Source organism: Falco rusticolus, chromosome 4 (assembly GCF_015220075.1).
Source record: "Falco rusticolus isolate bFalRus1 chromosome 4, bFalRus1.pri, whole genome shotgun sequence".
In the NCBI taxonomy this organism is placed as follows: domain Eukaryota; kingdom Metazoa; phylum Chordata; class Aves; order Falconiformes; family Falconidae; genus Falco; species Falco rusticolus.
In genome coordinates, this window is record NC_051190.1 from 12,259,972 (window position 1) to 12,332,060 (window position 72,089).

Sequence of the window (72,089 nt, forward strand, 5' to 3'; positions counted from 1 at the left end):
GCCGACGGCAGCGCAGCCAGCAGAGCTGACAGCACACAGGCTGCAGCGAGAGATAAAGCAGCAAGGCCCAAGACAGGGGGAGCATGTGCCTTGAATGCTGAATTTCCCCCACCATGAAGCTGGCGTGCACACAGTCTCCAGACCAACCAGCGTGGGGTAACATATCCTCCGTAACAAGAAAAGGAGGCTTGGAGGGGGGGAGGCGACAGCATTTTTTTTCCCCAGGGACTCTTTTTTTTTTCCCCACGGCCAGCAGCCCAGGGCTGGACAGCTTTTGCTGTTAGGGACCTTCAGCCATGTGTTGGTCCCGCACAGGGGCCTCAGCCTTGCAGCAGCTCTGGGCGATCAGAGCAGCGCTGGAAGCAAAGAAACACCCAAGGCCAGTGGGCACCCAACACAGCTCAAATTTAATTTTTTAAGAGCCAGCAGGTCCTTGAACAAGGCATCTTGTTCCCCCAGCAGGCTGGGGGACTTGACCTCCCCCTTTTCCTCCTCCAACACATAACAAGGCAGATTATTATTTAAGCAGAGGCCTGGTGGCAATTTTCAAAGGTTTGATCCACGTTTTCAACTCCTGACTCTTGGGCATCTTATCTGCAGGACCCTACTGCTTCGATTTTAGTAAGAATTGGCTGCTTCCAGCCCCACAAGCCTCCCAAACATGTTCCTGCTAACACAAGATAGCCATCCTGGAGCAAGGACCTTGCTCATTTGCCAGATCCTCACCCAGCCCAACACGATCCTTATGCACACACATAGATTCTAGACTCATCACAGAGCAATTGTTAAAGAGTGGATGACAGCTGTGGGAGAGAGAATGGACTTTAATTCTAACCTGAAACATGTGGGCTGCAAAATGCTGCTCTTGGTTAGGAAACACTGTTTTTCCTGAAGCTGTCTTAAAATTGTGTTGTCCAACCCTGAATAGATGAAGCTCCACCTGAGCTAGAAGCAGGCAGAGCTGTGGCAAGAAAAAACAACCCCCAAATCCACAGTGTTACCTTTTTTTAACCACTTTATTTGTGTGTGTATTTCTATAAACATTTTATCTACTGGATGTTTCATAAACCTTAAAAACAAACCTTCCTACCCCCAAAATACAATTAACCCAGCCTGTCGGTCAGACAACAGTGATGCTGCCAGGGCAGGTAGGTGGTATCTCCAGACAACCTCCTACTGGGTGCAAGCCAGCGAGAAGCTCACTGTGTCAGATCCTGAGCGTCTGAGTGATGGAGAGGAGACAAGTTTAAAGACGTGGTTGCTGCTTTTCTCCTCCAGGGATGCGACAGGAGAGTAGAGGGAGGCAAATGAAGAGTTTTGTTTGATGGAAAGTCAAGAGTCCGACGAAGGGGTTGCAGCATCCGCTTGCAGGATCAGATGTGGTGACCTCAGCAGGCTTTGGAGTGGCCTTGCAGGCTGTGTCAGTGCTAGGGACTGAAACTGATCAAAACCACTTATTCGTTAGAAATGACCCAAATGCTCCTTTAATGCCTTGTTTGCCAGGTGCAGGTGTGAGCAGCAGGCACTGGCTGTGAGTGGCTGGCTCACTTGTGGGTGCTGATTCCTCGGGGTGGGTGAGCCCAGCTGTAAGGCACGACAGGAAGGACAGATGGGGCATCAGGGGTGGCCCAATCCAGCTGGGTGACCCAGCAGTCATTGCCAAGTACCCTGTTGTCCCAGAGGAAAGCACCGTGTCGCACGAGTGATGTGGGGCAGAGCATAGCCTTTCAGTTCCCCACATTCATGTCTGCACCGTGGACAAGCCAAACCAGGCGGAAACAGACGGCCAGGAATCCAGTGCCCAGGAGATCCCCCAGGGCAGTGAGGTAGGGGATGGAGAAATTATCCGGATCCAGCGCCTTCCTCCACATCAGGCGCACAATTAGGTCAGCCACATAGAGCAGGATTCCCACCTGAGGAGAGGCAAGACAGGCCCTGCTGTGAGGCAGCAAGAAGGTAATAAAGCACAGCCCCCCTCAGCGCACAGCCAGAATGATGTGGCCACGGCCAAGGTACCAGAGCTAACAGGGATCACCAAGAACTAACACTTTCCCCAAAGAAGGGCTGTTTCTGTGTGGAATGGAGCTGCGCTGGGATGGGTGCAGCTGGCGCGTGCCCTTGGGCACGGCACTGCCCATGGCGTGGGGACCACGCTTGAACTGCTCACTAGCACTGCGTGACGAAAAACAGGAGTCTGGTCAGACCAAAAGCATCTCCCAAAGGTACAGTTCCCACTTCCCACGCCATGAATGGCAGTGCTCCTATTCACTCCATCAGAAACAGGGCTGCTGTGAATATGCAGGCAGCCCCAAAGGATAGGTTTTGTAGCCAAATTTTTTCTTTTCATCCTTTTTTTTTCCATTAGAAATTCAGATCATGTCTACTTTGTTTTTCCTAAAAGTCTCAGTGGACAACTGGAGTTTGAGTCAGTTTTTACATCAAAGTCATCCCAAGCAGCACTGACACATTAAAAAAAGGAAATAATTTCTTTTTTTTTAATCTCAACAGTTTTAAAATCTTTGTTGTGATTTCTTTTAATGCCTATTTCATTCCTGATTCTGATAAACAGATGGAGGAAAAAAATACTTCGGTTAAAGATTAAAAGACTTAAAGTTAATTGAATTAAGAGAGAGAGAGTTTGCACCCCGCATCTCTGGTCCCTCCATGGGAGACCGCAGCACAACAGGAACCAAAGCCAGAGGTGGCATTTCTAAAGGTGAAAACTGAAAGCTGGGTGGGGGAGAGGGAGGAGGGGAGATGGGGGAAGCAAATTAAATAACAGAATCAAAGAAAATAAAGATGGATGGAAACTCAAAAGTTTTATATAGACCATTCCTCTGCCTCAATATAGGATCAAATATGCCCACGTCTTTTCTGACAGTCATTTGTTACCTATGCTAAACAACCCTCAAAGATGGAGATGCCACACACTAAGCAACCAGTCTCATGGCTTTTTTTTTTTTTTTTCCTGTTCTTCTTCCTAAGGTCTAACATATTTCTGCCTTTTTCCATCTGAAACCCATGGTTTCATGTTTCATCCCCAGTGACCACAGAGAAAATGTTATTCCGTCCCTCCCTACTGAAACTTGGTAGTTTAAAGGCTGTTAACCAGATTTTTCTCAAGCCTCTCTTCTTCGGACTAGCTAACACCAGTCCATTCAATCATTCCTCTGAGGTCATGTTTTCTAGGCCTCTGATCTTTCTCTTTGGACTTCCTCCAGCTGACCCAAACTTCCTCCCTCTCTTTTTTTCTGTCTTTCTTTTTCAAGTATAATGGAGGGGAAGAAAGAACCAGGCTGAGTGTATTCTCCTCTGCTGGCCTCCATGGGAATCTTTCAGAGTCAGTGGTGTTGCTGGGATTCTGCTCTTAACACTGTCATTTATTCTACGTATTTTCATGTCTGGCTCTGGTTGAGGAGTTACCTCAATGCATAAAGAGAAGAATAAATATTTTCCTTTACAACTACGGCTGTGCTGCCAGACTTAGGGTTGTGCAAAGGTCAAGAAAACCGATTGTTTACACACGCAAGGAATTCACCCACAGACACGAGGCTGCTTGTAAGGCAAAGCGAAAAGTCAGCTACCTCACCCTGCAAATTAATGAATCACTGATTTAAAAGGGCAAGTGAAGTCAGAGCCTCTGTGAGTTCAAGCGACAGCCGCATGCATTTCTGAGTGAGACAACAAAGTTTACAGAGCAGGCAAAATAGCAAAAGGGAACAGGCAAAAGCAAATTGGATGAACTGCCCATTGCCTACCCAGAACTTTTACTTTTGAAGGTGAACTTCACAGGCCTGGGTTTTCTCTTCACTTTCGACCCATATGGCCCTGCCCAGGGGGATCCCTAGATCTCTACCTTAGTTAGGTGAAACTGGTTTCCAAAATGAGTGAGGAAACCTGCTGGCTGGGGTTCATAGCCTCTCACTTGCCCCTTATTGGGATGACCAGTGGCAGTCTAGAAACACTCAGGGCTTAGAGACTCAAGGAGTGAACATGGTAAAACAAGGTATCACCTGCAGCAAGAGGTACCTCCTTGCTAAGTGTGTCTCTGCACACTTACTGCATCTCAGCAGATGATGATAACTTGTTCCTCATCTCCTGCTTGATCCCTCACTTGCCCTTAAGAGCAGCCATGCTCATGTGGGAAACCAGACCCTGGCAATGTCAGTGAAGTATTGCTGGATTCATAGAAGATACATGATGCTCGGTAGGATGCGCAATGGAAATGATTGGAAATATGGGCTGCTGTTGGAAATTTTACCGTAATTCCTGTTAGCCTTGAGACTGCTTTGTTTTCATGGTATCTGAGAGGTTCCTTTTGGATGAGAGTTTGGGGTTTACCTGCAGCAAAGCAGCAGTCAGATAGAACATCACAAAGGTGAAGGACAGAGATGTGTGGCCTCCCTGCAGCAGATGGATGGTGTAGAGGAACACGAGGTGCCCTGGGATAACCAGGAGGAACAGGACTCGGGCTGACTTGGAATTCACCTCTGTAGAGGACAGAGACAGAAACAGTGATGACGGCCGTCCGCAGACAGCGGGGGGAGGACAGGACACAGCTGCACATTTTAATGCACAGACTTGGGGCTGTCCCCTCCCACCAACCACATTGCTAACGCCTTTTCTAGATCATGCAGCAATCTGAAGCATTTGCAGTTATCAGCCCAGCAGCTTTGTCTAGCACTGAAACTATGTGCCAAAGACGTGCTCCATGCTGATCCACTCCACTTCTTCCAAACACTCCTCTCAGCTGCTCTCTGCCTCCCACTGCTTCTGCTTTGCCTTGCTGCAACCCACTTTCCCAGTTTTTAGTTTGTTTTAGCAGTAACTCCCAACCTACCACGGAAAATCAAGAGAAACCTGCAATCAAAAAAAGACAACAGACCAGTTTTGCTGATGCTTAGGTTTCCCCACTGCTGAAGATGGAGGAATTGCTGATTTTCAGCAAGGTTATGCTGTATTCACCCCTCCGTTCACAGCTGATGGCTCTAAGCTGGCAGTGGTTAAAATTACTTTCTATTGGATCAAATCTGAGATTCTTTTTCAATTACTTTTTTTAGTGCTCCCTCAAGGTCAGTTTCTTTGCATGCCAGTGAGCAAGTATACCACAAGCTTTTTTTTTTTTTTCAAGCTGCCCATTGCAAAGATGCTTCCTCTTCTATTTGAGTATCTTCTCTGTAAAGGGGAAAGGGAGTCCTGCCTTTGAAACCCACCTAGTCCTTCGCCAACCAGGCTTGATTAAGGAGCTATCTGTGATGACAGGCCTTGAGACATGGACACCTAGGGTTCAAGGTCTACCTGATGAGAAGAATGTGGTGCATGGGTTGGGCCAATTCTGCCTCATCTTGTATGGCAAAACTCCAGGCATGCTCCAGAAGTGCAGGAATGTGGAAATACGGCTGGCCTGGATGGCAACCAGATTCCCTCCAACACCTATGAGGGCAAAACACAGTAAACCTGTAAACCACCTTCAATGCAACAGGAAACATGAGTCTAAAACCTAGCCCAAGATGAGCCAATCTGCACTCACTTACACTTACTGAGAGCAAAAGTGAGAGAAAGAGAAAACTTGATCCCACGTGTCATGGTGATGCTGCGCTATTCACTTGGCAGAACAGTTCTTAAAAATCAGGAAGGCTCCAGCGATCATGTCCTTCTGACTGCTTTATTGAAAACATTTTCCTTTGCTTCCCGGCACTGGCTGCAAAGGCCACGTGGCCTCTAAGGATGATGTAATCACACGTGGTTTGATGCAGTCTGTGAGCAACACCTGGGGAAAGCAGTGCCGACAATGGCAGATGCTGCTCATGGCCACTTCTTGGATTTACTCACCCAGAGAGCCATTATTGTTTAAGAGACAACAAACATCACCGACAGTGATTATATGTCTGGCTGAAGGCATCTAACACACTTGTTAGATAAGAAGGAATCATATGAGAATGAATCAGAGACAAAATATGTTAGGTAATTAAAAGGAAATCAATTCCTTCCAGACCGATTAATTCTAGGAAACATGAAAAAGCAGCTACGTTTGCCAGCAGAAAATAGAGGGATGATGATGCATGGAGCAAACCTTCACCACCCTGCAAATGCAGGGTAGAAATGCCACAGAACAGATAACGGTGAGCCAGATCCTACAGGCTTCTCATGTCTTCCCTTCCTTGAAGAAAGAAACGCTCCATCATTAAACATAGGATTTGCCAGAGTGGAATCAAAATAAAAATACTAAGACTAGTTCAACATAGCTCAAGAGGGGAGCTTTCTGAATCGTGCACTGCCACACTTTGCAGGACTCCCCTGCACATGCAAAGTGAAGAGCTACCTGTGCAAAAACGCAGAGCACTGTGCAACTCCGCCACTAGCTCTGCCAAGCAGGTCACCCGCCCCCACAGAGCGACGTCTGGGTCAATCATTGTTCAACTCAAATTGCTGTTGACGTACTTTCCTAATCAGACCCTTTGGCTAACCATGCTGGAAAGAGTTTGTCAGCAAGGTGGCTGTCTTTATGCAGATTCAGTAAGGTGCCAGCTGGGTGACACCCTCTGACACTGCAAGAGGACACCATGCTTTAAGGGTGGCATAAGGCCAAGCCTGCCCTAGGAATGTGGGTTTCCCCTGGAACGGGCCTGCCCTGCAAGAACATTACAATAGCAGAAAAAAACCCGGTGGACCCTCAGCGATGCCAGGATCCCCAACAGTTTGTCCTGGCATGTGTGCATATAAAAGTACTGTAAGGCTTTAAACAAATATAAATACACACAGAAAAGACGTTGATATATATTAAAAATCCCTATATATAATCAATATATATAACCTTTTTTTATATATATACACACACACACATCGTCTTAATATATAAATCTTTACCAACAATCTGTATAGGGGATGATTGCACAGCTTAAATTACTGAGTGGAGAGAGACGGGGAAAACTGATTTATTGTGACATCCTTAGTAGGCTTGATGCTATGAAAGTAAAAGTGTCAATGTAGGCCTCAGAGACAACTATCAGATGCCATTAACCTTTCCCACAGCTCTGCCAGGATTTTTCAGCCCTGTCTGCTATTTTGCTCCGGAGATGCTTCCAGATATGAAGTAGGGATGTAATGGGGACCAGTAGCTTCACTTCCACTCATGAAGGGAGCAGGGACTTGAACACAGACCTCTGTGTAGGGGCAACAGTGCGTACCATAACCCTTGGGGAGGAAGGGTAGGTATAAATAAAAGCATGCATATAACCCCCCCAACCTACCATTAATCACAGGTGTGAAAACTGCCATGCCTTCGAAGTTTGGGTCCGTTACAGTTTTGTCCAAGATGAGCCCACCAATGCTGTCAAAAAAGAACAGGCAATGAGGGTGGATCAGTATCTCTTCCCAGGGCAATTCCTACACCGTGAAAACAGCACACTGAGATGAGCTACTGCTTCTTCCTCATTGCCGGGGCTGGACTATACACAATTTAATCCTTTTCTAGCTCAGTTGTCACCAATACATGGCCTTACAGTTTTTGTTAATGGCACTAATAAGACTGGGAAGACCTCCTTGTCCACCCTTGAGCAAAACTGATAGCAGCCAGGGAAGGTTTACCATCCTCCCCAGAAGTTTTGCTACACTTCTGTACTGGTCTTAGTACTTTTTAAAAATTCTTTCCCAGACCTCTGCTGGGCCTGAAAGATGTAGCACAAGGGGAATGGACTACCGGACTCTACATTCACTAGTCTTCTGTCTTTACAGCTGGATAAAAATGAGGCTGAAGTCTATTTGTGATGGTCATCATCTCCCTGTTCAGCTTCCTGGCTCGCACCCACATGGTGCATGGATGTATCAGTGAGACTTAAAACGGTGACTTGCTTTTTCCAGTCATTTGGGGGCTCCTTATCTGCTATCTCACAGCCCACGGGAGGGCCACCAATGGCTGAGAAGCACTGAACAAATACCCTTTTGCCGTCCCTTCCAGTTTCACTTCTGATGACTTTCTAAATGAGCGTGGGGTCTCTCTGCAGCATGCAGACACGAATGGGATTGGATCAGGAGCAGTTCCTCGGTTTACCTGCTGATGCTCATTGCAACAATGACCGGCTGCCATCCAGATTTCAGGACTTCTGCAAGGGAAGGACTTTGCTTGGCGATAGCAACCCAGAGAGGGATCATGACAATGAAGACAGCACAGATGAGAGGAGAAAGGTATTTCATATCTAGCAAGGAAAAGAAATCCTAAATGAAATGCCCATGGCTTCACAGGTTGCTAAAATCATATTGCACGAAGTCTGGAAGAAAGGTAGCAGGGTTCTCACTCAGACTGAGTTATGTCAGCAGAAAAAATCACATGAACCAAGATACTCCCCACGTAACCACCTCACTCCATCACAGAAATCCATAATTAATCCCTGAAACTCACTGCTAGAGGATGTGTTTGAAAATCAGCAGGATTCAAAGTAAGTTATATTTGAAGATGAGCAAGTCTCCAATTCCATCTCCTACCGAGCAAGACAAAAAGTTACAAAATTTCTGGCTTCAGGGTACTAATCAAACAGCAGGGCAAAGGGGAATCTCCTGTGTGCAAGCTGTATCACACAACAGACACCTCACGCCTTCACCTAAAACAAGTAATAGGAACTTCTGGTGGCAAGCTAGCAGAATTGTTGAGCAGCTGGTCTGCTCTATAGGAACAAATGCTCTTGCACATATAAGCCAGCTAAGATCCAGGGTTTCTTTTGTGCTAGCTTACATGTGTTTCCATTAGGTACTTCTTCCATTCAGCAGGGGCATAACCTTGAAGTGACCTTTAGAAGCAAAGGAATTAAAAAATAAGTAGATGTGCAGCACTAAAAGAAAATAAACATGACTCAGAAGCATGAATAACACCTTCAAGCAATGGGGATGATGCCAACCCTTTTGATATAAAAATGCTTCTTCAACAAAGCTCTCCATCTGGTCTCTGTGTTGGGGCCAAAGGCAGTGGGTTGTAATGCAGACTTTGCAGGTAATCTGGGAGACAGAGCAGGCTCAACGTGTGCATTTTTCAAAATGACATTGCCAGGGCCTCGGGCTACCTGGATGAGATAGCACTGATGTGACAGTGTCTTCCATAAATCAAGGGCTCTTACACAAAGAGGTAGACTCTTTACGTGTGGCTTTAGTGGACACAAACGCAACCACTTCTGGGGTCTAAATAGCTGCTGTTTGGTCAGTGCACTGTACCACCTGGAGTCATTTAGGACAGATGGGTTGACAGATTTAGCTGCTGTACTGGATCACCTGCCTCCACTCTTTGCTGTTTTGAACAATTAATTCCCTCTTAAATAATGTAGAGACAGAGCACTGGAGTCTATCAAACCTTATCAAAGCCCACAGAAAGACTCCTGGTAGGATGAATAAGACTTCAGTCTCCACATTCCAGTTCTGCTACATTCTCTCACAGACATCCCATAAGCAAGCTGAAACCCTCTGGCACAGTTTGCATCTCTATTATGCAGGACTGGGAAGGACCAGGGTTGATTTTTAAAAGATTGAAAATCTTCATTGGCAAAAGGGTAAACCGCAGAAGGAGGCAGTGCTGCATCAGATGGCACACAGTACTCCAAACTTTACAGACTCACCAGTATTTTTGAAGAATACATTTTGGTAGGACCCAGAAGTTGTCACAGCATCACCTGTCCCTTACTACACACTGGGGAGGGAAACTGATTTATTCAACCACCATCAACAGTACTTTCCTCCTACCTGCTTTACTTCATGCTCACAATGACTACGTGTCTGTATGCTGAGTATTTTCTGAGTATATCCACCTCAGGAGAATATTTAAACTACTGTGAAAACACCACAAATGCTCTCTGGTCACAACCATAGAGGTTATCATGTTCTGCCATGTGTTCCCTGGGAGATGTTATCAGAGGCACAGCAACTGAAAGACAAACTAGCTTTACAGAAACAGGTGTGATGGCATCATGGAAAAAGCCTGTTAAAAAAAATGCACCTCTGAAGCTCAAGGAGGACTGGACAGAATTGATTTGTGGGCCTTTCCCTGCAACTCCTGCTTTTTCGCTCCCTCATTTGCTGGCATATGGAACAAGTTACGCAAACTGAGAACAGCTGCCTCACTGCTTCTACTCACAGTCTGAAGCAACAGTTTGGGTTTCAAATGGTATTGGGTTTGCTGGATCTTTTTATTTTCCTGTTTCTGTTCTAGCTTAGGTTCATGGTAAATAGCCTAGCACTTAACAAGCAACAGCTAGGCATATATCACCAAGCTGCAACAAGTTTTGAGCTTTTCAACGTCAACAGGTACCCAAGTCTTTGCCAGCCAGTAGCACAGCTAACCCCATAGCCACAACTCCTACTCGCAGTCCTGTGAGCATAAAACAATGCAGCACTGCCTCCTTCCCTCCCATTTGGTAATATCTTGTTCATCCACAACTCTCCACATGAAAACATACAAGCATATTCTACAAATGCCAAAACCCTGAAATCGCTTTGTAAGGAAGAAGCTGCTATTACCCATGCACAGAAAGTAGTTACGCTTGACTAGCAACAGATGCAGGAATGGAGTCAGTGTCACGTGTCAGCCTTCTGTTCCAAAGCTATGAAGTACACATTGGTCACTTCTTTAACAAATCCCAGTTGTGTTTCTCAGGCTCTGCCTTCCCGTTTGCTACTAAAAAGGAACCTGGAAAAAGCCTCTTTGGTCATTTTTCTGCCCCAAGTGGCATGACAGCCTCTATTCTGAAACGCCCCAGAAATGGGTAAGTGCCCTGCAATAGTTCCACGTGATTTCATCCCTCCCTTGCTGAGCTGCAAATCCCTGCTAAACACCATACCTATGTATTTGAAGAGCGTACTGCTGATTCCTGCCAGCAGGGAAAGGGTTATCAAGTCACCAAGGCTTGCTGCTATGGGTGTGGCCACATTGTCTGGATTGATCCCAACTTTCCTTGCTCCGATGATCACACCAATCATCACCAGACCTAGAGAAGACACAGAACTGGCATCAGAGAATGCACCCTGCTGCGTTTCACCTCAGAGCTGCTGTTCTGGTTCCCAGAGGGATGCAGGGTCTGGGAAAAGCGAGAAGTAGATTGCCCATAGCGGTACCACGCAGCTGGGGATTGGACATCCCCAGGAATTTGTCCTCTTGCTTTCACCATCCTGAAGGGCAGGACTCTGCCCTTATGAACTGCACCAATGGCCCAGAGGCACATAAGCAAATTCCAGTGATCAAAGGAGATACCAGCAGGCAGCTCAAATGTAGAAGCTCCCCTCCTGAGCAGCCTAATCTTTGCTGCGTTGAAGCAGGACCAGGCACGAAGCACACTCATAGATAAGCACACAGCAGGCATGCAGCAGCCTCCTGGTGCCATCCCCTGCTCTGAATTCCACAGCACAATGATATTTTCCATATTAGACCAAAATTTCTCTGAGTTTGAGCCACCGAGGAGCAGCAAGCTTCCTTACAGTAGCCTGAATTAGCCTTTCAGCCTGGCCAACAGACAGAGCCCTCATTTCCCAGAGTCTTTGGGGCTGCTTTAATTTGCACTGGGTAGTGCTGATGCTGTGAGCAGCTCCAGAGTCAAGGTGTTATGGAGGTGGCCCACATTACCTCTCTTCCCCTGTCCTCTGAGCTGCACCTGCAAAATTCAACTGCTTTTCAGCATTGTTAGAGAGGAAGTAAGTTTTACTTGCCCAGGTAAGTTAATGAGCACAAACCCCAAACCCTGATGAGCATGTGAGAAACCCTCAGCCATCAGATCTCTCACAGGCCTGTAAAAGAGCCACCCGGAATAAACCCTGCCTGGCCAGCCTACATCGCTATGTGACTAGCGAAGGCAGCCTTGAGACAAGACACATGACATCTCTCCAAAGTCCTTCCATGGCTGACTGGATGCACCAAAGGAAGCCTGAGAAATGGTGGCTCCCTCCAGCTCACAACCTCTCTGTGCCTGTTCACACAGGCTCACCAAAGCTGAGCATGCACAAGAGCATCAGCTCTCCCTTAAGAAATGCCATGTGTGCACCTTCCCTGATACAACATCATCCCTTATACTGAAACACAGCCTCACACAACATGGCATTCTCCACAGAAGCCCTCCCAGACACCCACACTCCCCTCCCCACAGCACAGTTCATGCTGCTTCCCTCCCTGGTCATAAAAATAGCAGCTTCCCATCACACACACCCACACATAGGCCGCCTGTGACCATATCCAGGGAAGAAACTAACGCTAGCTGAAAGCCTGTGATGGTATGGCAACAAAGCCTCTCTGTATTACTCTGAGCAGGGAGATTGCAGGGAAGAGTTTAATGAAAGCTGGGCTGCTGTTTTTCTCTTTTAACAACTGCTTCATCCCATGTTTTTCATCAAAGGCATCTACAATCACCCTCTGACTCCAGCTTCAGGATACGTACTTGCTCTAACTTGTCCCTTCCATTTAGAAAACTTGCTGCATCCAGCTCTGCCAGCTCCCTCTATTCAGGGTATCATGCTGCCCTCGTATGGCAGACCTACAAACCGATCTTCTGCAGGCGACAGAATAGCTCCTACCTGCTCGCCCGCTCACGTTTCCTTGCAAGGGGAATAGCCGGGGGAGAGGAGTGCCTGGCTCAGAGCTCACAGCAGGCGAGGCACAGGGCTGGCCACAACCCTCTGCAGGGTACTGGGTGACCCAAGTCCACCTCGAGCGTGGGCTGGAGTTGCCTGCTAACAGACTCTCAACATCCTGCGTTGTGCACGGCATTAGTTCACTATCCCCTAGCAATGCGCCAGTGTAGATGACTAACATGTCACCCAAGACACATGGAGAAAGTGCGCACGCACGTGTGTACAGCCACGCACAACATGTGGCATTTTTTGTATCAGGCGAAGCGGAACATTTTGATTGCCGCTGTGGATGCCAAGAGCCCAGTGAACAACAGAACCTGGGAGAAGAGAAGCAAAGGCAGGATGCAGAGGGGTTGAAAGCACAGACATAGGACTAATGCTCCCTGCACCCCTCCTCCCTATGCCACACCAAAAAGTTGTTGGCTGGGCCTCCCTGGCAGAAGGGACAGTTTTTTCCGCACCCGAGTGCTGAATGTTTGATCTGAGGAACCACAACAACTCACCAAGAGAAAGTGCAGCTATAAAGGCCGTGGTCACACTGCTTGCACACAGCACGGCAGCCTGGCTCAGCTCCACAGAGCCCTTGGAGATGGCTCCCAGGATCACAGCAGCAACAGCAGCCAGAAGTCCCACCACAGTAGCCTGGACCTGGGGGCCAAAAGACAGCTGGTGAGCCATCACCCACATCTGCTCCCAAGCAGTCCTGGCTCCATGCAACCACAGCATTGCCACACAGCTAGGAGGGCAAAGCCTTGCAGAGATACTGAGCGCTTAAGTATTTAAGCAGCATCCCTGTAAGGCTCCACTAGATAAAAAAATATTCCTGACAGAGTTTGGAGAAAAACTCTGGAGGTCTGCAAAGGGCAGATAACATTTCAGCAAAGGACGCTGAGTCCATCAGCAAAGGAATAGCCCTGGTCAACACAAAAATGGGCTCCCCATCAACACAGCACTCCTAGCAAGCTGAAAGCTGTATAAGGAGATAAGGGAAAGCACACAGACGCTTGCTGCAAGCCCTGTGGCCTTGCCATGTGCAACCTCTAGGCTGGTTGCTGGATTTTAACAAGCAGAAAGAGCTACAAGAGGTACATTTGTCCCATCTCTCCCCTCCTGCCCAAGGCTGATTCCCAAACACCACCAGTAAACGACAGGCTTTATCTAGGGGCTGTTGTGAAACAGGGATTGTGTCGCAGCTCCCCCTGCAAAAGGAGCTTTTTTCATTATTTCCGTTTGTCCAAAAAGGAATGGATGTCTAGATGTGTTTTGCAGCTAAACTACAAGCTCCAGGCCCACACAGAGCTTTATTAGAGGTCAAGTCCTTGGTTTTGCCTGGCTCTATTGAGAATACCTGCCCCAAATCAACAGCTCCGGATCCAGCACTGCTGGGAACAGGTGCTGTTGGGCTGCAGCATAGTAAGAGAAAGGGGGCTTTTTCCTCTCCCAGCTGAAGTGACTCACCTGGATAAGGGCTAAATTGCAGGTGGCCATTTTCCATTGCTTCTGGGCATCATCCATCTGTCCTGTGTTAGCCTAGGAGCCAAGAGAGACAGGCTGAAACCGGTTCCTGTAGCACAGGTGACTGCTGAAGGCAGTTTCCCTGTGGGAAAGGGGCTGCTAAAGCCAGAGGTCAGCATCTCCCAGCTTTTCCTGCACTTCCTTCTGGACACATCTCTATCATGCTCCAGCCCCGTGTCCCAGGGCGATCAGAGGCTCACATGGAGGTGCAGAGTGATTATGGGGTACCCAGCTAAAGGTGGAGCAGGCACATCCACCCCATCCCACACAGACCAAAAGCTGAACAAATTAAACGATTTTTCCTCTTTCATTCCCCCTAGATTTCTCTGTTAAGCTCCAATTTCTCCCGAGAAATACAATACAAACGGCCCAAAGTAAACAAAACTGCTTAGGGAGATAGGCGAGATCAAATCCAGAGTAGCAGAAGCTACTGCAGGTCTCAAGAAGCCTTGGTTTGCTCCCTCCAAGGCAGGGCTTCTGGGAAGCTCTGGGTCTCCCAGTACCCACAGAAAAGCAATCCAGTACTGAATCTGGCAGCTGTGGAGCCCTGGCTTTTTCTCCTTCATGTGTCACAGGGCCCCAGATATCAGCAACTGGCTACCCAGGGATTAATTCACCTTCAAAGTGCAGATGGAAATTCTCAGATCCAGTTATAAAATGAGGGCACACGCATTATTTCACCACTCACACACCACTAGCTTCTATTTAGCAGAAAAGGGCATGTCTCATACACACAGTGTGGTTATATAAATGCAGAATCTCCTGATGTCTCCTGGTAATCCCCATCCCTGATACACACCCCCAGCCCCACCGCCGCTGCCTTGTTAACACTCACAGCAGTAGAGAGCCTGGATGCCAGCGTCATCTCAAGATTACCCTTCAGGCCAACCAAGGCAGGAACCAGGATAAAAACTTCTGTAATTGTCCGAAACACATCCCAGTGCTGGAAGAAAACAAAGGCAATGACCTCAGTTTGTGATGCTGACCAGTCCGATGCTGTTGCTTCGAAGGGGGGTGGGTGCCCACCTCGCCACCTCCTCTAAAGGTGTCTGCTATGCGCATGGGACAGATACTCCCTGGGCTGGTTGCGTTTTGGGAGTGAAGGAAGGAATTTTTAGTTCGCAGTATTATTTCTGATCTCATGCACAGCAAAGCACTATCCTAACAGGGAAGGAACTTTCTTCCTGAAGGCAGCACAAGATTTTGGAAAGCCACAAATCAAAATGTGCCTTTAGCATTAGCCAATAACAATATGAAAAATAATTAGGGTTTGCAAGCCAGATTAAATACAGCATGCTCTTCCATCCTTTGTACTGACACTAGATACAGGAACGCCTATTGCTATCCAGACTTGTAAGAATAAACACTAAGATCTGGAAATGATCTAACAACAAAAAGTTGTGTCTGTCTTTTTTTACCAAACTTCTAACTAAGCATCTAAGACTGTTTGTGGGAGGGAAGGAGATTTTTGTATCTCTTCTCCAGAGGCAGTTCCTAAATCTTCCTGTTACCAAGCATGCTCCCAACACAGCTGGAAAAAGGATTTTGGATTAAGATATCCCATGGGCCCAAACTGCTGCGCCAATATCTTGATTATCATTGCTCCTCTGAAGCTGAACTGTATAAAGTTGTTAAATCAGCTGCAACACTAGAAATTACCTGAAACTTAAGAAACTTTATTAACATGTCTTCTCCAATTTATCTACCATATAGTGCCTTGAAACATAATTCATTCACTTCCTGTGCATTCAAGGATGTTAGCAAAGCCACACTGTAGCCAGAGAGGGTCACATCAGGATAAAATCACAGAACAAGGCAGCTTGCCATGAAGTAAAACCAACTAGCCCAACTTCTACGACCAGAATACAAGAAAAAAAGAGCAGCTGCAACGAGTCAGACCAAAGGTCCATCTAACCTATCTTTATCTCTACCAGCAGTCAAATTCAGGTGTATAAAACAAGAACCTACAAGTATGACAAGTATATGGGATTATTCTCCTGTATATTTTCCAGCCTATGACTATCTGCAACAGGGTACTGAGCTGGTGCTTTTTCTGCACACTTAACAGTGTTCAAAGGATTTCTCTTTCAGGTATTCATCCAGTCCCTGCCCTTCAACCCCTGTGCCCTCCTGTGGTAAAAATTTCTAGTTTAGCCACACGTGTGAAGGATCAATTTGTTCATTAACTCTAACTTGTCACTAGCTATTATCATGTGATGGTCCCAAATTCTGGTCTTGGAGGACAAAATGAACAACAGGTCCCTGCTCTTCTTCTCCACAACCACTGGGATTCTACAAACCCGAAAATCCAGGAGGCTGGACAGACCCGGTAAACGTTGACACGTTCAGCTGTCAGCCTTGTTGGGAAATACAAACAGGGTGTAACGGCTCAGTGTTTTGCACTGGCTGTGCCATGGGAAGCTGTGGGTAGCCGGTGGTGTGGCTGTCTGCTGGGAAGACCTCACAGCTTCCTTCTGAGCCAGGATGAATGAAAGTGGGGCTGCGCCAGACTTGAGCACATTGTGCAAGACACCCCTCAGAGATGCAGATAACAGGCAAAACATTATCATCACTATAAAAAGGCACATTTCCTGGCAGTGGTGACCTAGAAACAGGCACGTTTCAAAATGTTAAAGGTAAGTTACTGTTGAGTAAGTTACAGACAACATGACAACAGTCACCTTATTTGACACACTACAATTTTGTTTGAATCTGTTAACATGGAACTTAAATACCTGAGAAAAGCTAGGGGCGGACATCTCTTTTAAAGATTCAAATCCCCCTCTCTCCTCTCTCTTTAATTAAGAATAAAGATCCAAACACCTCTTTGACACCTTCAAAAGAAAGAGGAGAAAAAACAGACTTCGCAGTCACAATGTACAAAACCCCAATCATTTAAAATACACAGGCATGCGGACATTCATATTTCAGACCTTGCATATTTTGCACGTAAAAAGACTTATAAATAAAAAGCAACAGCAGCACACAACTGTTTGTATTTTTTGTGCATGTCACCTTCAGGAAATATGACTTTGTTGTATCAATGTAAGCTCCAATCCTTGCATTCATGATGAATTCTGCAGGTCTCAAGCCATCATAACAGAAGTTTCAGCATATGAGGTATGATTTTTTGGGACTGTGCCTTACATATAATTACACTGAAAGGCTTTGAACAATTAGTAAAGAATCATACAACTGTACTAATAAAAAAAGCTGACTTAATTGCCTCCATTTGAGTCTCATCAGTGACTCACCAAGAGCCTAAGGACAGATTTGTAATGATTTATACCACAGTAGCCAAGACATTGTGTTGGGAGACTGCAGAAATACAGAATAAAGAGATGATCCCTGTGCCACTGCCTTGCAGGACTGTCAGCTGGAGAAGCAGGTGAATGTGGCAGGTTAGAGCTATGCAGGCATGGAGCTGCCTAAATGAAAACAGCTGGATTAAGTCTAAGAAGCATCCCTGCCCTCTGTGATGAGAAGTGGCCTAGAAGGAACAGAAGCGTTCCCTGCAGCTTTGCAGACCCACACAGGGACACTAAGCCAGAAAGAAACTGTTTCCCACTTCACGTCCCCACAATGGAGTTACAGCCCTAAAGCTCAGCTCTGAAGGAACTTGGTTACCCCAAGATCCACTGCAGCTGGTCCCTGTGCCAGCTGGATCTGCTCACAGCGTCCCATCGAGGAAGAGGGGCTATGATGTACTGAGACAGCCTCGCCAGCTGCAGCCTAGCCCCACTGTCCCTCCTTACACTGTCCTCACAGTCCCAGCCGTGTCCTGGTACCTCTCCAGGGCATCTATCCTCCCATGGCAGCAGCTAAGAAACCTCAGAGGTTTTCCATTGCCCTGAACAAGTCAACAGAAAGATCAAAAGATCCTGCACTATAAAATGCAAGCCAATTCAAAATCTCTTTCAATGCTAATCATCTCATAGGCTTTTATCAACAAAGGACAGGGATATTTTATATCTGTGACTTTTATTTGGACCATGTCCCACTGCAGTGGTGTGGAAGGGGAGCATGAAAGGGAAGCTTTCCTGAATTCTCTGATTTGAAATTTGATCATCCAGCTTCAGCCTGATTCTTCACCTTACTGTAAAAGAGTTGGCCAAACATTGGCAGGGCCCTGCAAGGTCTCCAGCAATGCCAACCACCCCGGAATCCAGATCAACCAGCTGGCCAAGGATCACTGGAGCAGAGGCGGAAATGTCCAGCAAGAAAGGATCTGTGCCATGCTACCAGCCCTGCACAGAGGCTGTATCATCAGCACAGCCAAGAAGAGAAAACGGAGAAAACAGCAAATGGCTATCTGTCTGGACATCCTTTTATTACAGTATGAGAGACCCAGGTTTGAGCCTTGGAATCAGCTGGGCTAAACAAATCACTCTTGTTGATTTTTTTAAATTTTTTTTTGTTGTTAAAGTAACATGAACAGTTCTTGGTTGCATCCCAGGACAGGTCAGAAACTGCTAAAGTCCTGGAAAGCGTGATAGGACACTGACATGCAATTTGCACTTCCTTTTCCTCTTTCCAACAGCAGCCCTGCAAATGAGAAGGCCAGCTGGACCCCCAGCAGAAAACCACATTATTTCAAGATATTTTGTATGTAACAAGGGCAGCACCATTAAACTCGCATGTATGCTCTAGATACTATCCCTGAGCTTGCCCATATATCTCCATGTCAAAGGCAGACAGTTTCCTGAGAATGTTTTGCAGTGACATAGGGCAAAGCATTCCTCAGGCAGACCATCCCCTGAAAAATGGACAAATCACAGACTCCTGGACTAGAAAAACCTGTAGTTTCAGTAGTGTGAACCCTCATGATTACTAATAAGGGTCTTATGGTACCTGGCCTCAAGCAAACAAACTTAGTCTCAGGTCTTAGCTGGACAGGACAGTGAGTTTCTAGCTCTCACACTTGCAAGAAGAAAAGCTGAAAATAAGCAGCTCAAAGACAAAAGGCACAGAAGAATAATTCAAACGTTTAAAGGCTAAGATCTCTGGATTTTCCCAACTACTAGTTTTGGTTTTAAATATGGGGTCGTTGATACCATGGCAGCTTACCTCACTAACAAATTTTCCATGCCAGTTGTGACTCTCGGTGCACTAGCTCCCTCCTCAGGGAGCTGAACCCACTGGCTGATGGCTTCTATTTCAACATGGTTGGTAACACCTTCACCAAAAAAATACACTTCCTATTACTGTACTTCATGCACGACCCCATTTCTAAGAGTCTAGTGAAAAAGTACACAAAGTAGATGGCACTCTGGTATTTAAAGGACACATGCAATGCAGGTATACATGGCTTGCGCTTTCCACCAGTTTGGATGCAGTTACATTTTGGAACAGAGCCCAATTCTTAGCAAGCCCATATGATTTCTTTTAGACAAAGACCTATTCACCTGCCAAGGGTATGGAGTGGGCACGTACTATGTTTTTATCCTTCTCTGAGATAACTGCTAACTATTAACATAACATCTTGGGTAGTTTGCGAACTTCTGTAATGCTGCAAGACAGGTCTGTGCCTAAGCACAGCACAAGGTGGAGACGACAAACACAGCATAACAACAGTGTGCCACTCCAGTTAACCCTTCTTTGATATTCCTTATATTCCCTTTAATTCAATTTCTCTGCCTTCTTTGTTTCTTCCAAGGCAAGAAAAAAGAGCAAGGTACTGTCTTTCCAAACACTTAAGTATCCATATTTAGCTTCTGCTCTGGTACTAATGCCAGAGAATCCAATGTACTCCAGTGAGCTCAGAGTGCAGGATATATCCTTGGGAAACTCTGCCAGCCTTTTGATTTGTAAATCCACTGGCATGAGATGCCCAAACTATATCAAATTTTGCATTTCTATTTGTGCCACTGGTATAAAGTAAAGACAGATGGAACAGATTCTGGTTGTGGGCACAATGGTGTAAATCCAGCAGCACTCCTTGGAAGTCAATGGAAGTTATTCCAAATTTACACCCACCTCAGAATCTGGCCAAGAAGCACTCAGTTCGTAGGCAATGCTAATCTTTTTATGCTGGCATGCCTCTCATCACAGTATCTAAATACCTTCTAGACCAAAGATTACATTAGGTTGTTTGCAAAGAACTGAAAGCACAAAGTTGCCTCTAAGTGCAATAGGTAGTTAGTAACAACCTCGACCTAGATCTCCTTATCAGCAGTTTTGAGAAGGAAATAAATAATATCATGCAATAGGGGAATATGCTGCAGTCTGATCTCAGTTGCTTCATAGCAGTCATCACTGAAGTGTTTAGCTAGATACAGTAAAGAGAGCACCCAGTGTAACGCACCGAAGACAGCATCAGGCAGCCTGTCTGAAAGCCACTATCCCATTTTACAAGGAGCCCATGTACTGATCTAAAGAAGATGGATAGTGTCTCTCTAGCACAGGAAAAGCCGACAGCCATCCTGCTGACTGTCTGCTAGGACCATGCACACAAAACCCAAAAATGCACAAATACTCAAGGTCAGTGAATTAGTCGTCCCCCCCCCCTCACTATAAAGGTGCCTAACCACATGTACCTACTTGAACAACATCCATCAAGAGGCCAGCAGCTACCATGCCCAAGCCAGCCAGAAGGAACGGCACGAAAATCTGGGAGGCAATGGAGAATGAAGTCTCTGGGAGAAATCCACTGGCCGACCTGGTCAACTTGCAGGTGAAACCTCTCAGCTTCTTGCCATGGAAGCACAGTTCCAATTGTAACTGGGTGACCACCATGGTCAAACACCGTTACCCCATGCTCAGCAGGGCAAATGGGGGAGATCAGGACATCACACAGATCCTCCTGGTAGCTCTCTTCAAAGTAGAAAGTATTTTTCCTCAAACTACAGCAATGATGCCAAATTGCTTTAGCTTCTTCTCCTCCTAGGAGCACGTTCCAGAGGGTTGCAGCAAGGCTATCCTCCAAAACTGAATCAGCTGTGGTGAGCCCAGGTGGCAGCAAACTTGACAGACACTATTTCTCCAATTTATATCCAGGGGGGGATTAAAAAAGAGAAATGAAGATTGCAGAGATGTCTGTGGACGAATAGAAATGAGCCCACACCCCATTCAGCTCCCACCACCTCCGTAAAAACCAGTAAGACCTGCTCAGGCTACAGCACTGAAAGAGTGACAGGTCATGCAAGAATCCCTCAGCGTGCTCAAACGCACTAGTGTCCTTTCTCCTCGGGTTACATTTCTTGTCGGAGTGTGGCTCGCCTTTGAAACGATGGTTTAATATGTAAGCCTGCTGTGAACCAGCCCCAGTTCCCTCACTCCTACCACAAGCAATGCTGAACTTTTCTCATTGTCCCAAGTCTGAGGAGGTAGGGAGTTAACCAGGATCCGTTTTGCTCTCTTTCAAGGTGAAGAAAGGTCAAGGAGAACATGAGTCCACATTTCTCACAGCTGATGATATTATGCAGGTCTCATCCCCAGGCAAGTGACACAGCTAAGCCAGCCGGTGAGAGATCTGCCCTTCTAGACCCCAGCCCCTCTTGTCCCCTGGAGGTCTCTGCAGGATGTAACAATCGGTCTGTGCCAGCTACACCTCTGAATGACTGGCTTTCAGGGGGAAAAAAAAATATACCCAGAGAACCAGCCAATAAGCTTCAAAAGCGAACACCCTTATCTGCTGTCATCACTTCAACTTTCTGCTAGTTTGCAAAGGCCGAGATAAGAGTCATAGCCAGAGCTTATTTAAGGTAGCTCTGTAATCTCAGTACACCACAGGCAAGGGAGAGAAAGGGTGAATGTTTCCATGGCATGCTGTGAGCTGGTTTCCCTTCCCATCCTAAAGTGAAACACACTGCTTCTGCATACTCCCAGAAAGATACTGTCTTCAAGAGAGGGGGTCTGGGGTCTCACCCAGAGTCTGCATGGTCACACAGCTAACACAAGGTCGAGAACCAGAGTTGCATCATGGCCATGTACAGCCAAAGAATTTGTATCCTGCTCAGTAAAGACTTCAGCTCAAAGCCATGCATGCGGGGAAGGTTGGGGCTCCTTTCTAATAATTAATTTGGGCAAACTGATTGGATCAGAGGGTCAAAAAGCTTTAAAAGCACAATTTAGGATGGAAGGGTATAGGATTAGTTTAGTACGCTGGTAACTGAGCTTTTCCACTATTCAACCACAGGTTCAATCCAGCCATGCCCCAGTGAAGACAAACGAGTGAAAGCAAGTATTTAGGCAGGCACAAAAGATACAGGTTTCTCAGTCCAGTTCAAATTCAGCATTTAAATTGCATCGCCTTACTTACACTTTTTGTACTAATCAACCCCTTCTCTGACACTCTCTGCAGAGAGACGTAAAGATTAATGGCTTGTGGACTCTGTCCTTGTGACAGGGTCCCCAGCTTGCAGCTAAATGCATTGGCAGGGTGGGACAGAACAAGACCTGCTTTTGCCTTGCAGATAAACAGGGAACTGAGAAGCTCTCAGCTATCTGGACAGTATATTTATTTTGGTGTGAATTCACACAAACCAAAGCACGAAGCCTAATGGGCTGAGATGGCAGAGCAGATCTCGCTGTAAGCATGGCGGCATGGAAAACAAGCCCTAGCTACAGATGGGAGACTCTGTCCTTTGCTGTTTTCTAGGTTAATATTTTGGTACAGCCCCTGAAGCTTTCTCCACTCCTAGCTGGCTTGGTGTGTACATGTGTCTCTTCCACCTAACAATGGTCCGGATAGCTGAAAGCTAACAAGAGAGTACATTTCAGCTAATCTAGCTAGAAAAAAAACCCACAACAGCCAGAAGAGGGAAGATAATAAAAATCCTGTAATAACCACACATGATCCAACTTCTTTATACCACCCAGGAACTAAGAAGTGACAGCACGAAGGCCCAGTTCTGGTTAAACACTCACAGAGGCTTCGACGAAATAAAGGACAATTTCTGGACAACTACTACAGGTTTCCAAAGGTCTGATAATGTGCATACCTAGTCCGATATACCACTGTATCTGCTAACTAGATTGTTGACAGGCAGCAACATTAATGTAAAGGAAATATTAATGAGCCTGAATGACTCAAATGCCATTAAAAAAACACAGCAGCAACACATCCTGTACTAAAGCGTCAGCCTGGCAGGGTTTATGAGTTTATCACGCTCTGGCTCTCCCTGTTTCTAAGCAAGCACCATAAAAAGCCTTCAACCGATGAATCAGTACGCAGAGAAGGTAATTGGTTCAGGTGACCTGCACGTGTACACTGGGTCATTTTATCATGCATTTAAGGAGCCTCTGATAAAGATCCGTACCATATTTGTCAGCAAAGAGATGCATCAGATTTTCCTGGCAAAGAGGTATACCATATTTGTCCACAAAGAGATGCATCAGATTTGAGAAGAGAGCATTGCTGAACAGCAAGAAAAATAATGTAACTAGTTGGGGAAAAAAACCCACCACCTCATGGCTGCAACACCCGTCGTGGCAAAACCTGGGGACGTACACTGCTGCCAATCTCTGCAACAAACAGGCTGTATCCCTATGCTTGCAAACTAGCCAATGGGTGTAGAATTATCCGGGAGGAGCCAAAGCCTCTTTGGTGGGCCCTGACCTTGATCTAGGGCCCCCATCCACTGCCACAATACAAAAAACCTACAGAAAGACAAGTGCCAAAGAGCACAATTTCAGATGTACCTTATCAACCCCACAAAGAAGGGACAGGGATACCACCGAATGCTCTTACAACATGGCAGAGTTAGCAACACGATGCTGTTCCAACACCTTAGACTCATGGGAGGATGATGCTTTTCAGCGACCATACGTCCCCGTTGTTGGGAGTACTATCACTCCTGACTCTGCTAGTTCTCTCTCAGATCAGGCTGTGCATTTTTCTTTCTTACCTTGCTCCTCTCTTCCTCACTTTAGGAGAAAGAGAAGAAAGTGTATGTGGAGAAACTGAGAGTCCCTGGGGCCCAAAGCCTCACAGCATCTCCTGTTGCCCCACAGAAACAGCAGCAGCAGCAGCAGGGGCAGAGGCCAGGACTAGCCTAGAAAGGAAGGGCAGTTCCTAGCAGCAGTAAGTCCATGATGAGACACACTCAAGTAGTCCACCATCATGCATGAAAAGTCGCTGTGCCAAAGGCCTGCTTTTCCTATGACATGTAGCGTGGGTTGATTTCCCAGGCTCTAAACACTAACATGAAAGCTTTGTGAGCTCTTTATTTGCACAAAACAGAAACCAGACTTTTGTGGTTTCAGAGGAGTATGAGGTTTGCTTCACATTCTGCTTATATTAGTAGCCCAGTCCTTTCCAGAAAAAAAACCCCAAACCTCTAAGGGAAGAGTATTGACAGAAAAACGTTCCTTCAACATCATAAACCCATCTGCAGCCTACTTCACACTTTAATGCATAACAATAAGAGATAATATGCATTTAATGTCAGAGATCCATAAGAATGGGCAGATCTGAACGGTCTGAAAAATAAAAATCAAAGTGGATGCTCAAGGCTCAAGATTCTCAGAATGACATCTAAGAAGACAAGAAATAGTTTGCCACTGGGTTCTGGATTTGCCTTGGTGGTTTTGGATCTAACTAGACGTTCTGCTGGCTATTGAGTACACGCTAAGGTCAGTTAAGGATACTATGTCACTCTTAAGCCGTTACAGCTCTTCTACTTAGGATGATCAGCCCAAGGCTAATAGCAAAAGAACACAGCTCCAGATTTGTGAAAGTTGTCAATGCAAGCACGGTAGTTTCAGTGTCACTGTATCAGATAGGTCAGGGCAGCCTGACACAACAGCTAGCTAGTCAAATAATAAGGGTTAATAAAAAGCCACACAGCAGTGAGAGTCACCTAGAGTACAAAGGCATAGCAATTTATAATCCGGAAATTAACTGCAGCTTTAAACTGTCTAAAATTAGGTGCTCACCACTACCTTAAAGCTCTGAATTGCTGTTCTATAGGAGAAAAGGTCTGGTCCTGACTGTCACAGAATCAGAAATTGGACTGGAAGACTGAGTCATCCTGCTACAAGGCCTTAGAAAAGGATGTGGTACACAGGCTGGGCCGGGCTGGTTGGATGAAGCATTGACATGGGCTGGCTGGCTCCTTGCACAATGAAGCGGGGGATGCAGGACTATCCCGGGCTACATCCAGGATACAGCCGTATCTACTGCAGGGAAGTGCTAAGCCACCAGAGCCCTTAAGGCTGCAGCTCAGCCACTCTCTTCCCAGGATCAAGGTGAGACCCTTGCATAGGACTGTACTTTCCTACAAAAATGTCTCAGAACCTTTGTATGCTCTTTAGTACCATATTGTCTTTTATCTCTAGAGGTGAAAAAGGGCCCGAAAAGCACCACACATGGTCTCCTGATATCTGCACAAAAGCATGTAATAGCTGACTTAGAAGGACATGTTGGCACATAAAACTGCTGCAAATTCTTGTTTATTTTGCCATCCCCAGAGCAAATTCCCTGCCTCTGAAGAAAACTCCCCCACTTATCCCACGCTAGGTACACCTCAGATCAGTTTCTTTCCCTTACCTGAACATAATCCAAAACCATGCCTGCCAAGACCATGCCAAGTCCAGCTAGGAGGTATGGCAGGAGCACTTGCAGGCAAATTGAGATTGCTGACTCTTCCCACGACTTTGCCATGGCCGCTTTCTCCTCAGCCAACCGCTTCTGCTGGGCATGCAGAGAGACATCCTCTGTCTCCTGGCTGCCAAGCCGGCTCTCTCTGTGTTTACCCTTACTCTTTGCTTTATGCCTGGATCGCTCTCCATTCCTAGTCCTGCCCTCTCTTCTCCGATGCCGAACTTCCTCACCTTTCATGGTGGCTTTCTTGAATCTTTCAATCTTTCAGAGTCTTTCTGAAAAGAAAAAAAAAAAGCTAGTCAGAAACAATAAGATAACAAAAAGAGGCATCAGATGGGTCAGAGACAGGAAACCCATCAGTATTTTGTCCACTCTGCTAACCTGATGGCAAATGACCACCTGCTCCCAAAACCCTAGATGCTTTGCTGACCCAAATACTAGTACTTAGTTTACCTTCAACTTTGTACAGTGTCAAATCGTTCTCCCTTTCTGCAGTTACACCTCTTCCTAGGCCTGTGTTCACACTTGGGCAGCATCCTGGTTCTCACCCTGAGAAAGCCCGGAAGGATGCAGAAGGTGCTGCAAACAGCCTGAATTCTGGACCTACCAGCTCTCACACTGGGAGTCATGAGAACTGAGGAGCGCAGAAGAATCCAACCCCTTTTGGGATCTGACCCCTAACCACGAAATGGTAGCAGTCCACGTCCTAGTATCCTGCAGTCCAGCAAAGGACCAGCATCCCTAGCGTAGCAGAGGTGTGTAGTATGCATAGTACCTAGCACAGTATGGCTAGCTGTCCACCACTGCTCCGTAACAAGGTAATTATTTGATCTTCTTTCTAATCTGGATATTTTTTCTTCCTTCTGCACCTTAGTTGACATGCATGCACTATGTGACTCATCTATCTACGGAGAAGCTGCCACAACCCCACGGCATCTTATAAGTAAAAATAAACATGCAAAATTGTGACCAGTCACCTTTTCATGCCATCACATCTCATTTCTTGATATAACTCATTCATCCTGCCTGCCCCACTGCTGGCCCAGGCAGTGCCCCGAATCTTTCCTCATCACCTCCTGCCATCACTCAGCCAGGTTAACGGCTGGCCGGTGCTCTCTGATGCTCTCATTTTCAGGATGGGCCCCCAAAGGTCTAAGTCCCTGCACCACCCACCCCAGGTAGGAACAACCCTCTTCTTGGCCAACATCTGGGGAGCAGAGGACACTGCTAGGAGGCCTCAGTCAGGGCTGCGGGGGAGGGAGAAGGGATGGACAACGCAAAGTCCCCCTCCGCGGGAGGAGGAAACCCGGCCCCGTTCCCCCCGCAGCGCTTACCGGCTTCTTGCCCCGCCCGTGGCTCTGCCCTGCGCGGGGCTCTGCCCGCAGGGCCGCGGGCGCAGCCGCGACGATGCGAACGCGGAGGCGCCCGCCACATCTGGGGCGCGGCTCGGAGCCCGCCCTGAGCGGCGGCCGCGGGTTCGAGCCCGGCCCCCGGCCGCGGAGGCGGCGCGGCGCGGTGAGTGGCAGCCGGCGGGCCGGCCCCGGCGCCGGGCGGTACCAGGGCGCACGCCCGGGCCGCTCTCTGCCCCACGGCAGCTGCTGCTGCAAGCCCCGCTACGGTATCGCTGTTATATCCCTCGCTGAACCCCAGCTCGGAGCGGGCCGGGCAGGGCTTGCAGCGGGGGCTGGAGGACTCCCAGCAAGGAGGGAGGGCTCCTGCTCGGGACACAGCCCCCCTGGAAAGAACTCGGGGTACGGGGTGCCAGGGATACCTCCTGCCGCCCCGGAGCCCGGGCGGGTGTTACCGGAATGGGTGACAACTTCCAGCGCGGACAGAGCACGCAGGAGGCTGCAATGAAGAGCTGAGGAAACACATTTCCTCAATGTTTGCTTGGCTTCCCCCCTCCCCGCTCGCTCATATTTTGGCATTTGCAAGAGCTCTCGTTTTGCAAGCTTCCTGTGCAAAAGCCTGCCTCCACCACAATCACAGCAAAACTCCTCTTGATGTGTCTTTTTTCCCCCTCCCATATTGAATCAGCATGTTAGAAATGTGATTACAGCATCCATCACATTTAAGCACATAAATCTCATTAAGCACTTAAGTAAGTGTACTCATGCAAGTCTCCTGAATCATGCTGTTCAAATTTCCAGAACAATTGAGGATATTAAATCATACCTCAGTACCAGAGCAATCTTATATCCTGCTGAAGTCTCTCAGATCTCATGCTACACTAAAGGGCACTTACTGATAAAATGGTGTCTCTGGGCCTGCAAGCTCTGGCTCCAAGCAGGGCACACCAAAGGGAGTTGAAGGTTTTTCTAAGTGACAGTAACGAAACCTTGCAGCTGCTTCATACGGAGGGTGCGCATTAACTGTTGAATGTCACTGCTGTAATGTCGAGGCTTAAATTTCAGCTCACTTGGTGTTATTTTATGTCTTCACTTTGCAACTGATGCTTCCCTGAGTGGTCAGAAGACTGTGTTTTCCTGCGAGAAAAAAGAGGGGAAGGGACGCGGATTAAAAAACCAGCAGCCTTGCCAAGACAATTTTAGACCTGTTGAATGTATTCTGCTATCACTTTACTGCTGAGCTTCGAAGAAAAACACCTACAAAGCAAGCAGAAAGTCTCCTGGGGAACTTGCCTGACAAGGACACTTTGGTAACGGTTACTGTTCTACAAGGGATCTCCTACCTGGGTCTAACCAGCAGCTACAAGAGCTCCCAGCTTTCTGCCAGACTTCATTCTGTGTGCAAAGACAACATAACTGTTTGCCTTATGTACCATGACCTCATGTACCAGTCTGAAATCCCTGGTGTATTACCAGTGGGTACGTACTTGAGAAAGCTGCCTTTCAGCAGCGGCACAAAGCTGCGCTTTCTTGGAAGTGCAGCAGCAGCATTTAGATAGATCCTGGCTTTGACGTAAGGGAACAGCGGCTGGACCTTGATTGCAAACAGAGCTCCTGTGCCTCTTTAGATAGGATAGCTCAGCTGCTCACTGCGGTCTGGGAAGTGCTTGCTGGCACAACGCTGGGCAACTTCATGCAAAAATGTTTTACCTCTGCAGTGAGCTAGAATTCACGTGTGCTGCTTTTCTCTGCTCTCTCACAAACGTGCAGGTAGTACCAGGACTTACAAGGGCGTTTGAGGACTCATTGCACTCATTTCTGGTTTTCTCCACAATGCTTTTAAAGACTGTTTCCTCCAGTAGGAAAATAAGTTTGGTATTCCTTTCCTCTCCTCCATGTTGCTTCAACCCTGGCCTTTCTTTCCAACAACTATTCCTTCAGCCAAGCAGAGGGGAATTTTACAGCTTTTTCCAGTATTCTGTGCAGAGACAGGACTTTTTTTTTTCTTCCCAGTCCACTGTTACAAAACAGCATTGTGACTAGGAACTACTGGAGATATTTCTCAAGTATAAAGCTTGATTTACAACTTCAGTTAGCCCTGGTGACAGACTTAGTTTGACTGCTGTGCCAAGCAAGCTCCCATGTCACCACCGGGGCTGTATTAAGGCTGCAAGGGACTGCTCCATGGCTCACTGGGCTGCACTCTCACCATGGGCCATGTCTGTGGACACTCAACAACTGCAGTGCAAGGATGCATCCACAAATACGCAGTCTCTAACCTTTCTGCTTTGTGAGGCAGTGCTAGCTAGTGTGGCTTAAAAGAATTATTTGGAGACAGAAACAGGCAGTACAAAACTGATATGTGACGAATACTTACTGCCTTTTAAATCTGGGAGTTCAGAGACAAAAAACCACAGCAGGAACTTCCTGGAATTGGGCAAGGAGAAGACGACACCTCTTTCTCCTTCTCCTTTGCTTTTTCTTTTATTTGAAGGAAAGTGAGTTTTATTTTGTTAGCCTTCAGACCCAATAATTTCCAGATAGTTGAGTTAATTTTGTTCTAGTCTCCACCTCCTTCTCTTTCTGTAACAAAGTTCTTGAACATGCAGATGTTTTGTGTGCACCAGTAGTACTCACAGAAATTACAAGTGCCATCTCCTACCTACTTTCTGTCATCGCCTCCCCTTGTCACAGGCACCCACCACTCAGTTGTCATTGCCCTTAGGACGGTTGTTAAGCCACGTTACAACCACAGACTTTCACTTCGGTTTCATGTATAGAAGTAACCCAGCAGAGGAGTGCAAAAGCCATATGAAGATCTATTTTTTGTAGTGGCACACCTCATATTTGACTTGCAGCACAACGGGCCTTTGTAAAACTACTCTGCAGAGGAATAAAGCCAGCCTAAATCACCATGCTTTGCCAGCACTCTTAGGGGCTGATGAGAAGAACGATTTGCGCCGTTCCTCCCACACGCTGGATTCCCAAAGACAAGATATTTATATTGCATGAGGCCTTTCCACTCCTCATCTGCCATTAGATGGCAGCAACTGAATGCGGGATGAGGGCGTGCAGCTCTCCAAGTCCTATTTATCCTGTGGCTTGTGCAGGATTTCAAGCTTTTCACTTGTAGGTCAACGGTTCAAATCTGGCCCAGGTCAGGAGGGGCCAGAGATCTTTATAATCCGACAGCTGCTCAGCATCCTGTGCAAGAGCAGTTTGTGGGTTTCCGTTTCTGATCTTGTGGACAAGTGCCCATCTCATCACTGGCACTAATTGGCACCCCCGCTTGACACACCAACAAAGAGGCGGAAGATGCTCCAAAAAGACTGAATTCTCCTCCCTGCACTCCAGATGATTCGACAAAGGGGAGCACTCATCTCTGTGCACAAGCCTGCCCTCAGTAATGAAGCCAGAAGAATGTGTTGGCCCTGTTCCTCCTGTAAGCGATTAACTGCCCAAAATGATCTCACTCCAGACAGGAGGGTGACAGTTGGGGTCTTTCAGCAGATAAAATTAATTTGTTATTAATTTGGGATATGATATTCAGATAGACTAGTGATGGCGCAATGAAATCCCGTCAAACATGTTGTAACACCTATGTTATTTACAGCCTCTATAACTGCAGGGACAAACTCCATCCAGAACTGCCTTACAAGGTGACCTAATTTGGAAAAGAAAAGATACAGAATTTTCTCACATTAGAAGATACCTCCCTGTGACTCCTTCCCTTACAAATTTAAAACTCTATGAGGGACTGGAGCAACTGATACTCTCCAGAGAAGCCCATGAGATAAGAAATGAGCCTAGCAAGCATGTGACTGTGATACAGTTCAAGCTCGTGTGTATATCACTCAGCTCGTTCTATTAAGATTTGAGGAGTATGTCACTACGTAAATCCCTTTGGGCAGCTGGGCACCCCTCCAATGCACAGATTTCCCTTGCTGCTAATGAATCAGCCTCTTTTGCTAACTTACCTCCACAGCTCGTTTACTTGGAAACCAAGGGAGCTTAGGGAACAGGGTTCTCTCCATGCATAACAATGACCTATTTTAGATACTCCTCCTCACACAGTCTCAGAGAAGGGGCAGCAAGGGAGAGCGCTTCTATCCAAAAGGCATTTCCTGGAATCGGTCCTAAACAATGCTGGGCCATTTCCATTTTGAGACCTGACATTTCATGGTGCCAATACAGCCACACAACAGAAAATGCCAGTGTGAGCCAGAGATGGGATCCAGCTGCCTCATTCCAAGGATGCACACCCAGGCCCTCTGCATACGTGGTTATTATTCTCACAGACAGCCCCCTTGCCACAGAAGCTGCTAACACAAAATGGAAAAGCTTCACAACACTCCCAGAGCAGGATGGCAGATGAGACCAAGGACATATTTTCCACCTCTGGGCATGCTTGCATCGCTAGGCTTTCTCAGGTATCATGAGCAATACAGTAAGGGAAACACAGACACGCGTTAGAGAATCTGTCCTTCCTCACCAAGTCCTGTGCTGTTAGACTGCTGCCCATGCTGCTTTAGTGGCGTAGCTCTGTATGACTGCAGGAAAGATGCAGCTGGTACTCCAACAGGGAATGCTTGAAAACAGGAAATGTTTCATGTCCCATCTTGTCTTTGAGACCCGGGCTACTTCCTGAGCCTGGGAAGAAGCCAAACACTTTGTGGTTTTCCCAGAGTTAGTGTCCTGAGGCAAAATGAGAGGAACAAACACGTTATAATGCATTCATTTTTGTATTATATTTAACCCAAACCCCAAACTTCACCAGCCTGAGTACATGGGTCAAATCCCTGACTGCAACCCTGTAGTTTCAGCCCATCTGTGGTTGATACCTTGCAAGGCCAGAAGTGACCATTGCCCTGTACCCCCCAAAGGACATAGCATGTCTTTAGATTAACTCCTGGTTGATTGAACTGCAGCATTTCTGTCTGAAAAGTACCTGATCAACAAAAAAAGCCAGAGATGGAGGAGAATCAGCCACAGGGGTTAAGAACTCATCCAGTATGATGTTCTTTATGAGGCTAAATTCAACTGGTTTCAGCTTCCAGTCCCCGAATAGTTACATCTTTATGACTATATAAGCTCGTTTCCAAACTTTACCTTCCTTCCTTGTGGTTCTCCTCAAGTCTTCACCTTTAGGCAAGCAGATCAGCTTCCACTCACTCATGCAGCTCTCCTCAAAACTCACCCGAATTAACAAACATCTTTCCAAATACTGTGTTACTGAATGGGGCCCAATATTGGGCAGTAGTGCTAAAATCAGAGAGCCAAACCTATCTGCATCAGCAGAAGACTTTGTCAATCCAGTGACCATTTTAGCCCTTCCAGAGCTCTAAAGAATGGCACATTGGCCTGTAGGTTTTTGTCACTAAAATGGAGGGTGGTTACATGTACAACAGGAGACCATCAGTGTATTACAGTGTCTCTGTAAGCCAATCAAAACTGCCTGTAATCTGTCAACCTAACTGGATGCTAGGTTAATTTGAAGGGACCTATTTTTCTTCAATAAGTGTTCACTGATGCTAATTACCCAGTTATTTTCATTCATGAGTCACCTTTAAGCTCTTCCGTTATTTTGATAACAACACTGTTAGCTCTCTTAAACGGTGACACATGACAGCCTTTTTCCCATTCTCCTATAACATCTCTGTCCTTTGCTGTCCCTGCAGGGTCTGTTCCTCACTGTCACCAACAGCTAAAGCTACTGAGTAAGAGGGAGAGGAAAAAACCAACCATCAGAGTTTTCCTAGCTACCAAGAAGTAACTACTCAGTCTACTCCATCTCCCAAATTTACTAATGGCAACACCAAATATGCTCTGTTTGGCTAATGTAATTTTTAGTATAAAAAAGGGAGTCATCTTCCTGATCCCTGAAAATTCATAAGATATTATGATGAATGATTATTCTTAGTAATCTCAGCATGCTTAATTTAGCATAACTGCGCCTTTGATAAGAAACAAGATGGCTGTATTTATGCTAAGCACTGAAATTAGTTCCCTGTAGTGCACATCAGAACATGAGGTAAAAGCTGGCAGTATTCATCTTTCTCTGGTTCCCAGTTTGTAGTGACCACTTCAAGATAACTTGCAGAACCATTCGGGAATATGTTACACCTGAAGTGTCTTGATACACGACACAGCCTTACGACTGGTAATTCTCACCTCTGTTTTTTTAGGTGCTATGTTGGAGATAGCAGTAGGAAATCTTTCTGCTGGGATGGAGCAGCTCCAAAAGTAGGTAACAGGAGCACCTCAGTTACCTGCCACTCAGTTCTGCTTGGGAATGATATCTTAAAGTAAGTCAGTGATCCTTTTACTGCATGGGTTTCATAGCTGTTGAAATAAACAGTCTTTCAAAAACACCAAGTTTTGCAGAATGTTGGGCACCATTGAATGTATTTGGAGCTATATCATTGCCCCCAAGGAAGAGGAACAAAGCTTTCATCCAGCATCCTCTTCCCATGGATAAATGACTCTTACTTAAAAGGAATTAAATCTAGATAGTTATTCCTTAAGGCACAGCTGTGCTGAAATGATTTTATTAGACTTACAAATGATCACTTAGAAATGTCTTTCTTGTTTGTTAGGATATTTCCTCAGGCAACTAAATCATTCTTGCCTTTTGCTGTTCTGTATTATGAATCTTTGCATTTGATTTCTTAGCTGTTTGCTGCTGCAAGCTGCAGCAAACATTTCTGTCCAAACTCTTTCCAGAAAAGCTGAATCTTTCCAGAGAAATTATCTGGGAAGTCCAAGCAATATTGTTTAACACCACCAGGTATGCAAAGTGATTTGGACAGGTCTAAATAGCAGTGGAAGTTAGTCAAGGGAAGAAGAAAACCCTTCACTCCCGAGTTAACAACTATAGTTGTATCCAGAGCAGTAATGGCTAGGAGTCATTAGAAGCTAAGGATTGCTTGGTGGCATCTGGAATGAGTTGTTGGTCTCAGCCCAGCTCCTGCTTGACAGGTGTCCCAGTGATCACCATGAGAAATGGCCTCAAGCTGGTGTCATGGTTTAACCCCAGCCGGCAATCAAGCCCCATGCAGCCGCTTGCTCCCCCTCAGAGGGATGGGGAGAAGAATCAAAAAGGAATGTAAAACTCAAGGGTTGAGATAAGAACTATTTAATAGGTAAAGCAAAAGCTGTGCATGCAAGCAAAGCAAAGCAAGGAATTCCTTCACTACTTCCCATGGGCAGGCAGGTGTTCAGCCATCGCCAGGACAGCAGGGCTCCAGCACACATAACGGTTACTCAGGAAGACAAACGCCATAATTCCGGATGTCGCCCCCCCTTCTTTCTTTTTCCACCAGTTTATATACTCAGCATGATGTCCCATGGTATGGAATACCTCTTTGGCTAGTTTGGGTCACCTGTCCTGGCTGTGTGCCCTCCCAGTTCCCTGTGCCCCTCCAGCCCTCTTGCTGGCAGGGCCCAAGAAACTGAAAAGTCCTTCATTTAGTATAAATCACCCACCGACAACTAAAACCATCAGTGTCCTATCAACATTGTTCTCACATCATAGCCAAAACACAGCACTGCACCAGCTACTAAGAAGAAAATTAACTCTCCTTGAGCTGAAACCAGGACAGCTGGGCTCAAGCCTACAAGTCGTAGCAGAAAACAGAGGGCTTAAACACAACTATGAAGACTGAGCACAGACACATTCATTATCAAAAAGAGGCTTTTAAAAAGGATGGTCTTAGCCAGGGATTTTCAGGGGCGGTTTTTTCCAAGTCATTGTCTAACAAGCAGGTGTAGTTTGTGTACCCTGTTGCAAGACCTGCCCAATGCATATATATGCAAACTGTACACTGTTATTATGCAAATTAATTTTAATCCCCCAACATTCCAATACAAAACTCCTAAGACAGCATTTAGACATTTTGGAAACCATGGGAGGTACCATGGATTTTGAGATTTACTTAATATCATGCTTTGTACCTCTGAGACAGAGACGATTAGAGAAAAAACTCAAGTGGAAGCCTTCTTGGAGACGAACTTTCTATAGCCTCCCTAATCAGAAGAGGTCTCCTGATGTGGCGAGCGTGAGGAATATACTTGTTCCCAGTATATTCCTGTGCTAGGAGGCATGCTCTCCTTGCTTGTGTCCTACAAGAATGCTGCAACGAGGGAACGCGCAAGGAGGATTTTGCCATTTGCCTGTGCCCATATCACAGGTGCCGCAAGCCACTGTCCGGTTTCCACCCTTACGCATGTGGCCTTTCTCCTCTCCACTCCATGTCTGAACAAGATAGGGGCACATACCAGTTCACCTCTGACAACACCCTCAAACATTATGCTCGTTACTCAGCCAACCCTTGGTCAGCTGGGGGAGCAATATATTACCATTGCCACAGAACAGACATACAGAAATGTTAGAGATTACCTTTTAGGAGCAGAATCTGTTTGTGGGCTGTGTAGCAGGGAAGGCATATTAGTAGCATGAGAATAACAAAGAATTATTTTCTTCCTTGGTAATGCCTTCTATCCAAGGACCCTCAAGCAATTTACAGGTTTCCTCAAGCAGATTATTTGTTAAGTAGTATTCTGAAAGAAGATAAATGTTACATAAATGTTCTGATTCTGCTGTTATTAGGCCCCAAAAGGTGGGTTATAGATCCAGACTCAGCCTCCTTCACAGTGCAGGACAGTGCAAATACTGAGGTTTTATTTCCCCCCACCAAAGACCATGCACTCAACACGCTCCTTCCCTGGGTTGGGCAACTAGTTATAGGCCTGCACACCTGCAGACTCTTGCTCGCAGTATAATTTATTTGTGCAAGCCACAATCTGACAAACTCTTCTCACTGAAAACAACCAGTGATAACTTTTTCTGCACTTTCTGTTCTATTTCAGTCATGACTTTTCTCCTTTTTCTCACACACACCAAGCAAAGCACCAAGTTCCCTCCAGTTTATTTTCCCCATCAGTGTATCCTCCTCCACAGGTAGGAGAAGGGGACAAACCCTGAAGTCTTGGGCAGAGCTAATCCTTAGCCTCTTCAACCCTGCCCAAAGCATCTCACTTACAGGAAGAAACGAGGAAAAACTTGCATCCCTGCTCTGCAGCTGAGCTGCAGTTTGTCAGCCTTTTCACGTGATAAGGTTTGCAGCTGCCTGTTAGCTCTGCAAAAGAGGCTGATCAGGTTCATTTGAGGCCATGCCAGGCTCTCCTAAAAAAAAAAAAAAAAAGTATTTATTTATAACTGGCTTGTGAGATGGAAAACTGGTTTCTATATTTAGTAGAAAGCACTCCCAGCAGATTAACCCTGGCAGTAGTGGGCTTGGGGACTTCAGTTGGATTCTTTTTTGAATATGAGCTACTACACTTACCGTATTTCTAGGTCTATTCCTGTAATCATGCACAGATCTACGGTCTGGTAGCACAATTATTTAATGTTTAGAGAGGGGCTAATTTGTTCTCAACCCCTCAGAAGATCCAGACTTAGAATTGTACAGTCTGGAGGAAAGGAAGACAAGAACTTCCAAGGTTTTGCTGAGTCTTACTTTAATTTTGAAAACCAGTGTTTGAATAAGCTCTTCATGCTGTATGCTGCAGCCATAGGTACCACATGGACCCATCTTCTATGATATTACAGCAAGGCCACTTCTGCTTTTTGCGTCCAAATGCAAGGGCATGTTCCTATCTAAACAGAAAGATTAGGAACACTGCATCAGATCTTTGGGGGGATGTACACTTCAAAGTAGGTTTGTCTACGTATTTCCCATGGCTGGAAAATCACCAGATACATCCAGCCAGGCAACATGGTAGCTGCAATGCCCATGTGCAGACAACAGCTGGATGCAGCAGACACTTTGCTCACAGCTGCTTCTGGAGATGCCCTGCCAATGCAGCGCAGCACCTCTGGAATCAGTCTTCTAGCCACGCACACCACAAGACACTATGAGAGGAGGGCTGTCAAGCATGGGTGCAGGTGGAAGGAATAAAGGTTGTTATGCAGATGACCTCCCAGCTCCAGCCTGGGTAAACTACATTCTTCAAATTTGCATCCCCATTGCTTCTTCAAAGGTATGCAGTGCCTGATCTCTGTACCCTGTTGTGAACTGCTGTGCCAGGCTGTGAAAAAGCACTGCTGTAACATTCAGTTCCTGACATGGGTACATTCCAGGAGCAGGGGACACTATTTCTGTGTATTTCCTTCTACCTGGACCAGCTGAGCTTGTTTTGAACCTGACTTTCTATTTGTGAAAGACTTTGGGGATACTTGGCTAAAAAGTATACACGGATCTCCCTTTACAACTTGGGTTGCGTTCCCCTTGTGGTACATTTAAGGAAACTGAGACACAAGGAGTTCTAACTTACGCAAAGCTAAAGATGTATCAGAAGACTCCAAGCAGAAACAAACATTTTCTTTGTTTAAACTCTGTAACCCCTAGATTGTATTACCTTCCATTATTCCCTCACCTCTCCTTGTCCCATCACTACTCCCTAATAATGAGGAACATCTTTCCAGGCTCAGACCCTAAATCAGGGTGTTTATATATGCCACCATGCAAGATCTCATCCTGACATGGCAAGCCCAGATGCTCTGTCAAAGTAGCTTAGAAATCTGATTACATGCAAGCATTACAACACCAGAGACAAGTATCATTCTAGGAAATCCTGTTTTATTGTTTACAGCCTGGACAAGGGGAAAAGACAGTATGTTCTTGCTTGCATACCACCGCTCATTTTGTGCATGCAAAATGCTCAGTTTCTCCTGAATGCATGAAGTGCATGCATCAGTTTTGTAAGTGTGGGTCACAAGCCTGCCCATGGGCATACAACCCATGTGCTGCCTCTAACTCTCATACCAACATGCTGAAAGTAGCCATCATATGCCTTGGCTTTTCAGGAATCTGTGCCCTCAGTGTTCCCCAAACCTCTCTCTGCCTTTGGCCATAAGCAGAACTATTTACTTCCCTCAATCAGCAGTGAGTGGTTTATATTAGATTCAAAGCCCTTCTGATTCAGAAATAATGAGAAGTCATAGCACGTGATATATACTAAACAGCTATTTGCACCGTTTACTAAAAGCTTTAACATGACCCTGAAGGATATTAGCACTGCTGCACAGGCAACATGGTCCAGCTGTTGAAAGAGAAGGCTTGGAGGAAGCAAGGCAAAACTTACTTCTAAATGTGCTGCTAGTTTGAGCAGCATTTTAGTCTCCTGTGTCTCAGTCTTCTCATTTATACTATCAGGATAATTACAGTTAACAACTGAACATGGTCTGCTTTCTTCTTAAACACTTGTGTGAAAAAAGCTGCAGACACAAGAGATTGCATTTATGGATTTTTATTCCATTAGTAGCTAGCTTCTGCACAAATAGGACCCAAACCTGCTTTGGTATCTTAAGGTGAGATCTATTTATGTATCTGTGTGCTAAGCAAAAAAACAGAGTCCTTGGAATGATGGACAAACAGGTTTCCCTGTTTGGAGATCCTAGCTAACAACAAGAACCAATCTGCTGAGCACCGTGCGTTCAGTACTCCCCTGTGCCAGAAGAGAGGGACACTGGTGAATGGGCCCTGCACTGCACTGCCTGGAAACTCTGAGCTGGCAGCAGAGTGGTTCAGAGTAATGAGAACCATAATAGGTACGCAGGCCCTGAGCTTTCCATATTTGTGACGGTCTGCCTGGAGCCTGCGACAGCGATGTTAGTAGTACATTACATCTTGTGATCTGCTCCGTAATAATAAGCCTGAACAGACAGTGACATTAAGACCAGGGGGAAATGTTTTGCAGTGTGCAGTCCAGGATGAAGGTAATAATTTAATGAGCTTTTGAAGAATTTGCACCCTCCCAGAAAAATCTGGCTGTGAATAAGCATTGAAACAACTTCCTTCCCATCTATAATGCCAGGGGACTATCACTCTTAACTGAAGAAATAACCAGGTCACAAGGCTACAAAAAGTACAAGACAGAGTATTGTACAGGTGCACAAAAGATCTTGCTGAAGTTCTCCTTACTTTTTAAATCACTATATAATCAAATATCTTTCATTAACTTGAGCCAGGAAAGCCCTTCAAAAGTCCTTTGCAGTTTTTTTCAAGCAAACCAGCTTAAATAAATGTAAATGCTTCAACTGTACTTCCACAAACAGAGCACCTCCTAAACCATCTCTTTAATACTGCAGGCAGCCACTGCCTTGTCACTGCCAAAATCTAACTATGGCTGCAGACTACTGTAAGCCTCCCTCTCCTCTCTTGTCCACTTAAGCATCCTTTGGGAATTTTTGGTTTATTTTGTTGTCCTTTAACACACTAGTTCAATTATCCGTCTTGAAATGCTAACAAGCAACCAGAAAGACATGGGAAATTATTCTTCAGCTTCAGAAGAGCTTTCAGACTAGACAGATAATGGAGCATTAGGCCAGCATGCTTCCAACAATGGAGATCTTTAAAGGCATAATAACATTCACACACAGGTAGTTACAGCAGAGGATGGATGAGATGGCTTTCCAAGTTCCCTTCCCACTCCAATATTTGCTAACTAGCTACAATAAATATCAACTAGTTACTTCCCAAAAGTAACAAACTATCAACACTTGGAGACACATCCCTGGGTATTTGATAAATTGCCGTTAACTGCATTTCCCATTCTCAGACACTCAAATTGAGTTGCTCTGGTTTACCGGCCACATCAGCTGGGCTACATAAATCTTTGCCTTTCATAGATAAAAGGGAAAATGTGAGCTGTAACCACTGTTAACCCAGTGTAACTTGACTGATATCTAAAGCCTCTGACTGTATATGTCAAAATTAAAACAAGCTGGATCAAGCCTACTAAACATTATGAAGGTAAGAAAGTCAGAGGGCAATTCAGTCAATCCATCTTAAACATTTCTCTTCAGACAGGACTCAGTTAACGTGCTTATCTTTCTCTGCTGACTACAGAAGGAATCTGCCTTAAACACTGAATTTTAAAGGGCAGTAATCAGACAGTCCTAATCTTAGAAAAATTTTCAGCACTAAACAAAGCCTAGCATCAGTTCCCACCTCTCTGGTCATACCTGGTTTTGGTTAAACCACAACAATGAGGCAGGCTTTTACCCCAGACTACAGTGACCACAACAGTTAAGTGGCTTCTGGGTTCAGCAGAGCTTGTGCCTGTGGACCGTAGTTGTTGTTTCTTCTCATGTAGTTAACAAACTACTATTTTGGCATAACTACTTATCTCAGCACTACAGCTGTGCGTGGAGGTTTGCATTCCACGTGAACACTGGGAGAGCTGCTCAAGGAAAGTATGTCCAGCATTTGCCCACATTAAAACCTTAATCCTGAAAGTTTGTACAGTAAGTGCCTCGGCTCACTGTATCTATTGCACGTGCCAATGCAGACACTGAAATCTGAGTGTTAAGCATTCATTTCCCCATGTTCACAATGTTAAATCCAAAGATCCTTTCAGAGCAAGGAAAAAGTAAAGCACACAATGAGATATACTGATATGGCCCGATAGAGCTTGCCAGAGTAAAACATAGATCACTTACTCTTCCTTGTCCCCTAGCTATTTTACTTGCCAGTACCTGCCCATCATCCTGCCCTGCTCTAGCAGGAGAAAGTTCCCTTGTCTACCTCTGCCTACTGGCAGTCCATCCTCTCCAGAAGTAGTACAGATGCTTTCTTAACATGCTCATTTTTCAGTTTATTTCTTCTCCTTTCCCTATGTCTGCAGAAACTAATTCTCAAACTCAAAATCAATCGGAAGTTAAAAACATAGGAAACGGCGTACAAAGTTGCAAAGGGGCAGATTAATGTGGTTCGGTGCTCCAGAGAGCACGCTGGATGTCAGAACCCAGAGCCGCGGTCACAGCGAGCATCGCCACACCACAATGGGATGTGGCGTTCAGCAGCTTGCGCTCAAAGTGCCTCTGGGCAGCAGCTGCTCTGCAGCTGGCACAGGGCTGGCTCTGAGCTCCCCGCGTTCCCAAGCACACAGCTGCTGCACGTGTGTTCTGGCAGTGTGTGTGGCTGACAGACACACCAAGTTTGGCCACAGTGCAGGTGCAAAAGGAGCAGGGGTGATTGCAAGCAGCAGCCCCTTTTTTCTTTCTACCTCCAACCTCTATGTGTTGTCACGAAGAAAAAAAGCATCGCCTATTAATACAAGACTCTTCTTCAGACAGAGAAACCCGACTTGTCCCTAGGCAGGACAATGCTACAGAATAAGGTTGTCTACAGCCAGCAAGAGAAGAGACCGTTCTGGCTGAGGTCCTCAAAGTAACACAGCCCATAAAGGACTCCCACTCTCATCTGTTGTGCACCTCCCAAAAGAGTGGAAGTCTGCTGTCTGAGGGACGTCTCTGGCTATAGGGATAAATGTCCTTCAGAGAATAAAATTCATTACAAGTTTCCAGAAATGATGGGCTAACACGCTAAACCACTTGTAGTGAGAACATCCAATAAAGGAGATGTATACATCACAGGGGTACAAGATCACGAAGTTTTCCCCGCTGCCTGAGAACAAGACACTGAAGACAACATTTTTAATTAGCTGCTTCTACTTAGGTCCTTAGGAAAGGGTACCAACTGAGGAACACTTTCTCCTCCTGGCCAAGCTTAAGTAAGGAGGCAAGGTAAAGTCGTAAATGCAATCTTATCTTGAACCTCCCAAGTCTGCACTCCTGGCTTCAACTCTAGGCACTGGCAAAAGTCCCACTGATTCCAGTGAGGCCAGAGACTGACCCCAAGATGGTCACACCTGGGGTTTTATTCACTCCGTGATAAGTATTTGTTAAACTTGGAACCCAAGCATGCATCAGCTTCCAATCAACACCCATGTTTGGGGTGGCTGGAGCTGGAGTTACAGTGCTGGCCCTTCTCCATAGAACAGAAAGCCAGAATTATGATGATGACAATAAATATTCAGCACTTCATCTTGATGCCAAAACGGCACAGAGTAACTGCTCAGAGACAAATTTTGTCTTTAAACAGCAAGGGTATTTATTTCGTGCAATGTTGGGGAGCTAGCCGATTCACACCAGACAAACTAGCCCCAAAGTTTTCAGTGAAAAGTCAGGTATTTTATACAGTTTTTGTGAGAGGTTACACAACATCTTTACATACATACTCATTTGATTTTGACACCTAATCATTCCATTCACAATAGGTGGGGTCTAGGTGGAGTAGACCTTTCAATTTTCTTTGTTCAGTGATTTCCTGACTTGATGGTCTTCTTATCTCCTTCAGGTGCCCACCTTATCTTTTCTAATTATTCAGAGTACATTCAGTGGAACCTCTTCTAATTATTTAGAGTACATTCCTTTCTCAACACAAACAGAGCATCACCCAGAGTATTGTACCAAACTCATCGTGACTAATCTTTTTTTTTTTAAGACCTTGTTCTGTTTCAATCTTCAAAGGTTTGGATGGATGGTTCAGTCAGTGGCTAGCTAATCAATAAAAAAAACCCCAATATGAACCACACCATCAATTATTCATGCATTATCTTTGCAAGCTACATATGAAGAGTCAATGGGGTTGACAGGTATAGCTGTATTTATTTTGCCCTAAAGACTCCATTATTGGTAGATCCCCAAACCACAACAGCAGAGGTAATAAAAACTTTTTTTAGAAGGGGTGTTGTTATGACCTATGGGCAAGCTGGAGGGGAGGTGTGAATGGATACTGCTGAAGAGATCACTTCTTACTTTGCATGTGGCTTTCTGAGCAACTCTTGTATCTCTTTTTTCCCTCCTGCTAAGGGACTTGGCTGGAAACATCCTCATCAGCTGCACTGCACTGCCTTCTTGGCTGTTTGAGATATTTGCTTGGTGACCAGAAAGTGGCACAGAGGGGTAATCGAATGTGAACCCTTTAAAGGTCAGGCACACTCCCAGTGAATGAGGTATCAGAAAAGCCATGCTTCTGAGCAGTCTGTGAGAGGAATGAACACTTTGAAAGCAACCAGGCTGTGAACACAGGCACTGTGGGAGCTTACGCTCTGGGTTTTTTTTCAGTCTGAAGCTCCTTGTCTGCAGGATCAAACTAGGTGCATAGAGAAATACAGAATGAGTGTCTTAAGAGTGTAAGAGATGCCTAGAGAAGATGCTTGCTTTCCTTCTTGGCTCAGGCAGGGGAAGTTTGCCTGACACACATCACTGCTTTTTACAAAGGAACTGATCTTCCTATGTGCTGGTGAGCTTTGGCTTTCACACTCATCAGTGACTTGAGGTCATCCAATAGTTTGCAGAACAGGTCCCCTAGCAGGGTCAGGCTCTGAAGCATTTGATGTCTAGTCTTCCCTTTGCTTTTAAAGATGCCATACATCTGTTTGAAAAAGGATCAAGCTCACTCCAAGGCAAAACACCCTCAGACCTTTTTCTGCTCAGTGCAGAGAACTATGCTTTGCATTTACTTGTCAGTGCACTCCTGTGGGTCACCTACTAGACTGTGGGCTGGACTGGAGCAATCTCAAAACATCCTTGCACTGTCTGCAGCTAAAGACCAACAGGAGGCTGTTATACTTACATCAGAGCCTGGTTAGATTACTTGAAATAGCCTCCTGAATCTCAGTAAAATCTAGCTTAATCCATCTCCTTTCCTTCCTTTCAATGGGCAGATTGCATGGATTTCTTGACCTATAGTTAATTCATAGCCATCTCTTCTCTGAAACTCTGCTGCTGTTTTCTGCTTTGAACTTCTCCTCCTGAAAGGGTATGCGGTGTAAAATGATCGTGTTCTAGCTGAGCCATGAGCACTTTGGCTGGGGGCAGAGGGATTTCATGGCTTCATGGCAATTACTATAATCAGACTTCCCATCACTTGTGCTAATTTAAATTAAGACCCTTCTTCTGAAAGATACCTCATAGCTCCCATACAAACAGAGGGCTTGCTCCAGGAATTTCTGATGTGATTCTCTGGCCCGTGTTATGCAGGTCAGAGGATATGGTCATAATGGTCCCTTTTGGCCTTAACATTTAGTAATCTATGAATACTTTCATTTAGTCCTGTGATGGTCTCCATTATGTCACTAGCTGTTTTCAAAACAAAGCAAGGGGCCTCATCTTCTGTTGCAGAATGGAAGGAACAGAAAATTGAGGCAAGATGACCATGAAATAGTGGAGAGGCAGTCACAAGGCTGTTACCAAGTACACCTCATTATCCAAACGCAACTGGCGATTTTTTCCAGTACTGATGAAGTGAATTTATTCAGCTCAAGTGTCAGTTTGTAGTTAATGTAGCTTCCTGAATAGCTGTGATCTTACAGCAATGTTGGATTGATCTGTCTAAATGATAGACTTGGAGGAAGCCTGCTGTATACATTGAGGCCCTGCAGCTGTAGTTTATATTAAGGCATGTCAAATATATCATGATTAACTCTGTGGACACAGTCATGAATTCTGATGACAAATCACAAGGAATGGGAGCTTACAGGCACTCACACTCGCTGGATACTGAAGCTCTACAGGGCTCCTTATACCTGAATGTGTAAAGTATATCATGAATATATGCATATATATCGAGTGTCTTACTCTAGCACCAGTCAGTAAGATTCTCCCTGACATACTATATCAGGAAGCCTTTTAACAGGGTAATTTGAAGAAAGCAAAGTCATTCCTTGCGTGTGATTAATCCAGTCATTGCCCCGTAATGCAAAGCATAGCTTTCCTTACATTTCATAGAGACATGAAAATCTGGATTTCAAGCTGGAGTCACACACAGGTGTTCCTGTCTAACACCTTCCTTTTGGGATCTTGTCCCAGCCAGCAAATATTAAGAAACAAAGCTTCACAATTCTACTGTAAGGTGGCTGGCTCATAATGATCCAGAACTTAAATGGAAGCCAAGAAGCTCACTTTGGATGCTGGTTTATGTTCTGGTGCTTTCACACACCAAATGATTCAGGACCTTGCAGTACAAACACAGAGCAGAAGTAGTTCTGGACATGTTTCTGGGCTGCCCACACTCCTGGACATCCCTTCTCCTTCAGTGGTTCTGTGCCTTGCAAAGGGGTTAGTTGTGACAGTGTCTATGGACAGAGGTAAGTTCCTTTGTCCTCTGTCTTTGCCTATACTTGTGCCACAGGGCAGAGAGTATTAGTTCTGGCACTGTGCCCTGCTAATGCACCTAGACAGCAGCTGGACCAGGAACCAGCTTGGTATCTGGCCAGCCTGGACATCAGGAAGCAGAGCTTAGCTCTGCCTGTTACCATCTGCACAGATACGCCCTGGAAAGATAAGGGAGGAGGCCAAGAATTACAACAGAGACCATGTGATGTGCACATCATCCCATGTGAAACACTTTTAGTTCTCTGGTGCATGGAGTGCCCATCTTTCTCTCCCTGAACTAGGGAGCAGAAACATGTACCTGTGAAAGCCCCTAGAGCTTCTCAGCTACATAGAAAGTCATGCTAACCACCCCCACACCAGGAAAAACACCTTGTTGGAGCATTCATTAATTCCTGGGAGCCTTCTGGAGGTCTCCTAAACATTTTCACATGTTGCAAAATGTTGCAAAACATGAGCACCTGAACCAAAATCCTAAATACTGATTGTTCAGGTTGTGGCACAACTCCAGCCCAGCTCTAGGAAAGCCATACTTTGCCTGCTCTACAGAGATATTTCAGAGATGCTCCTCTAGAGGCTCAGGCACTAAGAAGCATGAAACGAGACACTTACAAGTTGTAATTCAGTTCCATCTTCATCAGTAACAGGGCTAATGGTATTTTCCCTACAAGTAATTACATATTAAGTACAGTAATGAATGAAGTTGAGAAAGATGAGAGCCTTCTTCTTATGCAAAATTTTTCAAATTACTCAGCCCTTTTGGTTTCCTGAATAGTCAATCAGCAACCTCATGAAAAAGGCTTGTAATAAAAGGGATTTATGAATTTTAATGCTTCTGCAGTTATCCTAAGAAAGGCAGCATGCTTTCTCCAGAAGTTTTGGGGTGCATTTGAAGACCAATTTATCTTTTTGCAGCTGAATCAGCTGTTTGGGCCAACAGTTGGAATAACGTGTCATATCAGAGGCTAAGAATCCTGAAGTCTGACATTAAAGCTAACTGAGAAAAAGGAAATTCGTGTTCTACTCACACTGTCAATGTAAGCTGAGGTTTAAACAGGGTGTGCATTTTAAGTTTATATTAAACTTCATTAGCATCAAAATGAACAGCAGTTGACCTACCATATTTCCTGGGGTAAACTGTTTGGCCAGATAATGAGCACTATACACAACTCACTGAAAGTGCATCAAATTCACAGAACATTAAGTTAATGCTTATTAATGTTCATCAAGAACATCTCTTAGTATAGCAGTCCTCCTACTGTCCCCAAAGAACTTCATATACCACAGAGAACAACCAACCTGTTTACTTCCTAACCTACTCACCGCCCCCTCTTGAAGGTTGTGCTGGCAGGATGTCACCTCTCCGTACCCATGATTAATAGGTGTGGGAGCATAATGTGGATAGACCCCTTTTCTGGAGAGATTCAGAGGCCTGACGCCAGCAAACAGGACTGTGGGTTCCACTTAGCATCACAGTGCAGTTCAGGAATCTCTTCTCTGCAGAGACAGCAATAAGCCCTTGGCAACTCTCCCACCACTTCTTTCCTAATAGCAAAACATAGCTTTAATGAGAGCATAGCTTATTTTCCATGACCACTATTGTGGCCCAAAGCATGGTCTCACCCACACTCTAGGAATAGCTAGAAAATGACCCAGTTAGTTAAAACACAGGCTGGATCATAGGGTGGTAAGAAAGGAATTGGGGGGGGTTGGTCCCAAGTTCCCAAAGGCCAAAGTAGTTTGAGTGGTAGCACTAGGAAAGTAGAGAGAATGGTAAGAACAAAGCCTTTGACTGTCCAGTAAGTAGCTACAACTTGACAACTCTCACTGTCAGCCCTCACTGAAGGAAACACAAAGCCCCTGTGCACTCACACAAGTTTCTTCTTGTTGACACAATTTTCACATACCACAAACTCCCCTGCTTACTTCAGGGACTGGTTTACATCATTCCTCCCAGACTCGCTTGAGCCTGTATCAGACATACTCCCTCTCTCCATCCTCGTTTCACACCCACTCCTCCATTTCCTTTCGTGACACCTCTCAGCCACCTTTTTTTGCAGTACCATCTGTCCAGGATGGACTTGTCTGTTTTTTCTCCAACAAAATTCTTCCTGTTCTCAGGAAGTGCACAATTTTAGTGAGTCTAAAATTTTAAAAAAAACAAACAAACCCAAAAAACCACACACCCCCACACACCCACAAACTAATGATAAAAGGAAATACATCTTCCTTTCTGACTGTCCCCAGTTCAGAGTTCCCACCTAGCAGACATCTCAATGCACTGTCAGAAGATTGCTTCATCTGCTGGATATGCATTTCATTCCACAAGCCAGTTCTTCCCCAGGTGTCTTTCACATGGGGCCTTCCATGACCTATGACAACCTGCCACCTCTGTGTGAGACAGCTGTGGCGGTTCAGAGAGAACAAGCTTGGAAGCAACAGGTTAGAAGGAAAAAAGTAGGGAAAGCTTTGAGGTTGAAGTGGACTCATTTGAATCCCTGCCATCGAACTCCAAATGCTTCAGGTGATGAGGGGAAAAAAGAAAAAAAGATAAATATTCTGCATGCTAGATCTACAACCAGCGCAAGCCAGCACAGCTCTGCTGCCATCTGGCTAGCTTCACCCACAGACCCCCAGCCCCTTCCATGGAGAAAGTCCTACAAAGTACAGATCCCCCAACACACAGAACACCTATCCCAAATGCAGAACAAAAAAGAACCCAGCTGCATAAAATCAACGTTCCACTCCAGGGGTGCAGTGTAAGTTTGCACCAGATTTAAACTTGTGTTAGCCAGTACATATAATATAAAGAAAAATCTCGAGAAAGGGAATTTCAGAAATAAAAATCAAGCTGAATTACAGCCAGCCTCTTGATTCCCTCAGCGCCCTTTACTTAGGCAGCTTTCCAGTTAGTGTCAATGAAAGTTTTGCCTGAGTAGCAACCAAGTAAAAATAGAATATCAGGATTTGACCCAGAGCTTTTAATATACTGAAATAGACAGACCCACACACAAACACGCACAGAGAGGGCAAACCTCAGGAGTGATAATAAGCTTTGATTTTCATCAGCCACAAAAATGTCAACTATGCTCCCAGTACACTCCACAATACAGCAATATTTATATTTGATCTCCGCAGTGGTTTCACACTGCATGTTACATAAGCCAGTCATTCCCCATACAGTAATGGAAACGGATGGCATTTGCCTCCGTTTATTTTTTGCATCAGGCATTCTTTGGCAGATACTCATGGGAAACAATATGGCAGGGGAATGGCATGAGACTTCCCCTGCGCAAACACCAGGAAGGCCGTGAACAAGCAGCACAGGACTTTCGCTCTTTTTTTGGAACTGTTGCAAGAGCTAATGGCTCATCTTGCCACCTTTGCATACCTAGAAGGTTTCACGCGCTATGAAAGCAGATTCACTAACAGAACGAATTTACGTGACCAGAAAACAGCAGCCTCTGCAGTGAGCTCCCCCCTTCTTTTCCAAAGTTCCACCAAAGCAATTTGCTTTGCTCCTTTTCTACCTGTTTGAGTGGGGTTCAAACAATTGTCTGGGCGAATCACCCTTCCCACAAGTGCCATTATTTCCCTGGGATCTCTCCTAGAAAAGCACCATCTTGTATAGGATGAGCCCAAAGATAGGCTGACTCCTTCACTGAGCCCTAGACCTTGTAATAAATTACTCAGCAGAATAAAATGAGAGTTCAACGTTATTAAAGAGGACTGACAAGTTAATACTGACACCAGTGTTAACTATACAAAATAGCTACTCAGTAACATACTACTGCACAGCCTGCGCAAGCCTATCCACCAGCATGCACAGGTTATATAAACATTTAAGACTCTAAAATAAAACTTGGATCTGGAGTGGAAATGCCACTACAAACTTGGCTTCAGCCCTGGTTTTTGACCCATTACAGATGTGAAATCATCCAGCAGCTTTTCCGGGGTTCTACTTTTTTTTGAATCTGAGCTCCAGGTTGAGGTTTGGACAGGTTATTTCCTACTGTTAAATGTCCTTAGAGCAAGAAAGCTGAAATATCAAGAACTTCAAGGAGTTGCTAGTATTGTTCTTTAAGTCTTTTGGAAACAGGCTGAAAGAAGCGAAGCTGCCTAATCCATCCCTCCCACACTAAAGTAGGATCCTCCAAGCCTGGAGTAAAAACCTCTCGTCAGATCTGAGCAAGCCGCTCTGTGCACCAGGTACCGAATATCCTGAATCTCACTGGCAGCACCGAGGAGCCGGGAGCATTTAGCATTTGCAGGCTGGGCCCTAAGCTGGTGATTACACAGAACATCATCTCCCTGTGTCTCGCTGCACACTTGCACAGTGCTGAAAGCCTTGCAGAGAGCTTGGCATCCAGGGGACACCATGCTCCACAATTTGCAAGTCCTGCCCAACACCGCCTAGGCAGACTCCTAGCATCTGATTCTGCAAAAACAGGGTCACTGGAAAAACCATGATGGAAGAGCTTGGAATATGCCCCTTGGTGAACTAGCAAGAGCTGGAAGCAGCCTATGCAGGTTTTACAGGCAGGGAGCAGAAGACAGCAATGCGCTTTAAAAACTGCCTCTTCTCCGTAAGCCATGGTAAGCTGTTTTTCTTGGTGCATAATTACTTGCATATTCTGAAGGAACATAACGGCTGGAGTTTCAGCATGTCTTTTGCTTCCAGCAAACATGTGCGATTATTTTTTGCATCCTTGCTGGAAAGAACAGAGCAGGCTGTACTCCAGGACTTTGTCACCTTAGGACATATGATCAACATTCGTGTGTGTCACACTCAGACTTACGCCAGCCTGTAAACAGAGCAGGAATAGTAAAGGCAGTGAGAGACGAGCTGCATTTCCACAACCCTCCAGCTGTCAAGAGGAGCAGAGATTGACAGAAATAAGCTGCATGAAGGAGAGAGGCCAACCCAGAAATAATCCATCATGTGCCATGGTTCCCAGATTCCTCAGGATCTTTTCTGACAAATCTGATGTCAGGCATTGAGCATGTCAGTACGACTTGCACTTTGGTGATTTTCCATCTGTAGCTGCTGTTTCTGATATTACACGCAGGGTTAACACTGACACATATCACTTTATGAACAGCTGGAGGAGCAGTGGCAAACCCTCCTTTGCATACTGAAAGTTTTGCACAGCCAAAACCCACAAGATGCTCTGTGTCATTCTGCAGGCCTGGGAATATGTCACGGAGGCAAGGATAGCAGCTCCACTGGGGTCTCACTGTTCTCGTGTGTGTTGGCACTCGGCTGTGCAGGCAGCGATAGCAGGCGTAGCCCCCTCCTGTTTTACTTCCAGATAGATCTGAAGTCACAGAGAAGCCCCCGGAGCCCCACAGGCCCCCACTTCTGGTTATCTGACGTAGTCTGCGTGTGAGTAGTTGTACTTACGGGCACCTGTGGCTCCAGAGCCACCTTGAGAAATATCAAGGCTTTAATGAGGGGAATCAAGAAAGCAGCCAGAGAGGCAGATTTGTAGTTCCTTAGTCCAAGTGCAACATCTTGGCCATTTTTGAGGGGAGAGTAGCTCAGCATTTCATATCTGGTTTGACCAGCAAAATAGCCCTTGGAGAAAGCAACAGCACAAGAGGACAAGCACAGGGAGGATGCTACACAAACTTCCTCTCCAATTTGCCTGCTACAACTGTCTGAACAGTCACTACTGCCTACAACAGTGGGGCATCCACTATTTCCACCTTCCTTCCTCCATCACATCAGCATTGCATTTAGCCCTCAATGTAGCCACCTACCTATACAACTCTCAGCTTTGCAGTAATGTCCAAATACCTCTCAAGGAGTTTAAGACTATCTTCAGGGTGTCCAAAGGATAGGGACATCCATCACGTTAATTATGTTCAATGGCACAGAGACCAGTCTTGCATGGATGGACCCAGCTCCTCCTCTCCACCTAGCTCCGCCACCAGCTCCCCTGCATGGGAACAAATTCTCCCAGAAGATCCCTTTGTTAAAAGTTTTTGGAAGCAACAAAAGCCCCAAACCCACACAGATTCCTCCATCAGTAAACAGTAGAGACAATGCTTCTTTTCTGCCCCAAACTTGGCCATCGGTCTTGTCCTGCTCATTTGCTCTAAGGCAGGTGCCAGATTCCTGCAGATCTTCCATGGCACTCCACTCTGCTGCCAGCCAGTCCTGGCCAGACCATAGAAAGGGAGCAGGAACCCAGAGCACGCCCCTTCCCTGGAGACACTAGTCAACAAAACAGTTCCACAGAAATTGAAATCTTGCATCACCCTAACTGCACACAGGCACATTTCACCATCACTCTTCATCTCCATTTCTATCTATTCACAACAATGTTAGACGTTTAAACTACTTATAAGGAGAGAATGATCCATGCAAAAAGAGACAGTTAAAAATTAACTAAATTGGTACAGTTAAAATTATTTTGGAAAGCAGAATGCCCTCAGGAAATAATATTATTAACAACTAGCCAGTTTCATCTCATTTCTGCTTGCTCTGTGGATATAGCTATAGCACCATAAGCACTAGAAGGCATGGAAAGATAGAACTCTCAACATGTTCAGAAGTAAAACACTCAAGGTCAGCTGAATAGCCACTAAACAAACCACTGAACAAGAAATTAAAAGGTACCCAGGAAATGCCAACCAACTGAAGAAATTACAAGCACATTTCTCAGCCACATGTCCCAGCTGAACTTTCTGTTCCCTTCTGTCATTTAATACCAGCTTTTCCCAAGAGATCAGAGTGCTTCAAAGGAAACTGCTCGCCAGAGTGCCCAGAAGCTGCACAGCCCTCCTGTTCCCAATTCAACACCTCCTGAGCTACTGCCTTTCATACCATTAAAAGGGTCTTATAGGCATATTTTAGGTGCTAAGCAATCCTTCGCAGCATTCGCTGCAACAAGCTCACTGCCTCTCCAGTTCTTGCCTTTATTGAGGGAACTTCGGTTTATTTATTTCAAAAACCTCTGATTTCAGATGGGTTTCCCTCTCTGCCCACTCCCTCATTCATATTTAAAGTTCTTCCACAAAGTCATGCTGCCCTCCTCCATTGCTCATTTCCTTTTCCAAGTGAAGTTACCCTCCTTTTTTCCTCCCAAGCCTCGTATGCTTCTTTTCTCTCTTCTCATTCAGTTGTTGCAATCAAGTTCCTCTAGCCAACTAGATTCAATGGACAGATTCCTGCACAAGGCTCTCCTCAAATCTCTGCCCTCTCCCTACCCAAGTGCGCTCCCTGCTCACACAAAGAGAATTAGGTCATCTGATTGCAAGTGTACACAACAAATGCTACAGCAACAGATGTTACAGCAACATAGTACTGCGGGCTGTTCAATGATCCAGTTTACTGTGACCCGGTTTTAAGTCACTATCTATATCTCCGTGTTCTGAAAAGCAGGAGCTTGACTTAAAAAAAGAAAAAAACACATGTATACAAAGCTCTGTACGTAGTTATGTGGCTGAAGTGCTCATACAGCCAAAGAAAAGAGCAAAAAAGGCATCTGTGCAAAATAATACGCAGAGTTGCAACTGCCAGCATTGATTACAAGCCATGATGCTAACATATGCCACCTGAGGATTAGGCAGAGGTTCAGCACGCATTGCAATACAACGACAAAACCACACTTACTCTAGATTGGGGTAGCCAAAAGATGGTAACGTGGATCATCACTGGTTTGTAGAGCTCAGTTTCACCACTGTGTGCTGGCTTGGGCTGGGAGAGAGTTAATTTTCTTCATAGCAGCTAGTATGGGGCTATAGTTAGGATTTGTGCTGAAAACAGCGTTGATAACACAGGGATATTTTCATTACTGCTGAGCTGCACTTAACACAGAGTCAAGATCTTTTCTGCTTCTCACCCCACCCTACCAGCGAGTGGGCTGGGGGTGCACAAGAAGCTAGGAGGTGACACAGCCGGGACAGCTGACCCTCACTGACCAAAGGGATATCCCACACCATATGGCGTCATACTCAGCATATGAAATTGCAAGAAGAAGGAGGGAGGGGGACACATGTTTGGAGCAATGTCATTTGTTTTCCCAAGTAACTGTTACACATGCTGGAGCCCTGCTTTCCTGGAGATGGCTGACCACCTGCCTGCCCATGGGAAGTGGTGAATGAATTCCTTGCTTTGCTTTGCCTGTGTGCACAGCTTTTGCTTTACTTATCAAACTGTCTTTATCTCAACCCATAAGTTTTCTCACTTTCACCCTTCTGATTCTCTCCCCATCCCACCAGGGCTGAGGGCTTAGCTGCCAGCTGGGGTTAAACCATGACACACTGCTGCAGTCATTGCTGCCACCTGAAAAATGTTTGTTGAAGCCTGAATTAGACCAGTACAAATTGGTGTGGACTAATCATGGCTGCCACACTGCTCAGTCAGCAGAAGCAAGTTTCTGCAACGTAAAACAGCATCCTGTGTTTGAGAGAGCTCTTCCATCAGTGCCTCAGCTGCTAGCAGGAATGAAGGTGACAGTAGGACCAGGACTACTGCAGGACCACTGTCAGAGAGATTATTTGGCCTTTTTTTTGTCTGATGTAATTCTTACTCCCAAGCTAGGAACTGCAGCTTCCACCAGGCCCTGTGGGAGAAGAAAGCTGTGTCTCTCCCTGCCCCCTAGCACTGCCATGTGATGCAAGAGCTAGACAGTTCAGCTCTCCGTATCTCAGCTGTTTATGGTCTCACACATACCACAAGCCAGCAGAGATGGTCACAGAAACATAACCTTTTAGTAAAAGTAAATAATAACAAGCTATTCTATCTAGAGGCATTTTTGGAAACAATCCCTTCACTTCTTTTAATTAAGGAACTCAACACCCTCTGAAGACAACAGCACAACCTATTGACACTAATTCCCAGCTCTGGCAAAGGAGCTGAGGTTCATATTTCTAATCAAGTCCACCACCAATGTTTGGTTTTTCAGTGACTCACTTGAACCCAGCAGGGATTCCCAGAGGAGAATCCAGGCATGGAGAACCCATAGCATCAGCATCCTTTTTTTTCAAGTAACTTCATCTAACTTGCTCCCACCCAAACCTTTCCCCCTTTAAATAAAACTTTTCAGCAGTCTAATTCCAGCTCCAACTCCTTTCTCCGTCTCTTACGGGGCCCTCTTGAAAGTCTTGGACTTGCCAACAATTAGGGATTAGACTGTACATGGCTGTCCTAGCACAGAACAGAGAGAACATCATGTAATTTCCATTTTTCTCCCGGTTGTGCTCTTTCAAAGCCCCACACTACTTATGGTTTCCACGCCACATATTCTTCTGCCCGTTGCCATGGTGCAGCCACTGGTTTGTCATTAATATTGTGGGTAACTTCAGATCCTTGACCTCAGGGCTTTCAGAGCTTTTCATGGTGTATTTTCCTCTTGATTGAATTGCTCTGCATTCCCAAGTACAGCTAAAACAAAAATAAAACACTGCTGCTTTTGAATGGGGAAAATTCATTTCACAAAGACAGGCTAGCAAAGGCTGGAAACCCATTGAAGAACAGCAGATTAAAAGGAAAACAGCCATTCTCTGCAGACGTAGCAACTGTGGCATGGATTTAAATTTACCTACAGCATCTGAGTCAAGCTATGGTCCCCAGGGTCCATGCATGAACTCAATATCTGGCCCAGTTCTGACTCTAATAATATGCTGCCCCACTGCCAGAGAACCTCAAATCATTCTATAAATTCTCATCCATGAAGTTTCACAAGAGTTTTGAGAAGTGCAGAGCTACTTGTTCCCAGATTGCAGCTGGGAAGACTGAGGTACAGAAACGGTAAGCTAAATGATGGATGTAGCTTATGGCTTCCCATGCATTTGCCCTACCTTGATTTCTGTTCTTGCCTTAGGCAGCTACAGGGGTATTCCCACATCTGGGGATACCTTACTTCCTCAGCAGGCCTGTGCAAATGCTTTTGAGCCTATGATTTTTGCCCAGTGGGATTATTACCTAGACAGCAATTGGTAAGTCAAATACTATCTGTTATTCTTTATATTCAAACCTTGAATTTACTGAGAGCAGAACTTCATCTTAAGTATTTTCTAGTGCTAGTGATAATTCTCACTTCAGAAAGCAGTCCATTTCTAAAGTCCATTAGAAATAAGTTCACATAAACCAGGCTGAGTTTGTGGTATCCCTGCTTAACAGAAGTACGAGTATGTATTTTTTTTAGTCTGAAGAAAATAGCCATTGATAATTGTCATATCAACAGCTAATTGCCAAAGCTAAACTACCCTTCAAGTTAGTAGATTTTAAAAACTGCATGCACTTAAAGATGTTGCTTTCATACAAGCTCTTTCTGTTAAATGAGATCCCAGAAACATAGATTTGCATTAAAAAGGCCTAAGCCATTGCATTTCTGAAGACCCAACCCTCCTGCCCAGCCTGGTAGTAGTTTATTTGGTGAGGGGCCCTTCAGGATATAAAACCCCAAGAGAACAGCAGCACTAGCATTTTCCTTTTTTCTTTATGTATTTTTTTTGTTTGTTTAAAGGGAAAAATGCATCTATTGCCTATTTGGGGAAGATGCTTCAGAAGCTGCAAACAAAATGCCTCAATCTGCATGCCATCCAATACTGTAACACACCAGGCAGACAGTTTCATTCACTTAAAAATGCCTAATAGCAGGTCTGGGGGTGACAATACTCATTTGATCATATCAGAATTGATACAAACACCTGTCCGGAGAAATAAAGAGCAGCAAATGGATAGTAAGACGCAAAGCCTGAGGGCTTTTCTGCAAATGCTGGGAGAGCAAAGAAAAAGCAAAGGAGAGAAGGAAAAGTAGAAGTACATCCACCCTCCTCAGATTTGGAGCCTGGTTGAGCTCATGTTGCCACTAAAGCAATTTTAGGACGGCTCTCACCTCAAGCCTGTCTCCCCTAGGCCCCTTACAGGGTAAGAAAGCACTACCCTGAGGACAGAGTGTAGCCATATCACACATTGTTTAGGGACAAAATCCTCTCCCTGCCACAGACACATCCCTCTTGCCAGAGGCGAGGAGTAAAGCCAATCCCACAACTTCTTCCCAGCAGAATAAGGACTCCCTTTACAATTTGCTCAGTCAAGAGGACACTCCAGCTGGCTTCCCTCCCTCAAGAGGCCTTTGCTCCTGTGTATATGCCTTGCCAGGCCAGCTATATCAGAGCCACTCTTTTACTATTGCAGTGAGGGCGAGTTTGCTGTAAGATCCCCCAGGCAGCCCATTTGAAAGCCTTTCATTGGGAAGGCTGGTCACATTCCACTTGAGACAAAAACTCTGCCTGACAAACAGCCTCGTTCCTCAGAACCCCAGCTGGAATATAGGGGGGTGGGAAGCAAAGAAAAAAAAAAAAAAAAAAAGAGGGGGCTGTGAAATTCCATAGCTCCTCAGGGAAAAGTGTCTGTGCGTGTGTCTCAGTGTGCCTCATGATTTGCAGAAGGGCTGTACCTGACATTTATTCTTATAAACACCATTAAAAAATGCCTTAAAAAGAAATAAAGTCTTCTGTTGAGGATTTATAGAGGCACAGTAGAAATCAGGGGCAATGCCATATATCCTTACCTGGGTTAAATCCTGTTGGATGCTGAATATTGCCACCTCTTTACGAATAAGGCAGTTAAAACCCCAAGAACATAATTCAGATTTCCTCATATTAGCAGCCCCACACTTGTATTCAAGATGCTCTCTTTGGATCCAGGTACCAGCCTACTGCTTTCCAATATTAGAGGTGGTTTTTTTTGGTTGGTTTGGGGTTTTTTTTTTTTGTTTTTTTTTTTTTAATGCATTTATGAACAAAATAATTCCGCAAGTGGAATCTCTGTCTATATACTGCAAAAAGCCACATCTGTTCCCACACAGTGAATCATGTAGGATTAGCCTAATAAACTCTGCTCTAAATTAGACTCAAAGCATTCGTTCTACGCTTAGGAAGAGCAAAATGAAGGAAACCTACAGAAACTGTGCTGCCTGGCCTTTTTCAAGATCAAGTTCATCCATCCATCCATCGCAGAGCAAAACCACTGCCATCAGGAAGCTTGTGGGTGCTTTCCACCTCCAGTACTAGGGCTGTGTCAGTGTACAGAACAGGGACCTGACGTGACTCTTGAGTCCAACAGAGAACAGACCTGAACCTAAACCTTTCATCCACTGTGCTGACACACCTCAGCAGCCTCACCTTTCTGCCTTTTCAGCATACTGACCCAATTTTAAGGGATTAATGTAACTGATAGCATTGCATAGAAAAGTAATTGCAGATGCGTGTTAATGACCTCAAGGAGCTGCCGTTCTATCCAAGGTTACGTGTGGCTCTTACACATAAGGAAATGAGAATTTAACATGTATTTAATTTCCACATTGTACACATTTTTGCTACCATCCCTGCTCCAGAGGGGTCAGAATTCAGCACAGAAATAGAACTGCACCTTGTTATCACAGAGGAAAGGGATTAATGAGCCTCAGAACAGAATTTTTCACTTGGAAGCATTTCATTAGGCAAGCTTTCTCCCACATGGAGAAAATGATGCTGGAATGGAAATAGTTTAACCCATTTTATAAACTGGCGTGAATCAAGGTAAACAGCAGGCACTGAACAGATTCCAGTCATGGTGTTGCATGCTTCACTTACTGGATGATGATATAATTTCATCACTGTCGATTAACTAATTTTGTTAGCATCTACAGAAGTCATCTATCAGTGACTTGACAGGCACCTAGATAGAAAGAGTGCCTTATTTCTCTACCAAAAGTTATGACCTGCATCATCCAATTACCTAACAGTTACAATAAAAATGACACCTGGTAGTCAAACTGCAATGGTGAACTTAGGCCACAGTTCCCTCATATCTCCTAATCTGGGCAGTCCTGTTTCAGACAACCAAGATTTCCATCTGACATTACGAGAAAATACAGATACTGAATAAATCAATCCCTAAGTGCCTCCAGGTGAGACCCCAAATGCAGTGGAGAGTCCTAGAATTTAACTCTGTAATGATTCTCTAGCCGTTTAACCAGATTTAACAAGCTTCATACACCAGCTGATTCCTGCCCAATGTTCCACCAAAAAGATGACCGAAACATTCAGTGCAGATCCCTCTCTCCTGATCCAGCATTTCAGGGATTAAATGCACTGTGACAGCCATCCAGTTAGGTCAAGAGAAGAGGTCATACATTTGTACTGCTTTGGGTTGGGCCACTTAACAGCTCTGAGGCCAGAGGAGCCCCCAAAACACATACCTGGATGCATCTGTATGGTGAAGAATCCCACAACATGCTGCCTCATGCAATGTGCGGAAAAAAGAACTCTGCAAAACAAGAACAACTAGTGTGCATGTCTACATCACAGAGACTCTGGTAGATCGAATGAATACAAACAGATTTTAGTTCCTTCATGGAAAAGGGCTGCACAACTCTCCATCCTTACACCGTTCTCTAATATAGCACAGCAAGATGCAATGTTTTTACAGGTTGTTTTAAATCCTGTAGCCTGGTTAAAAGGATACACCGCTTCACTAAAAGGTGTATGAACTCTGGACAGCAAAGTTAAAAGCAGGACTTCATGCTGAAGTTAGAACAAGGCAAATCCTTTATACAGTGGCACCTACCCATGGTATAATGTTCAAGCATGAAAAATGAAACCAGCAGAGTTTTGCACCAATCTTTTGTGTATGTCTGTGTCTGATGTGCTCTGTGAATCTTTTGTCACAGCTCAAAGTGTTGCCCCCAGAGAGGGACAATTTTTTCCCTTCCTTCAACTGTGTTTTATGGTTTTATTCTAATTTTACAACACAATCAGTGACAGCTGGTCACACGGTGTGTCTGGGTTGAATAAAGCCCAGGGACCCTTTGCCAAGCCTCTACACAATGTGCTGAGTTTAATGAAATGTGTCAGCTCCACTGTGAATCGTGCCCTCATGGAACTGAATGAATCTGAGTTTTCAAGGAAAACTTAGGGGATACACAATTGCACACAGCAAACACGGGGGTGGGGTGGGGGGTGGTGAAGATAGGAGAGGAATCCCAGAGAAACACTCAGCGGCTCTACTAACAGCAAAACAGGTCCTGATAGCTAGAATTTAATCAACCTGTTTGAGCAATGATTTAAAACTACCAACCACTGCTGAGGTCTCAGGGGAGAACAAGTACCATTCAGTGGCTGAGTTTAAATGCTAGGTCCCAGTGATCTAGGTTATAGTGCCGCTCTGCCACATACATCCAGCGCAATCCCAAGAAAGTCACATAATTTTGGGGCCTCTCTCTCCCATTTATACAACAGGAACAAGAGTGCTTCCTTCTAGCTCAGTTTGCTTCTCTTATCTATAGAGGTTGTCTGCCCAGAAGGACACTGACCACTCCTGAACACACAACAGTGCCTAACTGGTACTTGAAGCTGTTTTCATATTTGGGAGAGGATAGCCATCTGTGAGAGTCCTGCACGCAGTGTACATAACATTGCAAGGTACACAAAGCAAAGTGCACAATGTAGACTGGACTGACCTTACTTTTTCCTTCCCTCAATGCTGCAGAACAAGGGGGACCCTGACGAATGTGAAAAATGCTAATTTTAACAGTAACAACGTCTTCAAAAGGTTTAGGATTTTCCTGGATCATGTCATTCTGTGAAAGTCATGGTCCCATTGCATTTCTCCTCCTTGTAGTTACTTGCTAGAAGTCAGTCTATCAGTAAACAAATTAATGGCATTGAAAACTAAAGGAAACACAAGTGCTCAGGATCCTTGCAAATCACACCACATATGCTCTGGGAATTTTTCTGACATAAGAGATTTACAGCGAGAATGGGTAAATTGTTACCCTAACTGCTGTAAAGGAGTTGCTCTGTTTTCCTTTTCTCAGTGTTTTCAGTTACCTGTCAGCTGAACTGCCCCAAATCCAGACATAGCTGTGTCATATGTGAGGACTCTGCTACAAAGCAAGGAAATCCGTAACAAGGCACCTGATGTCCATGGTTGGGCTCCACTGCTGTTTGCTGTCAAAGTCAGTCTGTCATTTCTGCATCAGACAAGAAGCCATCTGACCTCGTCACATGGGTTTAACCAGGAAAACAGCAAACATAACTCTGACACAAACACTGTAAAATGGGAGTACAGATGCCAAAATGTGGATGTCCTTTGGGGTAGAGTTAAAAGTCAAAGACAGAATTCCTGAATGTCTGAACACTGCTTTAAAATTCTTCTACCTCTCACCAGCAGCTTTTACCTCTGAAGTGCTTTACTAAGGAATTAAGCCTTAAAATATCCTTTTAGATAAGAGGAAGCTATTATTCTGTTTCACATTAAGGGAAATGGAAAGTTAAATGACTCCTGCAAAACACCTATATTGGGATCAGAAATTAAACCCAGCTATCTTTGCTCCACTGCTTGGCTTCAGCCCAAGACCACATTTTTCCACCCTCTAAAACAAGCCTTACAGAAATGTGCTCAAGAAGCTAATTTTCCTCTGCAACCAAGAGCCCCCAGCTGGAAATGTAGCTCTGAACCATGCCAACCTGCCATGTGCACTGACAATGAAAAAAAAAAAAAAAAAGCCACAGCCATTTGAGAAGCACACTTTCAAATGTGGCCCAGTGCCCACCACCCTATCTCCAGCCACGTTCTTTTTGTACCTGAACCAATGGCACCATCCTCCTTGTCACTGAACTCTCCTTCTCCTTCCACATCTGTTGCCTGCAGATCTTCCTGTCACCACCTGCTTTTTTAAATGCCAAGGCCTGGACTGTATCTCCATTCTTCAGGCCATGCAGGACAGCAAACTGCCCTTCTCTCACAGAGCCTCCCCAGGTGCCCACAACACCAACCTTATCAGGTGCAGTGTGTACTTTCCCACAGGGTGAGACGAGGGCTACCTCCAACCCGACCAGATCAGACACATAGCCTTGTAGATTCAACTGCATCAGGAACGTGAGATCCCAGATGTCACAGGATGGAGCCTAATGCAGTGTTAGTAGGATCCAGGCCAGGACCCACAGCCCCCTGATTTCACCAGTAAGACTTTGATCCAAGACAAGCCTGGCCTGCAATATCTTATCCACACCCCATTGTTTCTGGGATCCAGTTCAAAAACAACCCTTTTGGATTTTCTACTCCTCTCTCTCATTGCTCCCACTATTGCCAGTTCCTCTCTTGCCATGACGCAAATGCACTGCTGGTGTAAGACCCTTCCATTGTCCGGAAAGCCACAGGGTCTTCCTCTCATCTTCTGATAATGAGTTTGTGAATATTCAAATATATTCCACGTATTTTTAACCAAAGCTTCATGTAATTACCAGCATCTATTCTCTGCCATGCTGTACATCATTCTGGAAATAGTTTAGGGGCAAGATTTATTATAGGCCATTGCAGCATGTTCTTTGCTGAGCCTAATGAAAGCAGGGTTTACCCAAGATGAAGGTAATTAATCAATTTAAGTGTCCTGTAGCTCAGCTACAGCAATACTTTTAATCCATATGTTTGTAGACAAGCCAACCTGTTCAATTCTAATGACCTGTGCAAGAAATACATTTTTCAAATTCTCAGCAGGATACTTTTCTTCAGCATCTCTGGCTAGAAGGGGCTAAGTGAGGTGACAGAGTTCTGAATCTTACATCTTGCTCTACAAACGCCCTTAATGATGGTTGGGTTCTGAGTTTGTAGAAGTGTTTTTAATTACTAAGGGAAAAAAATGAAGTCAAAGCTGAGCCAGCTGCCAGAGCTTCCAGAGGACTGACTACATTCACAAATCTTGTAATCTTTTTATGTTCATTATAAGAATACTACAAAAAAAGGGCAATCAGATCTTGGCCAACAAATTAAATGCTTATTCAAAAATTAATTCACATCATCTGTACTCCATTAGATGTTCTCTTTTGCCAGGGAATATAATGCAATATTTTCAGGGGGAACAGTTGCTGCTGTTGCCAAGAGCTTGCAATTTACTGGCTCTTGTAGCATTGACATGGGAGTCACTGGGCTACAGGCACAGCTAGAGCAGATAGTGTAGCAATACACAGTATGAAACATATGGACCAAATCTGCTTCATTTTGGTGTTAAAAGGTATCGATTATGACTCTGAGATGCAGCCAAGTGACAAAGGGGAAGCAAACCCATAAATCAATAAAAGTTTATCCATAGCTGTATCATGAAGGGAACAATTTGTCACTGCTGGGTTTGGGTCCTGTCCGTGTCCCCCCCCCCCCAAATACATTGAGATTTCAACTGAAAATCTGAAGATATGGCTGAGGGAAGTGTGACTTAATTTTGGTGCATCTGATCTGAAACATCATAACAGGGCAACCTTTCCAAGAATAAATGCACAGTACTGCTAAAGGCAGATCCCCATAATAATAATAATAATAATAATAATAATAATAATAATAATAATAATAATAACAGCTTCCCTAATCAGTTTGTGATTCTTTTCAGAATACACAGTGCCAGAATGCAGTTCTTCTATCCTGCTGATTTTTATGTTTGCTACATATTAAGATTTTACCTTTTGCTTCCCAACACCAAAGGCCAGCACTGTAGCGTCTACCTTTGGGGACCTTATAGGTAGATGTTAGATGGTGTATGTACAAGAGTAAGATTCACGAAAGCCACCATGCTCAGTACAGAATTGCCTCCATGAGCTCATGGGAAATCATAACTACTTAATTTTTGCCCCTTAGGGAGCTGTTAATGCTGGATTTAAATAGTACAAGGACAATTACACAATGCAAAGGTGTGAGTATCTTCTACTGGATTGAGTTCCTGATCCCTTTTCTGTGCAAACACTTCTAGAGACACCATAGCAATAAATATCCCCCAAACAGTAATTTATTATTAAAAACCAATTAGGATTTTTTTTCCTTTTTTTTTTTTATTTTTTGTGCGTATACAAGGTTCCTCACATAGTAAGCACAAAGAACTGAGAGGTGTGACAAGCGGCAGCATCTAACTGACAAAGATAGCACTGCAAAAGCAAACACAGAATGCATCTGGGAGAACGGGCAGATAATTCCACCTGCTGAACTGATCTTGAGAATTCAACTGATGAGATGTAGGCTGACTGACACACTGCGCCCCAGATTTAGGTTGACAGGTCTTGCTAGTGGGACATACGGTTCTTTCCAGATGTTCTACTGTATCTATGTTGTTGAAATACATGAATTTCCAGATAACAGAATTTGTCTGCAGTTATATTCTTTTCATTCTGCAGTATTTACAATAACCAAATCACCATGAAATCTAGGTGCCGCACTGCCACACAATATACCTCCCCCAGTTGCTTTGTCTGAGGCTCAAACCAAAACCAAACAGCACCATTCTCATAACTTCCCTGGGCACTGGAAACAACCCTACTTGCATTTGGCTCCCTGTGGAAGTTGGGTGCTACGAAATGGCCATTTTAAATGGTTGAAGGGCCCAATTAAGTAACAAAACGATGTTTTTTTCCTGGACTACCTAGCCAGGCTTTTAGATACAGAAGTAAATACGCAGTTTGCTCCCAAAACAATTTTGCATAAAACTGTTACTTTCTGCTGGACAGATGGAGAATTAATCTCTACTCTCCACTACGATGTGCATCACCTGTTTCTCTCACTAGCTTTCAGAAGTAAAGGGATGAAATGCAACTGCTCTATTCAAATGAGCTGCTATTATTCTTATTATGATGCCCAATAAAAATTAAGTTTTTATTTTCCTGAGCTCTTTCCTTCAGGAAGTGTCAGCCAAACATAACCCAGCAAAAGCGAACACCATGTTTGCCTTGGCTTCTGGGACGTGCCATGTTCCCAGAACGAGGGCAGAACAAAATACTGGGGCCTAGGCACACCGCCTGGCTTGAAAACTGGGCACTGTCTAAAGCTGGTTTGCAGATACTGGAAGCCAAACCTGTATTCTGGGCTTTGCCAAGTCTGGTGCTTTTCCTTCACCTTCCCAAGTGTAGCCACATCAATATATGTATTTGAGAAAAGTCTGAGGGCATCCAAGGTGTTATGCAAATATCCTCTCTTATGTTCTGCTCCAATACATGTATTGAAATAACCTCGTGTAAAGGCTTTACAGACATCAAAATTTTTGGATTAATTACCAAGCAAAGGCCAACAATTTTCCTGCCTTACTATATGTTAATATAACTAATTAGAAGCATCTAGTTGTCAAGCAGTGTCAAAAATAGGGGTGGTATGCCAGGTTTGTGAAAAACAATCTGGACACCATACTCTCTGGTTTTGGCCAATGTATTGTAAACAAGAGGACACCCTTATTTCTTCAAATGTGCCCCAATGGAATTGTTCATACCATAAATCACTCCAACTTAAGTTGTGTGGGTTTATTTTCTGCATTAAAAATTCCAGAACATGATTCATCCTCTTGTCATTACATATTGACATGAACACAGCTCCCCCCCAATCAATAGTCACGCCAAACTGGGGTGCTAAAACGAGCTTTTAAAACAACACTGTTTTTACATCCCCCATGCTTAGCCCATCCGCTAAGCAATTTCTATTTTCACTGAGACAAACAAGACTGAACTACCAAATTATTCCATTCCATTACATTTATTTGTGAAATTCTCACAGTCCAAGCGTGGATTCCTTGACACTGTACTAAACCCACACACAAACCCAAGCAAACCACAAACAGGGCATGAATACTAGCATGCCTCCCTACCCCAAGATCTTCTGCTGTGAATACAGCCTGAAAATGAGGATGAGTTAAAGAACTGTGTCCCCAGCCAGCTTTCTCAAGAAACAAGAGAACTTTGAGATTTAATCTTTTGATAAATAAAATCAGCTTGGTTTTCAGTTGTATCTGTTGTTAAAAACAACTCATTCCTACAAATGCAGGAACTGTTGAAATAAGGGTATATTCACTAAGCCCAAAATTTTCAGGATATACAAGCATAATCTGCTAATCCCTCTGTTTATCCCTATTTTAATCATGGTAGCAAAATGAATGTGATTGTACATCCTGCCTTTTCCAAGGAACTCAACATTTACTTGCCCGTCAGTCACTGGTCTATGGTCTATCATTAGAGTCCCTCCTCCAAGATGCTGTCTGAAGATAGTTTCATTAATTTACATTGTCTTCACAGATACTGAGACTCACGGTTCCCTGGAAGCTGCATGAGCTTGTGTGCTTCAGAAAATCCAAATAGGGTCAAGGTTTGAGGGTCTTACTTCATTCTTTCTGAGTGTATGTCCCAGCATCTCTATACATTACAGTGCTAGACCAGAAAACTTTCAGCATTAATTACTCCTTCCTAACAGGAGACATCTCCGGTGTTGTGATATCAGACTACTTTGACCATATACCACTTTAAAATGCAGGTATGTTTTCATTGGCACAATCCTGACCTGAAACATGCTGGGCCTTTTGAAGGAAAATCTAAGAGGAGAGAAAAAGAAGGGGAAACAACCTTACTCTTCTAGCCGGTTACTTTATAAGCAACCAGCTTCCCGTAGCTGCCCAGGATCCTAGCAGACTAGGAGCTATTCTAGGGGAGAGAAGCAGATGCTGAGACCTACATATAAAATGCAGTCGTCACACAGCAATGTTGTTTATCATTCACATTCCACTCCTATACCATTGGTAGCGTGCACAGACACTGAATTTGGACTTTATCAGCACGTTTCTGTTGTTACATGTGACCATCATCAGAGAGCTTTGGCAACAGCTGAAGCACTGAACAAGAAAAAACTAAAGCTAATCCTGGGCTCCACAGCTTTCTTACAAAGAGCTTTGATAGGACTTGTTGAGCAGGCAAGAGAGCTCTGAAACTTTCAAGATGAAAGCAGAAATACAAGCATAACTGTCAAACTTAATTTGAGTTAACACCTCTAACATTGTGACCAGAATTACTTTTCCAGAGAGATGCAGGCAGAGACTAAATAGGTAATTGAAAGACATTGCTCCTGGACTGAAGTCTCAGCTCTGCCACTAACTTGTTCAGTGATTTCATTTGGAGCATTTAACCCCTGGTTACACCTCCTTCCCCACCAGCAAATAAACTAAAGGATATTGAACTTTCTGGGTGTGGCTAAGGTAAGTGGATATGTTCTGCCATACGTTCCCAAGGTAAGCCCTGTACTTGCATAAAATATTAAATATGCTACCCAATATGATCATTACTGCCTCCATTTTGCTAGTGCCACCAACTCTGCTATTTATTTCAAATGAGAAGCTTCATACTCCTTCTTCCACAGATGCACAAACTATACTACACCTCATGGGAAGCTGCTTCTAATAAACATCTCTAAGTCTACCTCATTCTTGAATTAAATCCTTACTTAAAACCAACTTTGCCACAAAATCACCCTAAAACATGACAATGATGAGGCAAGCTCATAAGCTGAAACCTTCTCGCATCATGCCAAAACTGGCTATGTCTGCACTGCAAAAGAAACGTGGAAGGGAGATGTCTGATCTAAGGCTGATCCGCACTTGCACGAGCTAGTGCGCTCACACGTTGCTGTACATGATGATCTGGAGAAAGTGGATTAGGTCCACGTAAGCTGAGAGCAGGCTTGAAACAAACCAAAGGAAAGAGTTTTTCACACAACGCAAACTGTGGAGCTTGTAACAACATGCTATAATTCAAAATGGGATTAAAGGCATTCACAAAGTCGCAGTCTATTAAATCTCCAACTCAGGATATGGGTAACCTGCTGGCTGGCGTTTTATGAGGGGACAGACCACTCAACATATGCCCTGCTCCCTCATCTCTTCCTTCCAGCCTTCATTACCAATCCTTGTCAGAGAGGATGTCAGTCTAGATAAACCTTTGCTCTCACCAAGTAGCACATCCCTTACATTTTTAGGTAAGCTAGTAAGACCTGCTTTTCAGCAAGAGCTTATTACTTCTAGCACAAAATCACGCTATATTGCTTCTAGCACTGTGGCAGCCTTCATGGAGCTCAGTACCCCCGCCTGCCATCTTCTTATGTTCCTGTTTCTTGTCCCCACTTATTTGCTGATGTATTTTATTTAGCTTGCACTTTATAGGGAGTGGGACACTTGTTTGGGCCTATGTTTACTGAATGGTCAATATGACTATGTATAAATATTAGGCACAGGAGATACTAAGGTAAGCTGTCAGAAAGCCCCTGCGGAGGAAACACATGCAGCCTCAACCTCCAGCCCCCTCAATCCATCACACAAGGTTAACTGATATGATAAACACTGTAAATAGAAACTACTTGTTCTGAGCAATAGCTGTTAAACCAATAAACATCCAAAACTTTGGAGAAAAAACACTATTTTTCCTCATTTATCAAACAAGACTCTGTATCTCTTTTTTTTTTTTTCTCCCCCTTTTTAAACAAGTTCAGTTTGTGAAGATTGAAGAAAAACAAGACGTCCTTTCAAATTCCTTCTTTGGATCAAACCTCATTGGGTTTTGATGTCAATGGTGCATAGAAGGCTGACCGCTGCCAGCAGAAGTATTTGGCAGTCGGACTGTTACATAATACAATCCTGTCTTTCACAGAAGAGAGTTCTCTGTGCTGCTAAATGTGCTAAAATTTAACCCGCTGCTTTGCTCCATCCAGCCAAAACAACTCTGTACATTTTCCATAGTACTAAATGATGGTTATTAACAAAAAAAAAAAAAAAAAAGTCAGGCTTCTACTTGAAAAATAAAATACTCAGCAAGTTAAAAACATATATAGGTATTTATTTAAGGAAGCACACGTTTCCCTTTCCCCACCTCTGACCGAAGTCTGCTCTGAGAAGGGAGATGTTTGTTCCTAAAAGCAAGAGTAATTTAGAAAACTTGTATATCTATTACAAAAAATATACTAATGAAAATAAAAGAAGTGTGTTACTCTCAAACTGTGTCACTGCTTCATGGAAATGTTTGGATTCAGAACTCTGGAAACATAAAATGTTTTCCAAGGCTGTTTACAGTAAGCTTGAGTTTTCAGCTCCCATGAGTAAGAAGAAAATGTTTAACTTCAACTTTTTTTCCAGAATGGCTTTTTAGCTGTGCCTGTGTATCCTGTGGTGCTAAAAAACCAGTATCAGCTTTGAGTGGTGTAACTCAGGGGCACTTTTAGTCCCATTCGTAGTTTCTGCCAACAAACTGACATGGCAATTTACAGTGCCAGATGCTGACAGGTGATATTCCCACTGAATCCAAGTTTTAAAAAACAAATTATCTTCTCTGAGCCCCAGTATAAAACAGCCCATATAATTTCACCCAGCCATCCCTGGACCAGCCCCAATATCCTATGTTCAGCTAATGAATACCCTCCAGCAACAGTGATACTAGCAAATCTGGGAAAGAGAACTCCCAGTTATGGGACTTAATGAAACTGGAAGAAAGGCTTTCAGGATTTGCCCCATAGGGAATCAAACAGAAAGAGCCCAGGACGTCCAGTTCTACCCAGCTGGTTTACAGTCACCAGTAAAGACTACCCAATGGGTGCCTCTCAGCGTGCTAAAGAAATACTTTGAGGATACAAATCCATACTCAAGCACAGAGTTCAGGGGAGCTGTAGAGTAGAGCAGAGAGAAGAGATCTGCACTCGACCCCACACTGAAGGCATCAAGCATGGTGTGATCAGCCATGCCTCTACTCTCTGGCTCGTGTCAGGCAGACAAAATCCATCTCTGAAAAGCCCTTGTGTCAGCTGCTGCTAAAATAAGGTTAGAGTTATAGGCATTTCTTTATGCAGTGTGGACACAGGTAGCCACAGATATCCTGATATCCAACACATAGCACATGCTAGAATTTATTGCATTCCCTGTTCTTGGCTCCTTCAGTAGCAAAAACTGATCCTGAAGAAGGGAAGATACTCACTGAGGCAGCTAAGGAAGCTGCTTCCCATACGCCCCTCTGATAGGAAAGTCAACAGAGAACGGTGATTTATATAGTCTGAATTACCCACTGAAGGAGCCTCTCCATCCGCTGAGAGCAGAAGGCTAAGGAGACCAGGGAGACTCGAGTCCTGGGGCTCGAGCTCATCTCTGAGAACATGCCAGCCCAAACACTCCGACTCGGCAAACAGGACAAGCAAAGCACCATCTCCCAGCGGACAGTGGCCAAGTTGGCCTGTGTCACTAGAGTGTTCCCATTTAGAGGTGGTGTTACCATAGTGTCCAGCAAAATTCTCCTCAGCATGGCCTGAAGATCATCTCTTAGCACTTCTCCAAACCCAGATTGAGCCCATTATGTTTTCAAATGAGCTGCACGCTTCATGGGTGGCCATTTTATTGTACACGGGGAGGAGCCAAGAAGAGGGAAAGTAGGTGGGAAGAGTTATTCAGCCTTAGGGAAACTTAGTTAGGAATTTATCTTTTGTTCCCTGAATCAGGAACTAATTAGCCCACATTACTCTCTCTGTTTAGGTGTTGTGTATTATGCTTTGCTAGACAAATAGCGGCCTAGAGCGAGTACTACACATAAACAAACACTTGTTAATAGAGACTTGGAGCACGACAGAAAACCTGGGGATACAAACCAGCTAAAAAGAGACAAACCAGACCCAGGCTGGTGAGCAAGTATTACACACACATCCAAACCCCTCACTACTCCCCTTTCACGTTCCATGATCCACACCACCGAGATCCCAAATGACAGATCCTACTTGGAGCACGCTCCTGTGGCCTCGTGCTGCAAAGGCTGCCAACGCAGCCTGCTCCGACAGGAGGGTTTGGGGAGAGGGCATCCCTCAGCTCCGGGAACTGTGCAGCTCCTGTGAGCCCCAACCCCGGCCCTTTCCCCGCCTGCCCGATCCCTCGGAGGGGTGATACAGCAAAAACCTGGCTCCCACCAACTGTTGTTACAGCCAGAGAGCTCAGAGGTTTCTCTTGGCTTGCTGGCTGACTTGTGTAACCAGGGTGAGGTGGTGTGGGGAGCACGAAGGATGAGAGACCGGATCTGCAGTGCTGGAGGGAACGGAGGGAAGCTTAGCTACATTTTACTGGGTGTGAAAAATATAATTAACAGTTTGGAGTCACTATGGCTGTGCCTGGACAAGGGCTGGGTTATGCAAAAACGGTGACTATACCGAGAGAGATGGGGATCACCTCTGCGGGCGAAGACATAAGGAAACCTTGAACCAACAACCTTTGTGCAGGTTCCCTTCCTCTTCCTACTCAAAAGCAGCATGGTTCTCCCCCACATTCAACATTTTCTGTTGGTTTTAAAGTTCAACCCCTTGCACAGGTCCCCATTGAGGCATTACGGGTATTTTGAATAATCATAATTTCAATGCCATCTGTATGTGATTTACTTAGAATCACAGGCAGTAATGAAATTGCTTCTATTTTTTTTTAACACGTAGGAATTTGAGCAGATTGGTAGAGATAGGCAGCACTTACTCAGACAAAGGACACAAGCCTCTCGTGATGTGTCCATCTTCTACAAATCACACTGTCTGCCAGAATTTGCCATATTTCTGCTGTACCCAAAACTTCTATTGTCTTTTTATTATTACAGCTCACTCTCTGTAATGACAGGTGCTGAACTGTAATTTTATGATAGTCCTTCAAATCAAATAATCCAGCAGAAGCATAATTGCATGTTATTCATGTTTGGATATTATTGAACTTCCACTATCAGAGTAAGTCTTTACAACCATACTTCTAAAGGGGGATTAATTTCAACCCCATACAATATTTTCTTATACAAACACTACCGTCTACATGCATCGCCCAAGGTTAAAGCACGCTGAAGAGTATTCCAAAGCCTTTGGTGCCTAAATCACTTAATATCATTGGATGACGTATTTTAAATCTCACTGAAATTTAATCTCTTTCAAAAACTTTTTTTCCCCCCTCCTAATATCACATTACACACTGTTTTAGCTACGGACATGTTAGGCCTGAACTTTAAGCCACGCCAAGTAAAACTCTGATCTACTTATTAATATCTATGACCACACAAGAGGGGTTTTCATATATAAAGCATTGTTTGCTGGCTGAATTTATCAACATCTAAAACCTGTGGGCCACCAGCTTAGTCCTCATATAGCCATAAAATAGAAAATATGGCTTTGGAGTGCATTTAAAACCCACACAACACCTTTAGTACTCACACTGCAATTTGGCTTCCTTGCCCTTGCCTGCAATCACACAAGAGGTTGAACTTAAAACATTCATTTAATCCCTCTGACTTCCCTATGATTTGGGATGTACTGAACAATTCAGCCTACAGACATGTCAGCTGAGCATGAGGGTACTGTATAAGCAATCACACTGTTACTGCTGGTTGGTAAATCATTTGGTTTCCAGGTAAATAAGTAGATAGCAATGAGTAGACAAAAACATTTTTAAACTACTCTCCCATTATATCATCCAATTACATCAGAAGCACTTTAATTAACCACTGATTCATATATTGCATCCTTGAATTGGGACCCTTCTAGTCATGTCCCCTTATAACTATTACCTAATTATTAATATAATAACACATATTATTATATACTGTGATAATGCATAATATTTAAAAATATTATATATATAAAATTATTAGTATACTTCTTTGCAGATAGCGTGCTCAACTGCATACACATCAAATAAAAATAAATTCATATTCAAGAAAGTCTAACCAGAGAGACAGCCTTTGGCTCTTAGCAGTTCCCTCAGGAATAAGAAACCGGGCTTTTGGCTGGACCATAGGCACCATAGTTTACTAGTTACTGGCACCTCAGTGCAAGGAAAGCGTTGCAAAAATCATTCTCCTTCTAATTTTTCTCAAATGAAACTACCTCATTTAACCGGGGGGGGGGGGAGTGGAGGTGACTGAGGAGAACAACACCAAAATGAAGCTTAGCATTCAAGGGCTTCAGGCTGGAGGCAGATTTGAACTGCACAGAAACTACATAAATCTTAGGTTAAAAGACTGGTAAAACATTGTTTGACCAGCATGTCAGGGATCAAAGCATGATCTTTGCAGTTTAAGTCATTTGTCGGTATAACTCAAGCTGGAAGTCCAGTTTCTTTCTGCTGGGCATTTAGCAGTCTCTCGAGACTGAACAGCGATCTCTATACAGCATGTTCAGCAGATGACACATGCCTCCCCATACCCCAGGACTGCAGACTGAAGCAGTGCCAGGACTCAACCCCTCTGCCCCCCTCTGCCCACATAGAGAACCCTCTGCTCCACCCTCAGAGAGAAA

The 72,089-nt window shown here is 44.7% G+C and overlaps 1 protein-coding gene across 9 annotated transcripts; it reads right to left on the minus strand.

The window, feature by feature from the left end:
• Positions 1–997: 997 nt before the first annotated feature.
• SLC41A3 (solute carrier family 41 member 3) lies at positions 998–31,656 on the minus strand. 9 transcript variants are annotated; one of them, XM_037387260.1, is made up of 12 exons: positions 31,496–31,656; positions 27,830–28,140; positions 25,601–25,929; positions 14,945–15,052; positions 14,053–14,124; positions 13,098–13,242; positions 10,818–10,964; positions 8,051–8,195; positions 7,251–7,330; positions 5,299–5,433; positions 4,342–4,490; positions 998–1,913 (listed from the first exon to the last, which is right to left on the minus strand). In XM_037387260.1, the coding sequence occupies exons 3-12, from the start codon at positions 25,889–25,891 to the stop codon at positions 1,728–1,730; spliced, it is 1,458 nt and encodes a 485-aa protein (XP_037243157.1). In that variant the 5' UTR covers positions 25,892–25,929; positions 27,830–28,140; positions 31,496–31,656; the 3' UTR covers positions 998–1,727. The 9 variants fall into 9 exon arrangements, 8 of the variants coding, with proteins under 8 accessions (XP_037243157.1, XP_037243158.1, XP_037243159.1 ...); XM_037387261.1 differs by lacking the exon at positions 31,496–31,656 and adding an exon at positions 28,347–28,363; XM_037387262.1 differs by lacking the exons at positions 27,830–28,140; positions 31,496–31,656 and adding an exon at positions 27,426–27,484.
• Between the last annotated feature and the right edge of the window lie 40,433 nt (positions 31,657–72,089).

Excerpts from the sequence above, each read along its gene's own strand:
- SLC41A3 (XM_037387260.1), bottom strand. The coding sequence starts at position 25,891 with ATGAAAGGTGAGGAAGTTCGGCATCGGAGAAGAGAGGGCAGGACTAGG. Across the intron at positions 8,196-10,817 it reads TACGCTCTTCAAATACATAG|ATATGAAATACCTTTCTCCT; the intron begins GTATGGTGTTTA and ends TTTCCTTGCTAG. Across the intron at positions 7,331-8,050 it reads GTTGCAATGAGCATCAGCAG|CATTGGTGGGCTCATCTTGG; the intron begins GTAAACCGAGGA and ends CTTTTTTGACAG.